At 32.2% G+C, this 65,092-nt stretch overlaps 6 protein-coding genes and 1 pseudogene across 18 annotated transcripts; 3 read left to right on the plus strand and 4 right to left on the minus strand.

Moving 5' to 3' along the window:
- Positions 1–5,130: 5,130 nt before the first annotated feature.
- Positions 5,131–6,542, minus strand: LOC137831505 (Glutaredoxin family protein). The gene has a single exon (XM_068639211.2). It carries the CDS (start codon positions 6,134–6,136, stop codon positions 5,441–5,443), a length of 696 nt encoding a protein of 231 aa, XP_068495312.1. The 5' UTR covers positions 6,137–6,542; the 3' UTR covers positions 5,131–5,440.
- A 3,755-nt stretch (positions 6,543–10,297) lies between these two features.
- Positions 10,298–12,216, minus strand: LOC137833487 (protein MAINTENANCE OF MERISTEMS-like; annotated as a pseudogene).
- Positions 12,217–14,459: 2,243 nt separating this feature from the next.
- LOC137831504 (LRR/ubiquitin-like domain protein) lies at positions 14,460–19,639 on the plus strand. Its single transcript, XM_068639210.2, has 10 exons — positions 14,460–14,753; positions 14,861–14,955; positions 15,544–15,699; positions 17,075–17,185; positions 17,287–17,387; positions 17,831–17,968; positions 18,592–18,640; positions 18,808–18,873; positions 19,010–19,129; positions 19,288–19,639. Exons 1-10 carry the CDS (start codon positions 14,591–14,593, stop codon positions 19,396–19,398), a joined length of 1,110 nt encoding a protein of 369 aa, XP_068495311.1. The 5' UTR covers positions 14,460–14,590; the 3' UTR covers positions 19,399–19,639.
- A 1,063-nt stretch (positions 19,640–20,702) lies between these two features.
- Positions 20,703–28,361, minus strand: UBA1 (ubiquitin-activating enzyme 1). 4 transcript variants are annotated; one of them, XM_068639219.2, is made up of 7 exons: positions 27,844–28,361; positions 27,196–27,560; positions 26,366–26,583; positions 25,086–25,880; positions 22,193–23,061; positions 21,662–22,094; positions 20,703–21,434 (listed from the first exon to the last, which is right to left on the minus strand). In XM_068639219.2, the coding sequence occupies exons 2-7, from the start codon at positions 27,545–27,547 to the stop codon at positions 20,838–20,840; spliced, it is 3,264 nt and encodes a 1,087-aa protein (XP_068495320.2). In that variant the 5' UTR covers positions 27,548–27,560; positions 27,844–28,361; the 3' UTR covers positions 20,703–20,837. The 4 variants fall into 4 exon arrangements, with proteins under 4 accessions (XP_068495320.2, XP_068495321.2, XP_090160107.1 ...); XM_068639220.2 differs by having other exon boundaries at positions 27,196–27,563; positions 27,844–28,352; XM_090303981.1 differs by having other exon boundaries at positions 26,331–26,583; positions 27,844–28,150.
- Positions 28,362–35,013: 6,652 nt separating this feature from the next.
- Positions 35,014–39,105, minus strand: LOC137831513 (uncharacterized). Its single transcript, XM_068639221.1, has 3 exons — positions 38,588–39,105; positions 36,685–37,777; positions 35,014–35,559 (listed from the first exon to the last, which is right to left on the minus strand). The coding sequence occupies exons 1-3, from the start codon at positions 38,929–38,931 to the stop codon at positions 35,269–35,271; spliced, it is 1,728 nt and encodes a 575-aa protein (XP_068495322.1). The 5' UTR covers positions 38,932–39,105; the 3' UTR covers positions 35,014–35,268.
- A 3,501-nt stretch (positions 39,106–42,606) lies between these two features.
- On the plus strand, positions 42,607–56,706 carry LOC137831514 (Rab3 GTPase-activating protein catalytic protein). 10 transcript variants are annotated; one of them, XR_016521413.1, is made up of 22 exons: positions 42,607–43,056; positions 43,167–43,210; positions 43,335–43,398; positions 43,666–43,780; positions 43,876–43,952; positions 44,046–44,143; positions 44,431–44,602; positions 45,337–45,547; positions 46,981–47,092; positions 48,004–48,122; positions 48,247–48,339; positions 49,180–49,308; positions 49,447–49,580; positions 50,320–50,409; positions 50,530–50,616; positions 51,629–51,758; positions 51,848–51,919; positions 52,802–52,841; positions 53,317–53,603; positions 55,460–55,993; positions 56,060–56,271; positions 56,390–56,706. XR_016521413.1 is itself a non-coding variant. In XM_068639222.2 (22 exons), the coding sequence occupies exons 1-22, from the start codon at positions 42,973–42,975 to the stop codon at positions 56,687–56,689; spliced, it is 2,835 nt and encodes a 944-aa protein (XP_068495323.1). In that variant the 5' UTR covers positions 42,607–42,972; the 3' UTR covers positions 56,690–56,706. The 10 variants fall into 10 exon arrangements, 5 of the variants coding, with proteins under 5 accessions (XP_068495323.1, XP_090159357.1, XP_090159358.1 ...); XR_016521412.1 differs by having other exon boundaries at positions 55,816–55,993; XR_016521410.1 differs by having other exon boundaries at positions 50,530–50,603.
- A 1,347-nt stretch (positions 56,707–58,053) lies between these two features.
- LOC137831515 (protein LIGHT-DEPENDENT SHORT HYPOCOTYLS 5) lies at positions 58,054–59,380 on the plus strand. The gene has a single exon (XM_068639225.2). The coding sequence runs from the start codon at positions 58,375–58,377 to the stop codon at positions 59,038–59,040; it is 666 nt and encodes a 221-aa protein (XP_068495326.1). The 5' UTR covers positions 58,054–58,374; the 3' UTR covers positions 59,041–59,380.
- Positions 59,381–65,092: the final 5,712 nt, after the last annotated feature.

A 65,092-nucleotide genomic window follows, 5' to 3' on the forward strand; every position in this document is an offset into this window, starting at 1 on the left:
ATCACCTGATATCTTAGTCTATGTGACTTAGATCATCAGTGAAGCTCAGGGATTTTTGTTATCACATAGGCATCAATACTTAATACACAACAAACATCAATCCATCATTATCTCAAATGTATGAATTCAATTCCATACCATTTTCATCATACGATATCATTCAAAATGTGATCCACAACATTCAAAAGTCTATTTAACATAAAAAAAAAACACTTAAATACTAAACCATTAAAATCTAATATTTCTACAAGTTTAAATAATATATAAACAAACAACACAAATATATATATATATATATATATATATATATATATATATAAACACACAACATCCTTCCAAGAGAAATTGAATATTGGGACCACGTCCGCTCTACATCCATATCTTCTAGCCTAAGGTGTTATTCAAAATTAAATTTAGCTTCCCTTACCTTAATTGTTTGCTTTCTAGAATTTTATCTCCTAAGTCTGGATAAGCTTCAAGATTTAAGGGTCTAATTCAAGTTATCCAAACATAGTAGAAATTCAGTATATAGTAGAATAAGTTGAGAGAACTAAATTTCTCAACTGACCCATCAAGATTCATGACTAAATCCTAAGAAAAAATCGATAACAAAAGATCTTTACAGCAAAAATGAACTTACTCTATTTGAAAATTTGATTAAGTAAAAATGTTCTTTAACTCGCCAACTAGAACGTGATCCGATCAAATTCTAAAATAGATTAAGAATGGTTTATACTTTTAACTTTTAAAAATTTATTTCAGCCCTTTTTCTAGTTTTGAATTAAAAAAAAATACTGAGTTTCCTAGTATATTATTATTAAATTAGTTTAAGATGTACAACTATGGTTGAAAATAATGGTGGTATACAGTGATGTTAACAACATTATATATTAATAAATAATAATAATAATAATAGTAGTAGTAGTAATTCTAATATTAATTACAATAATAACTAATAAATCATAACTAAACATAACAATATAATATTATGTTTTTAAAAGCTAAAAATTAAATTCAGAACCTTTTTCTTTTATAAAAGTAAATGTAATTTTTTTCATTTAGTTAAAAACTATTTTATTTGAAAATTACATCTGAAAAACAAAATCCAAAAACTTGCAAATATCTCTAATAAACCTTTCGTTTCTCAAACAAATGTTTATTTTTTTCAAAATAATAAAAGTTGAAAAGAACATAAATTTTAATTATGATTAGAAGTTATTTCGAGTACTCCTCTTTCTAAAATACTTAATTTTATTATTGTAAACATATATAACTTGGTTTTTTATGAAATTTTGAATAAATAGTTATTAGATAGTTATAACATTAAAACACTTTTTTCTAATCATGAAGAAACGGATTCAATGTCTCACGCATATTTTTTTTATTAATTTTCTTAATAGTGCACATTATCATTTATTTGACACTCTCCCTTATCTTACCATATATGGATTCCTTCATTAGATTAGGATAACCTACAAAATTCCATGTGCTAATACCTTTTCATTTCAATAAAATAAAATACATATTACACAAGGTTCACTACTTTTTTTCTTGTAGGTCCACATTTCTATCAAAGTAAAATAATCCAACGAAAAGCGAAGAATATTCGAGAATATTATAATTATTTAATGAAAATTATTTATTTATTATTGGAAAGAACAGTCATTTTCATCATTTGAATGAAGAAACATGATGAAAATAATACAAATACATAGACACTTTATATGTAAGTTTTGTCCGAAGAGAATGGTATCTTGACCTTATTATAATAATGAATACACTTTATCTAAGTTCTGTCCAAAGAGAATGGGTACTTTTAACTTATTATAATAAGGAAATTTGGAATTATTTTAATAACTCTTATATTCATAATTCATATATGTTGGCCAAAATATGAAATGTTTGGACTTTTTAGTTTTTACAAAAACTTCAAAAATAATTAAGTTAATATATACTATTTAATAGTGATGAAGACTTGTTGGATATCATATTTCAGACTTGTTTGTTTGTTTTATATGTTTGTTGAAATTTCCATAAACATATATTTTGAAAAAGAAATTCCATAATTTATAAACCTCAAATATGAAAATTTACTTCAATTCAAATCCGTTGTACATTTTGAGTTATACCCACGTCTATTTAAAAATTGCATAAAACATTTTGATTATTTCGTGCCAATAATTAGACATGGGTCTAAATTTGTTGGTGGTGCAGGAAGCAATTGTCCATCTTCAAGTTGTGAATGAGAATAAATGGGCCCATTTTTTTTCTAGTTACCGCACCATTCTTCACTATTATTTCATTTCCCCACGTGCATAATTAGAAATAGTACATACTATTATGTAGTTATGGGATCTTAATCCTTTCATAAAAACAAAGGACAATTACTTGGTGTTTCTTCTTGCATTCCTTAAAAAAAAATTCTTGTACCCAAATTATTCTTGATATTTTTGATGATTCTGAAATAGGAGATTTTACTTAAACAAAAGATGTTTCTAGAAGACAAATAAAAAATCCAAAATATTTTCTTCAGAACACATTTTTTTTTATATCTGGAATGATAAATCTAAAATTCATAAAATATGTTTTGGAAACTATGTTGAAAAAATATTTCAGAAAGAATAATTCATAAGTTTTTTTTAAAATGAGTAAAACAATTTTTTCCAATAATGATAGAGTACAGGGAGAAAGATGCAGGAAGAAACACCACAAAGAAAAGAAAGTAGAAAAAAAATCTTGAAGGTTGTTTCTCCTTGCAATATATTAATTCTAACATGCATCCAACAAAAAAATTTAAAACATTTAAAAACTAAAAGTGCTTTTCTCATCTTTATTTTCAAAAAATAACATCAAATGAAAAAAAAACACACACACACACGGATCTCCAAATTTTCATATCCAGAACAGTTACGGAGATTCAAATCCAAAACCAATTAATTCTTCTTCAAGCTTCTGGACAACACCATCCAAAAAAATCTCTAAATTTTCCTATTCAGATTAAAAAAAATACTTTTAGATATACAGATTCAGAATTTACCAATTTCACGAAAAAAATCACATTTTTTTTATAAACACAGTGTAACACAATCCACCAACATCGTCTTGCAGGTTTGCGTGAATAAGAGACTTTTTTATGTATGTGTTTGTGTCCATAACTGAATTGATCTGGTGTACCGGGTGAAATCAGCCAAACATGAATAATATAACTTATTTTGTTGAAGATAAAAAAAAAGTGGTCAAAGACAAAAATTCACTTAAAATGGAGAATATGTTCGATGTCATTCACTATCAAATGAAAAATGTAAGAAACAAAAAGAAAATGCTTAAATGAAACGTGAAAATTAAAATGTTCAATAAATTAAAATTATGTTATGGAATTTAACTTTTAAACAAGGTTAATCAATAGTTTTTTAGTAAATATAAATTAATTTTAATTTATAAATGAAACTTACATTTTTTTCAAATAAATACTAAATAATTTTTTATCCAAAGAAGAACTATGATTTTTTAGAAAAGTTTCTTTGCAAATATTTTTAGAATAAAAAATAAAATAAACTCCGTTTTAAAATTTCAAAAAACCTCTTTTAAACACAAAAAATTGGACATTTACGTTTCTAATATTTACAAATAAAGACATAACTTTAAATGAAATTAAATTAAAAATTTCAAATTTGTGAGTTCCAAAACATGAAAGTTGTCAATAATTAGAAATCATGTAGAAAGAGTCTCTTTGCTCAGACTTTTTCACATTCTGCCTTTAATCTGCATTGTTTGGTTATGATCAATTTGCAGAGATGAATGATATATTAAGCAAGCGTGCACAAGTCTGCTTTAGATGGACCAACAAACACGTCATTAGTTTTTTACATCCACAAAATTCATTTTTTTTTTACAGGCCAGTTCAAAATTATATCATTATTTTTACTTTAAAATTATAAAAAAAAAAACTAAGTTGTTTTATACTTTTATGCAATTAAATTTAAAAGAGTTAGTCCGTTTATATATTAAACTTATTTAATTTCCAAATAGATTCGTACACTAAATATATTGTAATTAACCTTTTTGTTATTAATTGAATATTAAAGTTTAGACACCGGTTCAATTAATTTGTTGAGTTCTTAAAAATTCTAAAAATTAACAATATTAAAAAACAATAAAAGGGAACAATTTATACCTTTAAGTTACAACTCTCATGCATTACCTTCGACATTAAAAAGAAAAAGCCTCATATTTTTAAAACTTTAAATAAAATAAAAAAAAGCTTTTACTTCATGGCTATATTTGTCCAGAACAATGGATAAAGTAAATCAAACCTAAAAGCTAATCTTTAGTTAAAATTTGTTAACTATTAATAGAATATTGTTAGATTGACCTATTAAATTAATTAATAAACATAAAATAACAAACAAATACACGCTTATATAACTTTTCAATGAGCAGAAAACATATTTGAGGAAATTGCGATTATAGATTTTTAATTAATTTTGAACTCTTTTAACTTTTATTTTAAGATCAAACACTCTATTTAAATAAAAATAAATAATGCAATAAATTCACACCATCTCCAACGCAAAGAAAGGTCTTATTTAAAACTCAAATTTTATAAAACAACTTAAAAAAACATACGAAATAGTAAAAATCTTAAAATTAAACATATAAGTACTATATAAGATCCTAATATTATTAATAAAAAATATTTCAATAAATCTTAAAGTTGTGAAAAAATAAAATGTAAATACAAGAATATAAAAACATGATCCCTTGTATGACTTCAACATTAAAATTAAATTTATAAAAATATAATAAGAGCCAAGTAGTGGTGACTAATGATCCATTTGAAGTTTGGAGCATAGTGCTACATTATTCTTAGTTTCTAAACTATACAAATAAGTAAAAATAAAAATATGCATTATAGATCATCATCAATCAAAGATAATCCCTAAAAACCCAAACTTAGGTTAGAACTTATAATTCATTTCTCATTTTTCTAATAATTGTATACTTTTGAGGAGAAAAATAAACCAATAAAGAGGACATCATTTATTAGTTGTTACATACATAAACTTGGTTTTGATTTCTATTCAAAGATTAAAAAAATAACATATTAAGGAAGAAAAAACAGATTAAGAATTGACAAGTTAAACAAGATGGTTTAAGTTAGCAAAAAAAAAGTCCAAATTCAGAGGCAGAAAACTCAAATCCCATTCATCTACACCTATTGGGCCTACACACTTCTTACAAGCCCGTAAGACTATAAAATGGAATAAGATAATCCACAAATCTACATATAAATGTTTAAAAAAATGTTTTATTATTTTTTTGCCCTTTTTTAATTTCAATTATTAATTAGGTCCCACTCTCTCTCACTCACACTGAGATGAGAAAAAGATCATCATGAAAAATGAGAGAGAGAGAGAGAGAGAGGTGCAGGTGCACATGGTCAGCAAGAACAAGAGATGCACCTGATCAGGCCACTCTCATTGCACGCCGTACACGTCTTGAACCCACCTTTCTCCGCGTATACCTTGCGCGCACCGGAACATTCGCCGCACAGCATGAACCTGTGATCGTCGCACACGTGGCAGGCGCGCAGATGAGAATCTGCTGCGGGCAGACCTTCGAGGAGCTTCTTGAGCTCGCCATTCTCGTGCAGCCACCGGACCTCCTCGGCCCCACCCACGTACCTTCCGTTGACGAACACGCGAGGCAGAGTCAGACCCGTTTTGCGACCCGCGACCCGACGGAGCTCCGCGAGAAAACCCGAGTCCATCGAAACGTCGCGCTCGTCCAGCGCAACGCGGAATCCGCGCAGGATGGAACGCACCGTTTTGCAGTCCTCGAACGTGCCGCGGACTACGCGCAGGCTCGTGAAGTACACCACTACGCGCTGCTCCGCTCGGGGGATGGACGGCAGGGGTTGTGGTTGGGCGGCGCGTGGGGATTCCTCGGATGCGCGTGCGGTAAGTTTAGGATGATTTGACCACGCTCGGAGGAGTTTGTTGGCGAGTGTGACCCGGTGGAAGATTGAGGGTTTGGGTTTGGTGGTGGAGGGTTCATCTAATATGAGGGTTTGAATGTCTTTGAAGGAAGAACATGAGAAGGAGGATGAACGTGGTTTGTTCCAAGGTTGCCACATTGAAAGTGGGAACTAGAATAGAACAAAGGTTGGTTTTTTTTATTAGGGTTGTGTTTTTGTGGAGTTTGAAGGGGAAAGGTGGGGTTTTGGGAGGAAGGAAGAAGTGGGGGTGTTGGATTTTGTTTTGTTTGTTTGTTTGGGAAAAAGGGTAGGATTTAGTTGCTCAAAAGTTTGGATTTTGGTGGATGAGGAAGGAGTTGGAGAGGTGGGAGATTTTGCATTTTGTTGCTTAGGAAAGAGAAAGAGAAAGGGAGGTGAGGAGTGTGTGAAAATGGGGGAAGAGTGGAGAGGGAGATTGTGGTGGTGGTTAAGGTAGTTGAGGGGTTGGTTTATTTTGCTTTTAGGAGAGGGTTAAGAGGGAAAAGGAGATGGATTCTCAGAGATTGAGATGGTCTTATTAATGTTTGTATTAATATCAATTAATTATGGTGGATATTTAATCTCCATTTCTGAGTTCAAAAAATAATATAAAAAATAAATAAAAGTATATCCTAATTAGAGTCACTATGAGCACCTGTTGCAGATGCAGTTAAGTCTTTGTCACATTCATTAATATGAGAGTACAGTATATGTACTGTTAGTTTAACACTGTGAGGAGCTTCCATTTATATTATTATTACTTCTACCTTCTTCTCTCATAAAATGGATAACCTTTTTATCCATAATAATCTACAACAATCAACCTGGTATAGTATTGTTGACAGTAACTTTAATCACCTCATTAGGAAATTCATCTCAGATCTATTTGCAGAAAAGTAATAATAAGTGTTCTTGTATAAGTGAAAGATATAAATATTAACAAAGTTAACATAAATTAATAATTTTTTTATTTGTAGGAATGAAATTGAGAATTCTCTCTAGTTTCACAAACATATAATTTCGATTTGGCCTGTGAATGCCAAGAAAATTCTGTCTGTATTCATGGGATTCTGTTTAGATTGACAACAAGATTTAAAAATGTAAAAGATACAGAATAGGAATTGCTGCACAGTGAAGTAAAATAAGAATGACTTTGGTTTGGAGGGTGATGTTTTGTTTTGTTTTGTTTTGAATTGCTGATAAGAGATGAATATACTTGCTTGCACAATCCTCTCTACCAACAGACACTGGCAGTGCAACCAACACCAATTAGGACAGCATTGATGTATCTTTTTCTTTCTAACTTTCAATGAGAAATCATAAATAAATCCAAAAACCAGTGACCATTTAGCAGCATACACAAGTTATACAAATCAAAATTTATCAATAAAATATATATTAAAAAGTACATATTGATTTTCACAGTTGATAATCTTACCATAGCAAAAAAAAAAGGAACAGTGTAAATAAAAGGGTGAGAGAGTTTGTTGTGGATGTGAGGAGTTGGGCCATATGCAATTATAACAAGATGAAGAAAGGAGCATGCTTGATAGTACATGATGAATGGGTTCGAAAAGCTAAAGGGGTTTTACTGAAGAAAGAGGAAGTGGGTGGTGGATTCTGAAAAGTTCCACATGGTGGCAGGGCAAAGAAAAGTGAAAGGAAGGATCCAAGAGAGTTAACACTCTAAGACCTAACCTAGTCCAAACCACATGCCATGTTCTGACTAAACCCTTTCTTTCTTCTTCTTGATTTGTTCACTCATGTGACCCAATTGTTTGGTTCTTTCTTTCTTGATTTGGGTGCAGCATTTCTTTCCATCACACACCCTTGACTTCCATCTCTGACTGCTGAACAACTATTATGTATGTTTTTGACATTTAAAAAATGGTTTCACACTCAGAGCCACATTAAATTAGAAGTGAGACAGAACCATGAGAAAATCTGTCTACCACCACTATTCACTGCACAACCTGGTTTGCTGTTGGAATCACAGCCTGGCTTCAACTGCAATTCACACCATCATTCTTTTCTCAACCATGTTTAATACCATTTTTCCATCAATAAATTATCATTATTTACAAATTTTACCATTCAATTTTTTGCCTTTTATATTCAATTCTTTATTTCCACACATTTTACTGATTCATTCAATACCGTTAAATATTTAATGGATCCATAAAATATATAAAAATTTAAAATTATATATATATGAAAAAGCTTACTGTAATAAATTTTGTGTCGCTATATAACTGAATGATAAAATGTGTAATTAAGCATATTCAAATTACACTATTTTTTTCAAGAGTAATATAAGATTAAAACCGGAAAATATTCGAGATATTTTATTAAATACATAGTTGCAAGTTAGATATATAAAAGTATAATTTCTTTTCTTCCAATTTTTAATTTTTTCTCACATTTATTTTTCTTTGGCAATCACTTCTTGCACCTTATGTTTACATGAAATATGACAAAAAAATTCTTAAATAAAAGAGAGTATATATCAAAATACATTTTGAAATTCTTTTTTAGCGGTAACTACGGTGTCCTTTTATATTAAGGTCAGTTTTGGAATTTAGAAAATTGTGGGGGTGCAGGAAGAAAAATGTAGGGGTGTAGGAAGAAGAAGCCTTTCTTTTTATGTTTGTGTATGGATGTTGGACTATGAGCTGAGCTGTTTTTAGCCCAGGTATTAGAAAAAAACAATAGCAAACATAATTACACTAGGACAACTTCTTCCTGCACCTCCATGATTTCTTCGGGCACCTCCATAAAGTTTAAAAATATCAAAATTATCCTTCAGTAAAAAGATAAAAATGAAAATATTGTTTGTCTGCTAGTGAGAAAAAGGAAGTTACTTCGTTTGGTGGGGTGCATCGCTGGAGCTTGAGTGGTGGTGGTCCTTGAAGTGGTGTTGGAGGTGGTGCTTGAGAAGGTGGTTGAGGTGGTGCACGGTGGTAGGTAGCAGCAGTGGTAGGTGGTGTTGGCATTGGCACCGTTGGTGAGGTACATTCTCATTCTCATTCTTCTGCCTTAAATAAATATTTCCGCATTAGTTAATCCGGTGGATCCACGGATCACATAATCCGGTGCTTAAGTAAAGCGTTTTGGATTAGATAACTTTTGTGCATACCGGATCCGGAACCTGCCAAAGTCATATTTTCAGATTGTGTAATCTGGTACCAAATGAACTATGGATTACGCAATCCGAAAGTGATTTTAGAACTTTCAATATGTCTTACGTATTACGTAGTCCGGTACTCATTTTGTTATATGAATTTCAATTATGCATTACACAATTCGGAAGACATTTGGAACATCAAACATGACTTACGAATTACATAATCCGGTAGTCATTTTGCAGTGAAAATTTTGACTTATGGATTACACAATCCAGAAGTCACCTGAAATGACTTATGGATCACGTAATCCAGAATTCATTATGCTGTTAAAATTTGACTTATGGATTATACAATCCGGAAGTCATGTTTAAGTTGTCAATTACAAAATCTTATTCTATTTTTGTTTTGCATATGTGAATTTATGGAAATTATAATAAAATGAAAATTTATGTTTTATGAATGAAGGTGTAAGTATGGAAGAATTAATGAATTTTGTGCATCAACATGGATTGTTTGAAGGGGACTATGGTATCCATTTTACAACAGATGAGGTGAATAAAATTTCATTTCATTTATGTTTATTGCATTATAATTTGAAGAAGTGATTTTGTAATATTGTTAGAATAACTTTGTGTAGGTGTTTCCTTCGCGAGAAGACTTACTTGAATGGGTTCGTAGGGTTGGTTATGGACATGGTTTTGTTATTGTCATTATTAGGTCTGACATAGCAAATGGTAAGCAAGGGTTTAGTGTAACTGGTACTCGAAAATGTGAATGTCCCCTTAAATTGCGAGGTAAACCTGTTGGAAAGGGTCAAGGTTGGGTCTCATACCTACCGCTGACATTTTATGGTGTACACATTGTTACCCAGAGGCAAGGTTATGGTCATCATATTACATTGCTCGGATGCAATCTTTTACCCAATTAATCAGTATTAGTCCGACATATGTGAACCTTGGAGACAATTGATGTAAACATAATTTATTATGTCGATTTCTGATGCATAATTTATTACTTAAGTTATGATTCATAATTTATTACTTCAATTTCGATTCATAATTTATTCGCATTTATGTCAGATAAAAAATAAAATAACAAACACTATAACATAAATTAATTAAACCATATTGTACACATACAAAGTTACTATCATTACAATCATGTAATAAAAAAAATATCAACGACGTCCACGAACATTACGTGATCGTCTCGTGTAGATTGCCCCGTCATCTGTCACACTCCGGGCTAACTGCAACACTGTCTCCATACTCTCATATGCGTAAGTGCCTTCAGTGACCTGACGACAATCTATCATGCGCTGGAGGATACTGGCAATGCGTCTAAATATACCCTGCACCAATTTCAAAATAAATTAAACTTTTTAAATATATTGTTTAATCACATAACAATAAAAAAAACTTACCGCATGTGCACACTCATCTTGAGACGAATGACCTGCCTGCTCAGCATTTGGACTACGAAGGCGACGACGTGGTACAACACTGGGTCGATCTCCAAATTCACCTTTGTGAATGTATGGGTGTGATACTGTCCTAAACCAAGACATGTACTCAGGAACACATGCAGATGGACTAGAAGCAACTCTCAAACCTGTCACCATGTGGTGATCAAACTGCAACCACCTTTGATCAATGACATGTGCACCAGGAGCCTCAGCCGCCATCGGTGATGATGGAATGCTCTGCTCGTACCCAAATTGGCGCAAAACACGCTCGGGCATATGTCTATGTGATAAGTTGCCCAATCGCAAGTGACCCGAGAATAAATAAATGGTCTCAAATGGTCTGCTCAATCTACGGTCCTCATACGGAGTCCAGATGATGTCATCGTGTGTGACCTCATCCAACTACACTCGCACATCACCAACTGCGCAAATCTGATGGGAAACAATATACCGTGCTGCCCGCGGGTGTACATTGTCATATGAGGGATTAATATCCCTTCTTCCCATGCCCGAGAAGTGCTCATAAATCCATGCCTACGTAATTCAATCATATTAATTATAAAATATTTAATACAAAACATTATGGAATGTAACATGTGATTGCTAATTATTTGTATGGTTTCATACCTGAACCAGTGTCGCATAACTGGCCAACTGCTTCATGTTAAAATAAGATGCATCCCCCAACTGCTCATATAGATATGTAAGTGTTGCTGCTCCCCATGCATATCCATGACACATATGTAGATTGCTGAATAACAATAAGTACAATATAGATACAGAGGTGACACTTTTATCTGCAAAAATAGTGCATCCAAGCAGATGCAACAAGTAAGCCCTGGCAGCACACTCCCAAGCCTATTGAGCGCAACATTCCTCATATATATCTCGAAGCCAACTCAATCGTACGTGGACGCCTCGACACTGTCTCATCTCAGCCTTCCCCCGAGTCTCATCCACCCCTAGTAACTCAGCTAAAATTGTTGCAGTTCCGTTGTACTCTAAGGGCACATATGTTGGGAATTGACCCAAAATGGGGAGGTGTAAAAGAGATGACACATCATCAAGTGTGATGGTCATCTCACCTACGGGAAGGTGGAAGGAGTTTGTCTCCCGATGCCACCTTTCGACAAAGGCTGAAATCAATCCCTTATCACCCACTTCATAACTTATATTGCACAAACTAAACAATCCGGAATTTTGTACAAGTAGCTCAATATTAGCATGAGGCATCCCAAATTTACGTAATTTCCTACCGTGAGATACTAATTTAATTTCTCTTCGATCCTAATATAAATTTTGTATATATTAAATATAATTAAATAAATTTAAACAATAATTAATAAAGATAATTTAATTGAAGGTTTTTTCGTTCTTACCTCACCCTCTCAAAGCTTAACATCAACATGGTCAACAAAATTTACCAGTAAAGACATATCAGAAGGTCCTCCAGGAAACCCTTCTCCCTGGTCTACTTGGTCATCATTCTGTAATCCTTGTTCATTGTCATTATAAATATGAACATCATTATCAATCCTTTCCTCGACACCACCTCGGTCTCTTCTACGGACGGATGTCGTCGGCCTTCTGCGATCATGATCCTGAGATCCACCACCTCTAGTTTTAGCCATATCTATCCACAACACAATTTAAATTTCAATTATTTACAAATAATAAATAATATAATCATGAATTTGTGTACATAATATAAAATTTAAAAAAAGTTTTTAACAAGTGGGTTGGAAACTAAATACATAACAAAAACGTAAAATCACAAAAATGCAAACTTTGTAAGAACACTACCGGATTACATAATCCGAAACACATACAATGTAAACCTAAACCGGATTATGTAATCCAGAATTACTAAAATACCTAAACCGGATTACGTAATTTGGAATTACTTAAATAACCTAAATTGGATTAAGTAATCCGATATTACTTTACATTCTCAACTATACCGGATTACATAATCTGGTGCCTATTATGAAAAAATGCAGAGTACCGGATTACACAACAAACGGATTACAATACCGGATTACACAACAGTAGGTTTCAAAAGCAATGCAAAATCTGGAAAATTCAACTTACTAACCTGTGAAGAGGACACTTTAGATGTGTGAGTGATAGACAATGTGGGGTTTAGAGAGATTTGAGAGATGAAGAGAAAAAACCTTCGAATGGGGGTGTGGAGCGGCACCGCCGGAAGGGACAGAAAAAAAAGGCACGAAAGTTAAAGTGAAAGTGAAGGTTAGGTAGGTTAAAGGTATATTAAACTATTATTTTAATTTTTTAATATTTTTACTGAAGGGTATATTAGTAAATGTACTTTTAGTATGGGGTGGGAGAAGAAGTCATGGAGGTGCAGGAAGAAGTTGTCTTACACTAGTATTATTTGGTTATGGGTCCATCCCGTTTGCAATATGTACTTGGTATTGAAAGCCTATTAGATTCATTGGTTTATATTTGAGGAATTGTGAGGTCATGGACCAATATTGTTAATAGAGCGAAACGATCTGAATGTTGATTTCTAAAATTAATGAAAAAGATCTCATTTACTCATAAAAAGAGAAAGGTGTTAATGAAAATAAGTAGTTGGATATGCCGAATAGAAAATAATAATGAAATAAGAGTTGAAAAGAATACTAAATAAAAAAAACAATATAAGAAAGAATGGAGACGATAAAAAAATAAATTATTCAACTGGAAAACCACTATTTCTTAAGAGATAACTATAACACAGTGTACAAAAATAATAAAAAGAAAAAATTTGAAAGAAATAAGAATCTATTTCTCTAATTTTGTGTTTGTTGTTTTGTTTATTTATATTATTAACATATGTGAACTTTCCATACTGATCTAATGCTTCTTTTCAATTTAAATGGTCAACTTGCATTAAATATTAAATTTTCAAATGAAGTAAAATAACACATGGAACTTAAATATGTTTAAGAAAATTCAAATAATCAAACTAGTACCCCTATATGCAATTAATCCAAAAAATAAATAAAAAACCTTATTCCAAGTAAAAGTTTAATTGGTAACCATTGTTATCCTCCTTTGATAAAATAAAATAAAATTGTTATCCTCTTTGCAAACTCCATTATCACATACTTCTATTGTGCTAACCAACTTGTCATATGGCGAAGTTTTTAGGTAAAATCTACTTGTGTTTATCCTTTATCCATTAGGAAAATTTTTTTACAACCCACTTTTCTAAAACATCTACTTACAACTATTTTAATAATAAAATATTATTTAAATAATGATAACAATAAATGTAATGAAATATTATAACAGAATAATATTTTTTAATAATTAAATATTATATTAAATAATAATAATATAAATGAAGTATTATAATAGAATAATATTTTATGTAGTTGCAAGGTGGATGTTGAAAAAAGATCAGTGTGAAATGATCACGACCCTAGCCATTATTAGCCCACTCTTTTTAGATTTTCTTAAAGTGTTTTAATTATAAAAACAAATAAATTTTAACTAAAATACAAATATAGATAATTTGTGTTTTAAAACACTAGTAATAAAAAAATTGCATATGAAGAATATTTTGTTTTCTAATTCTTTTAGAATCATAGAAATTTGTTTTAAATTTTACTTATAGTTTATTTGTTTACTTTTACACTCATAGAAATTTGTTTTAAGCTTATAGTTTATTTATTTAAGAATATTAAAAGCATGATTTCAACCGATTTTTTTTAATTGAACGGTAAATTTTAAATGTAATTTTTTATTTTAAAAATCATATTTTAAATTAAAATTCCTATTATTTTCTAAAAAAGTATTGAAATCCTAATATTTCTTAAATCTTTTTGCCTCTGAAACCCTTAAAAAAACAGTTACTCAGTGCAGAATCTATTGTCATTTGAATCAGTCCTTCAAAATCCAACAAAAACATATAACCTGTGATATTATGATGTTCTTTTACTTCCTTCCCAGTACATGCTCTTCCTCTTCTAAACACTCATAACAGGAAACGGTGCAATGGAACCCGATTCGAATGCCACCACCATAACCATAAACGTCAAGTTCAATGGCGTCACCATACCCATCTCAATTTCACCCAACTCTACCATCAAAGACCTCAAGTCCCTTCTTCTACCTTCCACCAATGTCCTCCCTCGGGGCCAGAAACTCATCTTCAAAGGTTTCACCTTTTGCCCCTTTCTCTTTTTCATTCAACACCCTTATGAAAGAATCCCCCACCCCTTTTGAATTGGTGTGTGTGAATGAAAGTAATGAATGATTTTACAGGTAAGGTTTTGGAAGACCCCCTGACTTTGACTGCATCTAACTTGACTAATGGATCCAAACTCATGCTTGTGGCTTCTCAAGGTTTATATCAAGGGGTATTGTATATGGCTTTCTTAATCTCTTTCTCTGTTCTGTTTTTTTTGTCTGTGGAGATAGTGTTCAGTAAAATTAGTTTTTATTTTCTATTAATGAGTTTAGAATTCACACATTATACATGAAAAATTCTAGTCACATAGACAAACACAGTGAAGAATGTGTTAGAGAATGTATCCTGATGTATGGTAAGATTATTGGTTTTGTAATAACCATTTTGAATGTTATATGAGGGGTGGTTTCTAATTGGCTAATTGTGTAAAAATCTTAACATGATGCATGAATATTTAAATTGAAATCGTAAACTTTATTGAAGCATGATGGGTCGTTAACTCTGCTGTATTATATTATGATTTCATCATTAAGTTAAAATGTGGCTTTATGGGTATTGGGTAAACAATGAAAAATCTTTTGCACGAATGCCTTGGCAAACTTGGTATAGACAAACTAGATGGACCCTTTCGTATAGGAGGTGTATGGAGCTTCTCATTGAAAATAAAAATTATGTTTATAGATGTGACTGTGTAGAGTTTGTTTGTTCCTATGGAGATCAGAAAAATGTAGCTTGAAGATTTCGATTCTTTGTACAGGATGGTCCCATCTTGAAGAAAGCTAATGTTGTTCCCAAATCGAGGAAAGATAGTCACTTAGGCTCTAGCAATGACGTGAAGAAAATTCCTGTCAAGAACAGGATGGAACGGTGGAAAGCAACAGGAGTTGTAGCATTGTCTGAAAGCAACTTGGAGGTAATAATATTTTGTTCATAGTTTTGTCATTTATTCAACTGGAGGCTTGGTTTTGTGACAAGCGGAAATTTAGAGACCAGGAACATGCTAAATTTTATTCAATGGCACAGTTTTGAAGATTTTTCAGATTGATATCATATTGTGCAATTGCAAACAAAATGGTATGAAAGTATCCTCTTTTATCATATTCTGTAGGTCACATGTTAGGGGTGTGTAGGGTTCACTTCAAATTATAGCATGATTGAGCCAGGCTATAACTTCATTTACAAAACAATCCATCAAATTATTGTAATTCAAAGTAGATTTCTTTTTCCAGTATAAGAAAGTTTTTGGTGGAAGGGAAGTTGGCATTCCAAGGTTAAGGCATGTTACAATACTAAGAGTTTGCAGTGTCGCTTATGACAAAAGAGTGAACCCAAGACCTTTGCATCAATGCTGTTTGATCCTAACAATTTGGTCAACTGCTATTGCTTAATTCATGGTAGTTTTATATGATTGTTTATAAGTAGGTTTTTGGTGTGTTGCAAGATGGACCACTGATTATTATGGTTAAAATTAAGATATTTTGTCTTGTCTTTTTTATCCCCGTAATTGTTCGTTGTCTTTGGCCAGACCAGAAGAACTTCATAGTGTCTTGTTTATCTTTTTTATCTCTTCTATCCATTATTTTACCATAAATATCTTATTGAACAACCACACATGGTGTGATGGGTTATACCACAGACAAATCACACGGGAAAAGGGAATTCCATGCTACCTCTCTGCAGACAATAGGGCAGAATAAATCACTGATTTCATGTTCATATCTGATGTGACACTCAATCTTATGTCAGATATCTGCTGAGGTCAAATGCTTTACAAGCAAATAATTGGAGTTCCAACTCTAGTTTGTCATTTTGGATTAGGCATAGCGCTAGACAGCATCGTAGAACTTGCTGGAAGTTACATTTGCAACTTTGCATGTTATTATACCGAATAAATTGTTATTAGCTGCGTAATAATACACTTATTCTAGTGGAAGGATAGGTTCCAGTATTGCTGTTCACTTCAGTCTTACAAACAGTAAAACCTATTATAATCCTAAGCAACTTAGTGTAGAGAGGTCTAACAGCTCAAGTCTAGGCTTGAACTCATTATACAATTTTTTGCTTAAAATCCAATAATAATGGTGACTGGTCCTTTATAGTTAACCATAGCCTACATTAGTTAGTCCTGATAGCATGCTCTATGCCTTGGTGAATCTAGAAAAGAAGTATTTAAACAGTCAATAAAAGAGAAACAGAAATCCCTGAAAAATAAAATAAATTGTTATAAGATGTAATTTATTTTCAATTGTAAGAAACTCTCATTTTCCTAGAAATTTTTATTCAAATAGGCCATACCTGAAGAAGTGTGGGTTTGTGGATCTTCTGCAAGAGTTCTAGATTGCAACAAGAATTCAATTAAAAGTGTCCCTGATGAAATTGCACGTCTTACAGGTCTAGAGGTAAGCTGAACGTCTCTCTTCTATCTCTATAGGTTTAGTATCTGCTACATCCAGTTGTTTTTCTTGGGAGCAATAAATAACATATTTTTGAAACACTGCAGAAACTACTCATGAATTCAAACGAGATAGAGGATGAATCAATTAGGTGGGAAGGACTAACAACTCTGAAGTACATAACTGTATTATCATTGAAGCATAACAAGTGAGTAGATGTTATCATTTGTAGTTCCAATGTGTGCCTGCTTGGATTTATTTGCATAAGTCAACAAATAAATTTATACAAGTATTGCTTTCATTATGGATTTTTGTTAGTCCCTTCTAAATCATCATAATTTGCAACAGTTGGTCCCTTGCCCAAAGATAATCGGGTGGAGTAAGTATATTTGATGTTTATGTTTCTAGCATATTTTTGTGAAGTTAATGTAAAATGCTAGAGGTTACTTACATTGTGTTCTTAAACTAACACCAATTTCTGACCATTATTTCAGTTATTCTAGTTTATTGTTAAATCTATTAAAAATTCTTTAGCATATTTGAAAGATGACTTCAAAATTTCAACCTTGGCTTCTAGGTCTTTATATTTAAAGTTTATCAAGAATGTTGTTTCTTCATGTAATTTAGCTGTTTAACATGATTTCTCTGCAGTTTAACTACTTTGCCGTCTGCTCTTGGATCTCTTACCTCTTTGAAGGAGCTGTATGTTTCCAACAATAAATTGGGTGGCTTTCCTGATGAAATAGGGCATCTGACAAAATTAGAAGTTTTGCAAGCCAACAACAATAGGTATTATTTAAAATTCAGTACTTGATTAAGTATGGAGATATTTTTGTATCACATTGTAAGTTTGGTCAAATCACTAAAACCCTGTTTAAGGATTGTCCTGCACTTGACTTGTTTATTTGGTCCATCTATTTGTGATTCATGGGTGATTGTTTACTACATCTTGCAATTTTAAGTTATGAATATACATTCTTATTTTCTGGGTCCAATTTTGTATGTATAGATATTTAGTTATATACTACATACTCATAACTTAAGATACTCAACCAACCCTCTCCTCCGTTATCAAGCCTCTTCCTCAAAACCCTAACTAAATAGAAAATATCAATAAATAAATAATTTTAAAAAAAAATCCCTAATCCTTGTTTTTTGTTGTCGAAATTATAAAGTAAATTTGGAAATGTCAGATTAAAATATGTGTCTTTATTGGCCAGTGGAAGAATCTGTCATGAGTAGCCCCTGTCCATCCCTTTCATCAAGTTTTAATCTAAAAGTCTGAGACAATGCATTATACTACTTAGCTGAATGAAACAGTTTATGCAAAATCCATCTACCTCTTGCAGTAATTACTACTAACAAATTACTACCAAAGTTGTTATTTTGATTGATGTGTATCTTGTTCTCAGGATAAGTGTAATCAGTGACTCTATTGGGAACTGCCATTCTCTTGTTGAGGTACAGTTGCTGGTCTTCTATCCTTTCTCTCATCTTTGTATTCCTTTTTCAGAAGGGACTTTCCAATTGAGACAGCTTTGAAAAATTAAAACGTCAATGAAAGTAATATTTTTTTCGATAGTGTATAAACTCTTAAATATACTTATCCAACTTTTCTTGTGACATAGGTTGATTTCTCATCAAATCTTCTGTCAGAATTGCCAGAGACATTTAGTTGTTTGAACAATTTGAAGGTAGCCTTTTGTGACCCATCTTATCTGCATAAAAAAAGAAAATTTAAGTGGTTTGTTTCCCATCACAAGTTATTTATTATCTATTTGGTATGTTATCTTTAAATGTAAAATGCTAGAGGTTACTTGCATTGTGCAGGTATTGTATCTTAGTAACAATGCAATGAAATCTCTTCCATCTAAACTATTCAAGACCTGTTTTCAACTCTCCACACTGGATCTCCACAATACAGAAATAACAATTGATTTCCTGCGCCAGGTGTGCACGTTTTCTTGCGTTATATTTTGAACCAAAACCAAATATTTCACTTCACCAGAAGGCTTGGCTTATCAATAATTATGTCAGTTCAACTGAGCATGTAATCTCTAAGAAACAAACTGTTACATGACAGCAAAATATGCATTGCTTTCTTGCAGTTTGAAGGGTGGGACAATTTTGACGAGCGCCGGCGCTCAAAGCATCAAAAACAAATTGATTTCCGGGTTGGAGTCTCTAGAGATTTTGATGAAGGTGCTGATAAGAACTAAAATTATTTATGTTATTACAGATAGTATTCATGAAGTTCATGTCCAACCATGATGGCACTTGCTATCTTAAGGTTCCTGTGGAGAGAAAAAAAAAATGCTTGAGTACCCTTTAAAAAGTTGTTGTGTTGTTATTTTAAAAATTGAGGTCCAAATAAGGATAATGTGTCATTCTTTGTGTTATTACATGCCCTATGTCTGTGTGTATGATAAGATAAGGAAGTTCCAGGTATTTGGCTTACAATTCATGGATTTGATATCTGGTTTGAAGGTTGACACAAAATGATGACTTGCAGAGTCATGCCTCATGCAATACGTTGGAAAAAAAAAAGTATGCTTCAAGGTAAGAAATACGTTTGATTAAATTTAATACTTTAACAAATATTTTCCAAATTTAAAATAATTGAAGTTAAAATTATAATTAACTAAGAAAATACCTTCTTTATATTATTATCATGAAAGTATAATTTTCTCACCTTCATCTTGTAAATAAAGAAATAAATCATAATGTTAACTAATGAACAATAATCCGAAAATAATTTCTAGAATTCATGGCAAGTAATGGAACGTTAAATTCTCAAATTCATATTTTTTAATCGGTATGACAAACACAGTTTAAGATTTGAAAATTTGAGAAATTTTGAAGTTAGACAAAATCAATAAAATACTACAAAGGCTCAATCACGCCATTGATTTTGTCTTCCATTTAAATCTTATTCGAATGTTTTTGTGTAATTTATTTTAACTTAACAGTTGAGATTTGAAAAAATCTTCACATTATTAATAGTGTTTGGTGAATAATTTTTTTCAAAAGTAATCTAGTGTTTTTTAAAACTTAAAAAACGATTTTAAAAATACTTCTATAATTTCATTCATAAAATTTGACTGATATTTAGATGTATTGTATGACTTAAATTTTATTAATTTTTTACTAAATAAGATATTGACATTGATAGTATTATTGTTTAGGATTTTTTATTATATACTTTATTTCAGTTATATATGTCATTATTTCGAGACGTTGATACTGATAGATAGTATATTTGTTTTAATCATTATATATATATATATATATTATTTTATTTTTAAAATTTATAAAAGTAGTGAAAATACATTTAAAAATTAATATTAAAGACTAATTAAAATTTTATATAAAAAAAGTTAGTATAAAAATAATTTCGCTAAACATTCATATCCCGCCAAGCAATTTTCTTAACAAAACTGTAGTAATTTGATTTGGATGCAGAAGTGAAATATTAAGAGAAGCTAGCATAACAAGACAAAGATAAAAAAGAGGTGAGAAAGAATGACAGGAAGAAGAAAGTGGTTTTCTGAATTCACATGAAAATTGAAATAATGTTTTTCCTTTTTGTATCAATTATGAATATGATGCATGAGAGAGTCAAACATGCCAAAGATGAAAAGGCAACTTGAAGTTGCTACTAACGGAAATAAATGGATATTTGAGGGATGTCAATGTCATTATCATCATCATCCTCACATGCGACAACAACGTCCAAATGACGACGGTATGAGGGAATGTCCAACTTGGCTACATCCCTTCCGAGATCTGCTACCTTTTTGTCCATTCGCTCTTTATGCTTAGGGAACATGCTATTATAGAGCAGGCAACTTCCACAGGAAATACTATAAGCATTCAAACCCTTTGCCTTCAGCCATTCAAGAAGTTCTCTCAGGGTAGGATTATCTCCAACGATCCATCTATCCCAAACTGTCCAATTCATATCTTGATGTTTTATAATCTTCGGTGGAACTGGTTCAGCAATTGAAAACAGAGGCAGCGCTAAGTTAGCAAATGTGTTTCTGTAGTCTTCAACTTTGTGCCCTCCATCCAAAACTTTGTAAAGCTCCAGGCAGACAAGACCAGTGGCCATAGCGGTCGAGGTTGCAATTGCAGGAATGATCCGTCCAGCAATAAACTTGGCTTTGAGCTTGTCGACTTCAGGAATGCTGTAATTCCGAGCCCTCATGTTGGCAAGCCCAGCAATCACGTCCATATGGTAGTTTGTATCATCATCCTGCAGTTAAATGGCAGAATGGTAAATTCTCAATTGACGATAACTACTCAGAAAAATATATAAGAACACAAAATGCAGAATAGTTCACATCAAGTACATATAAACTTAAGATCATAACATAACTACAAAATATACAAATTGACGAGATAACAATTTTATCAGGAGTGTGAAACAACGAGGAGGGTCAGAAAAAAACAACAATCAAAGTAACAAAGGAAATGCGGGACCTTCTCAAACTGAATTGGTTTCATCCTGAACCCTGATGGCAGATTAGCCCGGCACCTCTCTAACTCAACTATCAGATCATTAATAACTGCTGCATCATCTATAGAAGCTGTCGCAAGACTGGTAGCCTTCTCATCTGTCACTATTTTCACACCTTTCTTGGGCTCAAAGTCAGGTACTATCAACCTATCCACAGCTTCGGCCACCTTCCTAGTGTTCTTAACCCAATCAGGGATTGGGATACCAAATGTTTCTGCACGTAAAATTGAAGTTGCCAACACAAAATTTAGATGACCCAAATCAGAGGATGAGAACTGCAGTGGATGAGGGAATCTTTTTGGTGCGGACCAGAAAGGAGCTCCAGTACTAGTTGCAGCATCTTCAGGAAAAGTATAGATCAACTGCTTCAACCGGTTGGCAAAATAATCCTCAAACCTGTAGAGAAATGTGTTATAAATAGACACAACTAATATGCTCACACAACATTAATATATAAGTTAATAGGGACTAGCATATACTGCAAAGGAACATACTTCAGCCGAGCCCAACTGATACAATCTTCAAAAGTTTCACACTTGTCCGTGTCCAGGCACTCAAGAACACGCTCCAAGTTATCCCTTGCTTGAGCATCACCAGCATTTCTCATTGAACTGGTATATTCACCTGGGTTAGACAAATATGCATTTACTTCAGCTGGAGTTTTCTCAAGCAGACCCTCAAATTCAGATCGAGCCCATGTCAAGCAGTGGTCAATGTTGTGTGGAAATGAGTGTACAGTGCACATTGGAGCCTGTTTCTCAGGAGGATCTCTTGATGCACCATAGTTTTCTGTCAGGTGAGGAATAACCATCTGAGTATTGCATTTGGCTCCAAGAGTTCCAGACTCAAGAAGAGGCTTTTGGAAATACAAGCATCTCTGATCAACATATAACCTTGCATTAACATTGTCTAGGGCATTTATAACAACATTCAGATTTTCCCAGAAGGTGTCGTTGAACACATTTTCAGTTTCTGTGCCAACCCGATTTTGTAGAGCTTCAATATTAAAACTAGGATTTATGGATGCAGCAGCTGAAGCAGCAACTGTGGACTTTGCCTGACCAATATTCCAATCACGGAAAAGAAACTGCCTGCTTAGGTTACTCTTCTCTATCACATCATCATCAGTAACGGTGAGCTTACCCTGACTTCCACAAGAAACTCCCATGAGAGCAAGATTTTTTAAAAATTCACATCCCAAAGCACCAGATCCAACTACAAACACTTTAGAATCCTCTAATTTTTTCTGTAATTTCCGTCCAAATACTGAAATCTGTGCATCATAACGACCATTAACTGGTCTGAAATCATCTGGGTCTACTGGTTCTGAAGGGAGTGATTCCACAGAGTCAAAGTAGAAGAACTGCAGAGGAACTAGAAGTTAAAACCATAATAAATAACAAAGACTAGTGTTATTAAGTGCTGATTGTATTCTATTCTTGGAAATCATTTTCAGTAATTTAAAGAAACAATCATAAATTGATAAGCGTAGTTCCTTAATACTGTTTTTAAAAGTAATACCAATTTCTTCAGTCTTCAAAATAAAGAATCCAGATAAATTGTTTTGCCTTACTATTAGTTTTCTATCCCGAAATTAGTTTATGAAAATTATTTCTAAAATCATTTTAAAAACAATAAACTAAAAATCAGACCCTTCTGCCATATTAAACGGTTCTTATTAAAGAGGCAATTGACAAAAGTTCAGAAAACATCAGTTCCACAGAACAAATAAACAACATATTTTTACCAATAGCCTATAATCCTATGTGACTGTTGGGTATCATGACACACCAGACGCTATTTCAAAACAAAGAAAAATATCATGGTTTTTATTAAATGAGTGTCTATCTCGCTATCTTTATTTCTAATCTTAGCTACTATGTATCTAACTTAGTTACTTGGCTTGGATTGATTGGTATATAATATACTCACATGATTGTGTTCCTATAATGACGGATTCAAAACCTAAAATATACTAATACGAGAGAGGGCAAACGATCACAGAAATTTCCCTAAAAAAACAAGTAGACCATGGCTTAAAAGGGTGATCAAAACATCAATTTCATATTCCAGAGTTTTGGATGTGCTATATAGAAGCAATTAATCAATATTGACCACACAGGGGATTAATCAGCACAAGCTTCTTCCTCTCTCATGATGCTTTTAATGTATGCATTAATCTTTCCTTTCTGTTTGACATTACTTAAATAAGTATACCATTAATTTTTCTGGTACATGATGACCAGGATTCAAACCAATGTTGTAGAAAGGGGATCGATTAAAAAGACAGTAACTCAACTCATAAGAGCTATGAATATACAAAAATAAATCATAAATATTAAGATCAAATGCATAATACAACTAAAAATAGATTCATATGCCATAAAATGACTTGAACAACCTTCATCTGACTCCATTTTTTCTTCAAATTCTAAACAGAACAGAACACTCTAGAAGTCTAAATAGAAGCAAGAACAGAAGAATAAAACAATAAAAGTTATAAAACAGAATGAAGTTGAAGATGAAGGCAATGATGACCAACGATGTTGAAGGTTATAAAACAGAACAGAACAGAAGAATAAAACAATAAAAGTTATAAAACAGAATGAAGTTGAAGATGAAGGCAATGATGACCAACGATGTTGAAGGTGGCGCTAGTGAGAAATATGTGAGTGGGAGATGGCAACGCAAACCTTCTCATGCATAGCTGTTTGATTCTTGTTTTAAATTATAATTGGGAACACTAGGGGAAAAGAGGGCCATCTTTTTCAAACTTTTAAACTGGATCATTAGAAACACAAATCGAAAAATCCCTACTAGGATTCAGGTAACTCAACCCGAGGCTCTGCACAAACAGATTAACACAGTGCACGAGCAGGGGCATGATTAACATTGGTCCAAACTTAAAACAATCATTACTTCTAAAATATTTTCGCATGACAAAAGAAGATTAGGATTGAAGTTAAGACTTTTTTTAACTGCAGGGTACTTACCCAAGTTTTGAAGGTTGCGTAATAGAAAACTCTGGTACATTGTGTATCAGGATATTTTTTACGGCAGCTCAACAATCAAATAAATCCTTATATTATGCTAGCCTTTCTGAAGTTGGGTGATATCATAAATCAATTATAAGAGCAGAGTACACAGGTCTTGTTCGACCAGTAGGAAAGGGTTAATTTTCTTCTGAAACTACATTGGGTAAGTAACTAATACTATAAAAGAAACAACGAATTGAGCACACACCCATCAACAAACTATCTACTTGAAAAAAAATTAAATTTATCGATAAAAGATATTTATTTAGGTTTGGTTTCAGCTATCACAGGCTTGGTTTCACCTTGCACAACAAAATTTCAAAACTCGAAAAATGCCTAAAAATATTCTGACCTGAAAAAGTGGATGAAATTTCCCAGAGCACGCTTTGACAACCTCCTGTCCAACAATTCCACCAAACATAGCAGCCATTGGATTCAACACTGCCCTGGCACCAAAGGCAAAGTTTCTCAAAAGTTTTGGATTAATGTCTTCTAATTTCCCATCACTAGTGTTGTCATTAATTTCAGTGACAACAGATATAAGCTTCTGTGCATCTTCCTCCGAACCAGCCACAGGTAAGCGACCTAGCTCAGAAATGAATCTATCCAAACCCTGGAATGCTAAGTGAAGGAGAGGTGGGCGGTCAAACTTAGAAAAATCACTCAGAAGAAAATCACCAGGATCACTGAGTGCTTCCCTCAGTGACTTAAAGTTCAATACCTTTGATTGTTTGACCTGTGTAACAATACCACCTTTCTCATACATACCATAATTTGTAGTGTCTTCTTCAAGAGTAAACGAATATGCTCTAGCATTTTTAATCTTTCTAGGCTTTCCATCATTCAATTCTTTCATACCATGAATTTCAGAGAATACAACAAGATCTCCGTCCTGAAACTCAAGCCTCTCATCGTCAACACATGATACTAGAGAAGGGTTGTCGTTGCTTACGGATGCAATTATGCCACTGTGGGGTTCTTCTCCATCAACATCAACAACAGTAAACTCAGGCCCAAAATCACAGAACACGGAACCAAAAAGGCCTCTAACTTCAGTTTTAATAAAGGCAATAGGAGGCTGATGACTGCGGCAATAATCATTGAACTCACAGGCCTTCTCAAGACTGATATCAGTAAAAACAACAGCCTACAAATTAGTGAATAAAATTAGTAAGTATATGATCAAACTAAACTTCGATAAAAAGGAAGAGTTACAGTTGAAAATATGAAGAATCCAATTTATTAACACCATTACAAACGAACATGAAAAATATCAGCATTCAATTACTTCAGAATTATACAGATCAAACAAAGACGTATTTTATGCAAAGGTACAAGAAACAGGACATACAGAAAGGTGAGTCTATCACTGTGATTCATTTACTAATAAAAAATTGTAATATAAATGCTATACAATAACAATAATCACTACTAGTGACCTCATTTGCAGTACTCAAAATCTATGGACATAAGAATTAATAAGTAAAACGATATTCAGTTATGAAAGAGAAGTGACTAGAACTTACTAGTTCTTAACAAAGAATGGCATGACAACCATAAAAACAAATACATTGTAATAGAAAATAACATTAAGTACATTTTAAAGAAAGATTAGACTGCGGAAGTAGGTACTTGAAAATTAGAAAGTTGCTCTTTTGTCAGATGAGTAGTCAAGCTTTGGACAATCACAGCATTGTTGAGCTCCTGTAGCTTGCTAACAGAAGATGTTGCCCTGTTTTTACCAACATCATTCTCTGAAAATACAAAGTTACTGGATAGATCCCACAGCTCCACATTCCCCTCATCATGCAAGGTCACAGATTTGACACCAGCAAGAACGAGATTCTTCGCTGAAAGCAGTAAACTTCATTAGAAATCCAAGATTTAAAATTTCAGAGCGGAGACTAACTTCAACCTAAATACCAATACCATTAAATAAAAACTCAAATCACACAACAAAATGAATAGTTGAAATTACATAATCAAGTGATCTCTCAAAAAACTAATCCAAATCATAGATTACAAATCTATAAAAGAAACTACAGTACTGATTCCATTAGGTTATAATCAAAGGCAACATCAACGTAATTGCCCATATCACAGGATGCGAAAAATCCTCAACTGCGATTGCAGTTTAAAGGTTGCTGGTGATCATTTTCATGATAAATCTATTATGAGCAACAACAAAACTACGAGATTACAAACAGGGACGGTCACATCACTCTGCCTACAGCTTTTAGATGACAGTACTGTAATTACCAAATCTACTAACACAAATCCCATAATTTATCAACTTAATTTCTGCAAGAAACATCAAGCAAAAAACTGAAATAAAACTAAACAGAGTTTCACCATTAACTGAGGCATCACAAATAGGATCAAATCTAAATACAATCTCAATTCGTGACAAAACCCAAACAGCATAAAATATTAAACAAAAGCAAAGTGTTCAAAGATTTTACCAATCTCGACGCCAAGACCTTGCATCCCGGAGACCAGGACGCTGGAGCCAAACAGCCTCCGCATGGTCTCTCGACCATACACGGCGAGCTGACGGCTGTGGAGATCCTCATCGATGTCCGGAGGATTAGAGTCGCCCAAAGCCATGGCCGACACTCCCTCACTCGTGTTCCCGCTTTCGCTGCTGCTGTTGATGAAGCTCCGGACGGTGGTATCGTCGTTTTTCACCGTGGAATCGGCGGTTCCGGCGGCGATCCGATTCTTCTTGGAGAAACTGCTGCTGCAGATGTCGTTGTTGTCGGTCACCTCTTCTACTGCAACCAGTACTTCGCAAGGTCTCTTAGTTGGAAGCATATAGTACAGTAAGCTGCTGAACACGCGACGCAACGCGATCGTGAGGACGACGACAAGAACAAGAAAAGCAATGAAGAAGGGAGAATTAACAGCGCGATGGTCGCGAAGAGGATCGAAGTTAAAAGCAAGATACACAAACCGCGAAACCAGTAACGGAATCACGGCGAGGAAAAACCCAAACCCTAGCTCACGTAGCATGAGCGCAACTATTATTTTCGTAATTGTATTTGTAACTGTAATTGTTCGAGTAAAAAAGAGTTAATCGAAGAAGATTAACGAAGAGAGAAGCGACGTACCGATTGGAACTTCGGTGCGAAGGAAGAAAGAGAATGGAACCGATTGGATGCAGAGAATCGGAGAAGAAGTGTTCGTTTCGTTTTGTTTGTTTTTGTTCTGATTCGTGACGTTTGGGATTTTATTGAGAGGGTGAAGAGCGAGGGCATTTATGGATTTGCAAAAGAAGGCGAATGCGATGCTACTATTCTAGGGTTTCGCTTCGAGTGAGGACATGACAGGTGCTACTCCATTTTTTCTCTCTTCAAGAAGAGAGAGAGAGATGAGAGAGGAAAGAGAAGAGTGAGCGAGTAGCGTGAAATGAAAGATAAAACGTCAGAGAGCGAAACAGAGGACTCTTGAGTGATTGCCACGTCGTTGTTTAAGCATCTTGTTTGGTATCGACGGCACTCGTGTTGGGTTGTACCACGCGCACTGTGCTCCTGCAGGCAGTGGATTCAATGGAGGAAAGATCTAGAACAAGCTAGAGATAATGGAAAAGCCGAAAAAGAAAGAGAAATTCTGTGCTGTTGCATTCGTTGATTCTGCCTCTTCCTTCCCTTTGTTTTGTTCGGACAAAATATTATTTTATGAACATAATTAATATTTTTGGATAAAACATATACTATTAGTAGTTCTTTACGTGATTTTCTCTTATTGTTAATTATGATGTAATAAATTTTCACATAAGTTAAACAATTAATCATTAATTATAGTAAGAGAAAACCTTAATTATTAATTATCTCTAGCGAACAGTTTCTTCTTTTAACTAAAAAAATATAAGTAATATGACAGGGGAGTGGGCCAGAAAAAACGAGAGGGATTGCAATTTAAAATTGTCTGTATTTTTATAATTTTACTTTTAATATATATTTTAAGTTAATTGTATATCAAATAAAAATAATGCTGAATTAAAAAATTAAGGATTGTATTATATTTTATCTTGATTATATAATTTTAAATTTATGATTAATTATTGGGATAAATATAAATTAATAGCTATAGAAATAACTAATTTCATGCTTTAAAAAATTATGCAAAATAAAAAAAACAGTAAAGTTGCTCGTATTTAACTAAAATGGATATTTTTCAATGATTTGGGATTCTTTTTCAGGTAAACACTGTAAGAGAAAATCATGGAGTGGGAGCATTCATTAGGTGATCCCTTGGTCTCACGTTCCAGTGTTTAGTCGTGGTTTAGGCGAGCTTTCACTTTGGATCCATGAATAGAATAAGACAATTTCTTTCGACAATATATCAATTCAATTTTAATCTGCATGTTATATTTTTTAAATTATCTGAAAATTCAGAATAATAAATATAATTTAAAATTAAAAAAAAATATTCTAGACAAAAAAGTGCAGAACACAAATCTATACCCATTTTTATTTGAGGTTATTTTCATAATTTTGATGGGACATTTTTGTCATTTTGAATAGAAGATTGGGTGCAAGAAGAAATTGTCATAGAATAGTTGGGCTCACCTATACAAAGATTCCAACATACAAAGATTCTAACAGCTAATTCTTCTCCTACCTCATAATTGGAAATTTCTTTCTGCACCCCCATGGGATAGCAAAAGGACCATTGTATTCTTAAATTTTTAAAAAAATCTTATTTTCCTTACTTCCTTCATTTCTTTCACTTTTTCATCAATTGTGACACCCCAAGCACCCCCTTGGCCCACCCTCATTTCCTTTTTCAATCTTTTTTGGTGTGTTGTTAGCATTCATGTACTCTTTTGTGGGGGATCATATCTATATTAGAGTGTTATTTTGGATTGTGCTATTAACAAAGGTTGGTTTTGAAATTTTGTGTTTCTTCATTCTGGATTAGGTTATCTGGAAGGATTTTGGATTACACAATTTGATTTTTATTGTTATACATATTTTGTATTATACATCAAAGGTATTTTTGGATCCATAAAAGCATTATAGATTAATTTGTAAAGTTTTTCTAGATCCAGAAATACCTTTTGGATTGTATCATCTAGCAATATGCATTTTGAATTGTACTATCTTAAAAATATTTCAAAAAACAAAAACATTCTTACTATGGGTAAAATTTATCATATTTTGGTTTTCATTAGTGTAAGAATGGTGATGTAGATAAAGTTATGGTTAGGAGAAGAGGTGGTGGCAAAGCAGTGGTAGGCACATAAACGAGATTGTGAGCAAGCATGTGATCATATAATTGTTGATGTGATGGATATACATACAGACCGGCATGATTAGCATGACAGTTCTTTGGAGGACCTTCGGACCTTTCTTTGCTAGTAAGTTTAATGGATCATGTCGCTTTGGTTGTGGGAGAGTGAGGTAAGAATGAAATTTGTCTAGCTAACTTTTTGTATTATTGATTATAACATTGTTTTGTAGTTACCAACACAAAAGTATTTGCTAGGATCGTGGAGAATTTAAGTTGATCTCTCATGATCGAAAATTAAGTAAATTTGGTGTGTTTCATCCTCAAATTGAGGCATTTGTGCTTAAATCAGGATTGTTTCCGCAATGCAACATAAGTTATAACGTGGCCGACTGTGGAAAGATGGCATTGGGACACCAACACCTTCCACCTTCTAGTTGGTGAAATGAAAATAACGATGGATTATGTGTCGTCTTTGCTACATCTCCCAATTGTGGATAATATCTTATGTCATCCCCTAAAATTCGTTACAACTTTAATTATTTTGGTGAAGTTGCTAGGGGTTGACCAAGGTGATGCAACCTCAAATATGAGGCAATGTTGGGGTCCACACATTAGGCTTAGTTGACTATGAAAGGTCTATGAGGAGTGTTGCATCCAACAAACTTGAGAGTATGTTGCAAGGGAATATTTGTTGCATTTGTTGAGATTCATGATATTTGCTGATAAGAGTGTCACCTTCATCTCTATATCCTACTTGCAGTTGTTTAGAAATTTTTGGATGTGTGATGGGTACTCCTGGGGAGTTGTTGCACTTACCCATATGTATGGCAAGCTAGGGGATGTGTGATTTGCCTAAACAAAGCAATTGGGTGGTTATGCGACTTTTATATGGGTAAATCATATACAAAATTCATATAAGTTACTTTTTTTCATATGCATACATGAATATTGATTTGTTAAAATTGTAACAGACATGGATGTGTGAGCATTTTGAGGGCATGAGAAGGAGGGATATAAATTAATCTATCAGGAGGTTCACCCACTGGCATTCCAATATGTGATTGGATGACATATTTGCACTATTTTGTTGTATGGGTCCAATTAGATGTTATGACCAATGTTAGGGTCATCATTTGGAGTTCATATGATGATCATCGTCCTCGTAGGCCCTTCGAGTCCATCTTATTTCCGGACTATATTCGTATGAGCACGTGTACGCAACAACATTTGCTTAGCATATGTCGCACCAATATGGCTATGAGCATATTGTTCCACTTATTCATAACCACATAATAATATAGCATATTCATCACATCATTGAGATATTTTTCTAAATAAATTCATTATTGACTCTTCAACCATCCCTAACAATGCATCAATAGATTGATAACCATAATGACCATCAACCTTCACATAAATGACATCAACTATGTAAGGGTGACAACTAGGATCAAAATGATCAAACAAGAGAATTACTTTTGTGTTAATGGCAACCTGCATCTTTTCCTTCTCCTTAGTTCCTTCCCACAAAAAAGAGTTATCATGCATAAATGAATGACCTCCACATGCTCAAAATATGATGGTTCACGCTTTGTAGACTTGACAAATCAATTTGATTGACTCTTTTAGAATCATTTTGTTTTGAATTTATTTGACATTTTACACTTTATTTATTGTTATGACGTTCTCCTCATTGTTCTATTTCAAAATAAGTAATATGTTGTTAACTTAACTAGACTTTTAGTCATGTCAACAATCATAGAATGTTCATTTGGTTTTAATCTGTCAGCATAGGGGTGACCAACTAATGTTTTAGTTATTTCATGATTATAACTTCCACATATCACCTTCAAGATCTAACCTTCTCCATTGCCAATAGGTTTACCCTGCAATTTAAAAAGACAATCACATTTCCATGTACCAGTTACATTCATCTCCAATTCATGTTTGTATTTTCTATACTTACCACCCCTTTTACAACCTAACAACGAATGTTCTTTCTCCCTTGTTTTCCATTTGCTTTGACATATCTAATTATTACAATCACAAAAAAGGTCACCCTACGCACCCATTTAAGTAACTTATCTCGCATTGCAAAAACCTACAAATACATTACAATATAATTACATGACTTGTCAAAGTTATAACACGAATGAGTGAAATTTAATTTACCTCATTTGTGGTAAAATCTCTAATACATTTCACCTCCAACCAATTCAACTCCACTGCTCGCAAACTTCATTAAATGAAACTCTTCTATATCAAACATATTATCTACTTCATCGAATATTCTGCTTTAAAGTTGGGATTTAGTCTTTAAAGTTGGGATTTAGTCTCCATTAGTGAACAATTACTCTCTTACAATTAAAACAAAAAAAATGATAGATAATACCTTTATTATAATTTTAACAATGATTATAATGAAGATTTGTAATCATAAGTGAAACATATTTTAAATCTAAGTCAAATTTATGGCCTTTAAGTATTTTTTTATCCAAAAATACCTTTTGGATTGTGTCATCTAGAAGTTACCTTTTTAAAATCTATAAAGTATTCTCAGTTCTGGAGATGCATTACAGATTATGCAGTAAAAAATGCATCTTCTAAATGATACAATTCAAAATATATTTTTGTATCCAAGAATACTTGAAAGAATGTAGAATTTGAAATGTGTTTTATTTTTTAAATTCATTTCAAATTGTACAATTTAAAAGATATTCTCACATTCAAAAATTCAAAATATAAATTTGTATTTTAAATCCATAATACAACAAATTCAAATTATTATCTTTTGGATTTTATAATTTAAAAAGTCTCTGGATCCAAAATTAAAAAAGAAAAACCGAACAAACTCTCAACACCACCTCTCACTAGCACCACCTAGCACTAAAGGAAGAAACTCCAAGAACTTCACCTCAAGCTTCATTGAACTTCAACCAATAAAGACTAAAACCTAAATCCATTTTCAGAAAGATATTTTTGAATTTTATTAAAGCATGCGGGTGTGCAGGGACACCACAGAGTGCAGGAAGAAATTGGCTCATAATTCTTATGCATAGAATAGATTATGAAAAAAAAAAAATTTATTCATGAATCATAAATTGTATATTTTAAAAATATTAAAATTTTTGTAATTAAAAATTTGAAAATATATTTCAAATCATATAATATAAAAATGTATTCTAAAAATTTATAATATACTATAGATTATAAAAATCTGAAATATATTTCTAAATTTTATATTTTAATAATATAAAATATGAATTATTTAGACTTTTCCCAACATATCTTTTGTACGAAGAAACTATAGGATTGCAAGTACTTATGGGTTTCATTTGAGTTATATATTTTGATTTTCTAAAAACACTTTTTTTATTAAACTAATTATTTTTAAAATAAGTATAACCAGGGTCTACGGATTTTTTTACTAGATATTCTTAAATTACAATTTTTTACCCATTTTGAAGTGTTCGTGATGAATTTTGGATATGAAATAATTGTAACAAGTTAGAAGTAAGTTATATTTAATATATAATAATAAATTATTTAGATTTTTATTTAGAATTTTTATATTTGTTTATTTAAATTTTAGTTAATATATTATTTTTTTTAAAAATAAGAACAAGTGACTATGACTTTGTTATAATATACACCCAAACTAAATATCATCTCATTTAAAATATATAAAGACCATTAAAAATTAAAGAAGAGTAATTATTTTTCTGAAATTTTATATTATTTAAGAGTCGAGATAAAAAAATAATTTAATTTTAAAAAATAAAACTGTTATGGAAGTATAAGTTTCAAAGAAAACAAGGTAATTAACCCTAATACTGTCAAGTGAACTAAGTTGAAATTAGAACACTCATTATTTTATTCAAAAACTTAAAAGATGCAAGTCAGTATCTTCAAAAACTACTTATATAATTTCATTACCCTAAAACTTGACAAATAACTTGAGTTCTTTACAAATCTAATCCAAAGTGAATTGAATTCCATGGACATCTCAAGCAAATGCTTTTGTTCTGTTTATAAGATCTCAGAAGAACGTAAGATGCCTTCAGTCACATGACATGTGTCAGAAGCCATATGAATACGATAACAGGGTCTATAATTGGATTTTAATCAAGAATTTCTTTGGTTTTAAACGTGACAGTATAACATTATGAATGGTATCACTTCACACTTTACTCATATATTATACATTGTAAAAGGTTAATATTATAGTATTTTCTTAGCGGCCACCCTAAAGTTAGCAGTAAAAAATAAACAAAATGAAGGGGAAAAGAAGGAATGAAGTGTTGTACACCTGACATGAGTGTCACATTCACATGCAGCATGTGCTTCCTCCAGTGTATAATATTACAATATGTACATAATTATGATCTATTCATAACTTAATTTTTTTTATATGATTTCTTAACGAATTCCATTAAAATTTGAGTGTCAAGAAACATGAATTATAGGTGTCAAGAAACATGAATTATAGGTAGAACATCATCTTCTAACTATTATACTTCAACAAGCAAGTTCAGCATATCTATATGTTCGATTACCTCATCTCTCAAGATTGAGTTGTACCATGATATTATTACCAAACATCCTTGATGTGATCTTCTTTTCATGGAAAAGGTTGTCTCCATTATTATATTAAAATAAAAATAAATGCGATATGAATATAATTCCTCTGACTATATATATAAATAGTTCATGATGAGGTATGTGTGTGGTGGTTGTTGCAGACTTGCATCACTCACTTCGATGTGATCATTGAAGCAGATAAGCGTAAGTTTCTGTGTGCCCAGTACAGAGTGAGAATATGTTACATCGATCTGATGCATAAAAGATGAAAAGGTTGGATATTTCAAGAAAAATGGGGACAAGGTGTTTGATAATTTCACAACTAAAGAAACATAATACCAAATGGGACCCTTCGGATGGCCATGAAAGGAACAAAAGATCTTAGTAGCCTATGAATGATGTAGGCACTAAAATTGATTTTTTTTATTCCTTACCGAATAATCTTAGTTATCACTCATAAGTCATGACCAAACAATATGAAACGAGTTGTAATATTTCCATCATTCAGGTTGCCATCATAAGAGGAAAAAACAGTACATTCATGATGGCAAAGGCAGCATAAAGAGATGGTACAAATTTGTCAAAAAGAAAAAGAAAAGGGAAACTTTACACCTTTCATTACTGATATAAAAGCGTGGAGGACTCATGTTTGTGTATGAACTATGAAGATCCCTTGAGATTGGGATGTTTGGCATCAAATTATTATCAATACAATAAATTTACCTACTGTAGTTGTTTGTCCGTAGCAAAATGGCCAAAATTTCAGAGAAGTTAGGACGTTTCGAAGGGGTGTTGTTCCAGCACTTTATCATGAGAGATTTTAGAGTTTGAGGGCAGTCCTTGGGGATTTCAGGTCTTAGGCCACAAGCAGCAATTCCAACTGCTGCTTGCACGGGTGAATATGCCAAATATGCTGCCTCACCAGTTACCATCTCCCAAATAATCATTCCAAAACTATAAACGTTACTCATCCATGTCTCTGTCACACTCTCTGGATCACCAGCAATTATCTGTTTTCAACAAAAAAGAGGGCACAAAAATCCATATATGTTATCTCACATTTATACAAAATAATATACTAAAATTCATACTGTCACAATCAGACAAAGCAAGGTGCATGAACTTTATTTATTTCTTATTGAAGCCTTCCCTTTAGAATGTTAGGGAAAATAACTAATTTGGTCCTGGTGAGTTGTGAGTAGAAAGGCTCCAAGCAGCCTTATCAATTGAACAAAAATAAGTTCAATAGGGGGACAGATCATGCTTACGGTTTATGGTGTGTGGGCTCCATTTGAAATCAATGAAGGTACAATTGCATTACACAGAGCAATGCTGATTTGTCTAATGATAAACAGTGGTGTTTAAACAATGGCATACACTATAAAGTGGAAGTACACAACAATTATTAAGCCATGTTGGGCATGCTCAAACAATGATGCCAAGACAAGTGACATGAAATCTTGTTTTAGATGTCTAGTTCAGCATTGCATTTTACATACAATGGATCTAAACAACATCCTCCAAGCAATAAAGCCAACAGATTGTTACTTTAAGTTGCTCTGAGTTAAACATAGGGTAACATGTAGATGAGCTCAAATACATTTGATTAGAACTTTAGTTTGAACAAGCTTAAATGATAATAAACAAAACAACCAGAGAGAGTGTTAAAAAGAGAAGAAAAAAAAAATCAATAATAACTTGATCCAACCTCAAACACATAAAAGATGATACTTACATATTTTAAGAAAAGTTGTTATTTTGCAACCATAAAAAAATTTCTTTGCCATGCTGGTTATAATTGAATCTTACAAGTAATTCTGATTTCAATACACGGTGCTAGAGTAATAGTTGCTTAGAAACAAATCATAACTTGTTAAATAAAGCATGATCTGGCAGCAGCTTAAAAGCCTAAAACACAATTCCTAGATGTGATGCAGAATGTAGAGTCTTAAAGCTAGGTTTTTCATTTGAATCTTATTTTAAAGGAATACTTGTGGGGAGATTTAAGAAATATGCATGGGATGGGAGATGCAAATGCAGAATTAGCCAGCATTACGTAGCCTAATGACCTAACATTTTTTCATAATTTCAAGAATTACATTTCTAACTTGAAAGGAGTTTGATTAGAGGCAAACCTCTGGTGCTAGCCATCGATAACCATCAGTTTCATAATCCATTGCCTCTCCAACACTCTTGCAGGCAGTGACAATACCCATATCAGCCAAGCAAGCATTCCCATGCTTATCCAAAAGAATCCTCTGCGTATTAAGGTCTCTGTATGCAACACCGTGATCATTCATAAACTTGATCCCTTCAGCCACATCAACTGCAATTCTTACAACATCCTTGATCGGAAGCTTCTTGTTCTTTAACATTAAGTCATGGACAGATCCACCTTCCACAAGTTTCGTCAATACACATAATCCATAGTTTTCATCTACACAAACACCACAAAACTGCATAATACTTCTATGACCACAAGTCATCAGTGCCAGCCGGTCTTTCCTGAGCTCAAACTCATAAGAGCTCCCTTTCTCACACCCTCTAAGCTTCTCAATGCCAACTTTTTTCCCCATATACATCCCCTTATACGAATTGGGCCCAATCAGTTCTGCAAACTCAAGACTATCAGAGTTCAACAACCATTTTTCAATACCATCCCCACCTGATTGAATAGTTTGCCATTCATCTACCACTACAAGAAAAGATGAACTAGGTAATGGCACCTGAAGCTGAATCTTTTGGCTCAAATTCTCAAACCCATTTCCACAACATACATCACCACCATCTTCCACAATCTCTCCATGTCCTCTCCCTTTGGTGTTCTCTTCTTGACACCCACAAAGCCCAAAGGGAAGCTTCACGCCACCGGTTTTAGGCCTCTTCATGGAAATCTTGAGAGCACTTTCAACCCAGGTCCTGACCAACTTATCTTGCCCACCACTAGACAGTACAAGAAGAAGCACAATCCCAAGGGTGAATCCTTTCTTCTCAAATATCTGAATCTTCTTGCAGCAAATGGAGTAACCATCCAATGCACATGACATTGTGGGCCATGAAATAGGAGAGTTGCAAGCAAATGTCAACTTGAACAAAGACCCCTGAAGTTGAATCTCGCCATCACCTTCCTCTTGAATCAAAATCGCAGCCTGCTCATCTTCCAAAGCTTGCTCCATCAGCTTCATGTGAAGAAACACGTCTTTCACATCAAACCCCGCCTGAGAATAACTGCCAAAAACAAAATAAATAAATAACAAAAACTCTAGAATTTAGAACAAAAAAGAGAGCAAAATCCATCACTGAAGTAAGTGATCGTCAAACACAACTAAAACAGTGCTACTAAATCTTTGCATTCACATTCATGAAAATTATTACATGCTTCGAGACCAACAGTATCAATTTCCATAAAATAGTCGAGTATTATTATTAAAAAAATCATCAATAGAAAAACTTGGTTGGGTGACGTAGAGATCGACCATACAACAATTTCTCCGCATTCACATTCAGATTAGAACACAGCATCTAACACGGCAGCAGCAAAAACCATTTCCTATAGTAAAAAACACAAAAATAAAACCGTTGAGCGTCCAACTGAGGTGACCTTAAACACAACGAAATTAGCATCGACACTCACATTCATACTGGATCACCCCCAAGTTGAAAACTTTAGAGCTTCCAAAATTAAAAGAAGCAAACCCCATTCCCAAAAGCAAAAGAAGAACAAAACTTACAAACACTCCTTATATGCATTTGATGATGTTCTCCCACCAGAATAAAAGTTTCACCCAGGTGATCTAAGTTGACCTTTAATGCAATGAAAACCTTTATTGCGAAATAAAACTCCAATTCGGATTTAAGAATAGCACCAAAAACACTAATTGAATGCATGTCCAAAGAAAAAAAAACACCGAACTAAGTGACCTTAAACACACCCAAAAAACAAGTGCAACTGAATCTTCACTCTTCACATTGACATTCATTCACAAACCCACTAGTCCCAACCGATGCAAACGAGCAAACTAAGGTTGGGATCCGAACCTGAGAGGCAGGGAGTCATAGTGCCTGCGAATGTTGCAGACAAGCTTCTCAGGGAGATGGGTCCCGGGATAGAGGTGGCTGAGATTGCGCACGACGGTGGTCCACACAAGGTTGCGAGGCGCGTCGTGTTTGGAAGAATCATTCATAGCATTGAGGGAGTTTCTGAGGGAAGAGAGAGCCTCGGAGACGTTGCGCGTAATTTTGAGGAGCTTTTTGTGGACGAGAGAGGAAGAGGGAGAAGACGAAGAAGAAGAGTCTCGGGGTTGTGAGGAATGCGAGGCGAGGAATGCATCGTCCTCGTCGCTGGTGGCGCGGCGCGACCAGCACTCCAACGCTGCCGCCATTGAAGTTGAAAGGAAAAAAAGATGAGAGAGAAGATTGAGAAGGTTCAAGGTTTGGAGTCTGTGAGAGTGACCATGTTTTTGTTCTGACAGTGGGAAAGGGAGGAAGAAGAAGATACTTTGCTTTTTGTTTTTCTATTACAGGTTCAGCAGAGAAAGACAGAGAGAGCCAGTTATATTAAAATAATAAAATTTCAAAATATATATAATACCAGAAGAATAACATTGAAATAAAATACAATAGTTATTTTTAGATAAAAAATCTACAAATATTTTAAAGATTAATCAGAACAATCAATATAAAAAGTATAAATATTTTTTTTCATCGGATTTATTAAATAATCCTCTTCTTCCCTTCCACCATGAAAAAAAAACTCAATTGAGTATTTATGACAATAAACTTGTAAGTTGTTTAGCAAAGTATATATTTTTAAATTAAAATTGATTAACTATTTAATAATAATAAAAATTAATTTAGAAATAATTTTTTTTTTAATTTCTAAAATGGTATTCAATCATATTTTTTTACTTTGTGTAACATGAATATATTTTCTTATATAAAATGTTTGAGAAAGAAACATGAATACTAAGATTAAAAAACTAGATAAAGGTTTCAACATGAATATAATTATAAGCGCACTCCTCTCATGAAAGATATTTTAATGAAGGATGTTTTATAAATAAAAATTGTTTTTAAAAATACTATACACAAAAAAAAAACTTGAATACTTGAGGTAACATTATTCTCTTATATATTTTGTTCAACATCATTGCATACTAGGCATAAAAACTAGTTATTGAGATTAAATGTTTCTCTCTATCTTTTCATTCAACTTTAAGCTTCTTCTTCATGACATGTGTATCTCATGTGAATGTAAATGTTGATGCATTTAATGTTTGTCATATACATATAAATGTTGCATTTGATGTTGTTCTTAGTTGGGGACTCTTAATCATGTAGTTCATGTTGAACAATACACTTTTCTTTTATCTATTTATCTTGTTTTACAATAAGAACCCATTCTTTAAGAAACTTTGTTATGAAAAACTTTTAGATGTCATAGATGAAAAAAGATGAGTGTGGCATCTTTTCATAAACATATATAAACATATAGTGCAATCAAAAGAAGTAAGCATTAATAATTACTAGACCCACTTATTAATGATACAAATCATGTGCAATAGAAAGATGTTGAGACTGATGATGTGTTCTTGATTAATAGTTAAATTAATTATTACTTTGCACTTAATTTTGTAATTTGTATTACTCCTTTCATTTATGTTGTTATAACTTAAGACTAAATTTACTAATTTCAAAAAATTTAAATTTTTACAGTAGAACAAGATCATAACAATTATACTTTATAAGTATTTAAATTGCGTTAATAATATTAAAAAATATGAATAATTATAAAAGAAGTAAAGAATTGTGTTTAAAGTAAACAAATGACACTAATATAAATATATTAAGTAAGACTGTTAAAAAAAATTGAAAAGATTTTAAATCAACATTCTTAATCATTATTTCTTCCATGATTTTCTTAATTACGTCTGAACATATTCAAGTGGACGATAATTCTTAAAGCAAAATAATTAATTTGAGCATTTTTAAAATAAGTTATGAACTACTTTAAATCATCATCCTCCATAACAACAATTTCATTAGTGACTTATTTAGTATCATTCCATTATCCATATATTTCGATTTAGGAGATAAGAAAATATTATTGGAATATTCAATGTTATCCACAAACACAAAATAATTTTTGAAGAAAAAAAATATAAGAAGAAAAAGTTGAATTATGTTTTTAAAATTCTCTTAAATTTTTTTTTTGTAAAGTATTATTAGATACTTGGTAGTTAGATGATAGTTTGTATGACACAGGATTAATCAATAAATTTTAAAATATCATTCTTTTTTAACTTGATCTTTAATCAACAAAAACAAAATAACATGCAATGTAATAAAGTAAGAAAAGAAAAATCACTCAATATTTTTATTTTGTTTCGTTTGAAATACATATTACGTCCAGTTTTTGACCAACTAGTCAAGTTCATCAAACAAACTAATATTGGGAAGTACATAACGAGTACTATTTGAACATAACCACTATTGGTTAAAATCCAAGTATTATTTGACACTTAGCGACTCTTGGATGAGAACCTGAGTATTATTTGGAACCTAACCACTATTAGCTACCTGAGTATTCTTTGGGACCTAACCACTCTTGACTAAAATTGAGTATTCTCTATAATGCATTTACTCCTAACTAAAATTGATAATTGTTTGGAACACAGTCACTCATGGATAAGACAACTAATTGTCTAATAATGTGACCAATAGATCACAAGTTTTGCTCACTACAAAGGCACTTCATTTTTCGACAATTACAAGGATAAACATTATTTCTTAGTTTGCTAATAGAACACAAACATTGATATTCTAAAGATTTTGGGAATAGGGGAGATTTGACAACATTTTAACACTTACAAATAATGATGTAGCTTATTGTTTTCCTCTTCAAATCATGCTTTTATATAGGTGCTTGAAGAATGTAGTTGTTGGAATCCTTTTTCTGGTTGTTGAGTAACTTTGAACTTATTTTGAATATCTTTATCTTTCTTATATCATCCGATGAGTTTGATCGTTAAGAAATACTGAATGTGCTTCATGCGACATTAATTTTTCTTATATTCTTCACACAACATCTTTGATAGTTGAGAGTACTTATCTCCCTAGGTTGCACATGTGTATTGGGTAGATCACTGACCCATAATTGACATATGCACGTGTCAAGATAGTTAGTGAACATTACAGGTTTATTCTTATATCTAAAAAATCTTTGATGTAGACTTGACTTTGACACGAATCAACTTAGTGAGAGATGGTGAAAACATTCCCTATAACACAATATTAAGTTTTGAAAACATTTTTTATATTTACCTTAACCTACAATTTGTTTGCACTTATCTTCTGAAATGCTTATCAAATAAGATGGAAAAATTACAAAGTGTGTGTTAGACCAAACACTTCCATTTTGCATTATTTATTTTTTTATACAACGCCATATGAGACACAACTTCTTCATATTTCATACCTTCCCCGTATGCATTTTAAAAAAAAAAACCTATACAAAAGGATTACACTATACACCCAGGATCAAATAAATGAAACTAACTCCGTCAAAAGAAATAAAATAACTAATCTCCACAAAAGGAACTAGCTTCTACATCACCATGTGAAGTCCGTTTGTCATATAAGCCTCTATTTAATATCACATTGTTTTAATGTACTAAAAACTCTTTTTCCTACGGTCTTTTCCACTCAAACATATTTTTTTTTTCCATGCCAACCTCACAAATTTATGTATCTCTAAGTTTTCTTTTATATATAATATAGTGATGAATTGATATTAATATGCTAAATAAAAATGATGATATATTATCATATATATATATTAATATTAAGAAAAAAATCATAAAATTTTATTTTATTTATGTAGTTGTATTTTTCTTAAAATTATAAGTAAATATATAAATTTATGTAGAATTAAAATTATGATTAAAATATTAAAAAAACTTGAACCATATTAAAATACTTTTTACGTTTTATTATCATTATATAACTTATATTTATGGTTAAATGTTATATATATACACTCAATTTATCATCACAAAATTACTCAATTTAAAAAAAAATACTAATTTTTTAAAACTTTGTATTGTTGGCTCCTCTACTCGTAGGGAATAATCTGTGAACCCACAAAAAAGTCACATCTTTATTTAATCCCACCAAAGAAGGAAAACTATTATACTTAAAAGAAGTTGGGTTATAACCTGAGAAGGATAGATAGATTCTGGTTTTATTTAAAATTTCTACAAATCACACAAAAAATTATAATTTTATTATCATTATTATTAAAAATTCAATTCTGTTTTGATTGATTCACGATCAGATCTCAGGGATGGTTGCAATTGTTTGATGTAGTCGAAGAAATGACGACGATTCGCATTCTGTGAACCTTGTGCCACTTTTTGGATTCGATGGCGTCCTCCAGCTCTAGCAAGAAGATCCACTTTGATACCACTGACGATGAACTCACCGAACATGAAGAAGAAGAGCCAGAAGTAAGTGTTTCTTTTCATCGCAAAAAATTACCGAATCTAAATTACTTTTGGTCCTCAATTTGAATCGGATTTAGACGTGCTGATTGGTTTCGGTGTTGATAAATTCCCAGGTCGAGCACTTTGATGACTTCACTGTCGCTTCTTCGTGGGAACGGTGTGTCTCTGCGTATCGCTGATAATTAATTCACATTGTCGTGTGTGTGCTCTTCGAATGCGTAGATAGAAGATGCGATTAGTTTTACTTAAACTTAATTTAAGTTTTGTTTCGTGTTTTGTAGGTTTATTTCTGAAATAGAGGCAGTTTTACGGGTATGGATGTCTAATGCACCGAATAATTTATTGGTAAGCGTTGGAAATAACAGAAACTGGCATAATTGGAATGCTGTTGGTGTCAAATGAATCTTGCTATACAAGTGCACATGTTTGTTTGTGATATGATATGGTTTCTTCAATTATATTTTTGCTATGGTGTTTAAGGAATGACATGGTGTTGATGGAGGGTTTTGTGTTGTTTTTGAAGTTGCATTATTCTTTTGCTGTTGGAAAATGAAAATGTATGTCATTTTTGTTTTGGATCGGAATGGCATCTTTATTTATTTTTTTCCCCAGGAAAAAGGTGCAGTTCTCTTGGAGGATTCCGGTAATTTGTACAAGGTGAAATCTGAAATGAAGTATGCCATGAAAAGTTACTGCATGGAGTTCTATTTCAAGACTGACCCTGATGGTAATTTTTTCTGGCGGTGGGGTTGGGTAGCAATGTCTACTAGGTTGATGTTTAGGCTGAGGAAAGTGTTTTTTTAATCTATTATTTTTATCTAGTTGATGCAGGAAAACTTGCAGACTGGAACTTCGATTTGCATGATCTGCAGTTATGCTTTGGCGTAAAGGAGTTTTTGGTATGTTTAATGCTGCTTCTTTCCTTTCACTGGAATTTTATTGGTTCTACTAAAGATAAGGAAACACTACTTTACATGTATTTATTTCACTAGGTAATTGCTCCTCAGAGTGCAAGTGGTGTGGTTCTTGATGCTCCAGAGGCTAGCAAGCTCTTGAGTGCTGTTGCAATTGCTTTGTCTAATTGTTCAAGGTAATCATTGTTCATTGCTCTTTAACACTTAATGAGTGGTGAAACTTTAGAATAAGTAATGTGTGCCATATTTATATTGCATTTTTATGTATGATATTTGCATGTGATAACTACTCAGCTTGTTTCACATTAATATTTGGGTTTGTGTTGTCTCTCGTTTTGTAGTACAGAAGTTACTTTGTCATGGGATTAAATTTTACAGGGTTTAAATAGAATTTGTTAAATATCCAGTTTAGTTTTGGTAATTTAAAGTGGAGATCTGCTTTCTCATGACGTTGGTTTCATAGTTTATGGCCAGCATTTGTTCCAGTTCATGATCCATCACGGAAAGCTTATATTGGAATTCAAAGCATGGGCACTGTATTTACTAGAAGATTCGAAGCAGATCGAATTGGTAGTCAGGTTTCAATAAAACTCATGCATTTGGAGGGGCTGTACGAGTTATTTGTATCTAAGTTTGTGAGTTTCTCTCCCATGTTCAATTTAATATCTATTTGATTTTGCGAAGTTGGAACACTTCCATTTTTAATTTGGCATTCCCTTCCTGCTTTGTGCTTCTATACTTTGCTCTCTTATTTGTAACTGAGGCAGATGCATTTAGTGCTCTGGTACAAGTGTTTTTTTTTTTGGTACAAGTGGTTTACCATTTAGTCTAACCTCTTCCCTAAGGGGATGGATATTGTGAATTGAAATAAGTGATTGGTTACATGAATGAATAATCATTCAGTAAGAAGGATAAGAAAATGGACTCAACTTAGGAGAAATACCATAGGTGCTTTTGGTATTGTTTAATCAAAATTGGAATTCCAGTTTAGATGTCAGCGTGGATTACCGAGATGAAACTCTGCTTTTGATTGGAGAACAACATAAAAAATACCCATGGTATTGAATATAAGCTTTGTTTCTATTCAACAGTTTTCTAAAGTGATGTTTTTCTTACATTAATATTTGGAAAAAAGAATTGGCAATTCTTTTGAGCTTTCTGAGAAAATTATATGTGTGATTTGTTCTTTTTTTTTCCTTTTATATGTTCTGGCTTACTTCGCAAAATATGTTGATTGAACACTTTGCATACACAATAACCTCCATTGATTTGTCTTATAGCCAGCAGTTCTATGTAAATTTTTGATTTCATGTCTGCACTGTTCTTCTATCTTTCACTTGTAATGATTAATTTCCATTTGCTACTGAAGGCCTACTCCACAATGGATCTGTCTGTTCATAATTTCAAAGTTCGATTTGCGATGAAGCTGACATTCAGAACACTTCCATATGATGACGACAATATGAAAGTTGCCAAAATTAGCAAATCTGGAGAAAGTACTGATGAAATGTCCAATGGGATGCAGTGGGATGATGATTGTTCTTGGAGTGAGTGGTATTCTGCAGAAGATCCTGTTAAAGGTAATTCTAGGATGTAGGGTCTTGTAGGTAAAAATATCTATGGCTTCTTGATTGGATGCTTTCATTAGAGGTAGTGAATTTGATACTTACACATTCACAAAAAGGGTTTTACTGTATAATGATTCTTCCATGTGCAAAGAATTACATATGGGACTTTAGAGCCGAAACACCTGGGTTTTTCAGAGATTCAATATACTATAAATATGCCTTAAACAGAATCTGTATAGGCTAAAAATCCGTCCTAAATAGAGCTTATAAATTTGATAATTCTCATCTTATAAACCGATTTTTGTGGTGTTGAATTAAGTTCTAAAACCCAAACTCTAAGAGTATCTGCAATAATATATATATATATATATATATATATATATATATATATATATATATATATATATATATAGTAATAATATAGGATTTTTTCTTCTACCTACTTTCCCTTACAAAATGATAATATATTATTTGCTTTTATACTATTCTTTTTTTGATCATTATACTATTGCTGCCACCATTACTATGAAGAGAGATTTTAAAGGAATTACTCATCATCCTCACCCTTTATTTTCTTTTAATCTAATGGTTCTGAAGAACAACTCATTTTTTACTGTTAGATTAAAAGAAAATAAAAGGTGAGGATGGAGAGTGACTTGTTTAGATTTACTTTTAAAGTAACTTATTTCTCCTCAATGATGATAATAATAATATATTATTATTATAATCATGATTATAGTAATAATATATATATATATATATACAATAATATATTCATATTATAATATAGACTTTATACAGTTAATATGGTATAATATTTTCATATATTTAATAATTTATTTTTACATTATAATATGTGAAAGTAATATATGACATAAATATAATATAATATGTGTGTGTCTGTGTATATTATAAAAGGGGATTTTTCTTTCATCCACTTTCTTGTTTAACATTTTCACCTATTTTACATGTTCTTTTTTGCACATTTCCCTGCTTATTTAAATTTTTTTACATCCATTTCTATGGTTTTTTCCTTTCACTTTTTACATCTTTTTTTTTTCTGTCCATTTTTTCACCCATTGAATAAATTTCTGTCTAAACTTTTCTCTTTTCTGTTCATTTGAATTTTGTTCTCATTTGTTTTTTTCTCCTATTTTCATGGGTTTTTCCATTTATTTGTTCTTGCCCATACTCATTTACATATTTTCCGGTCCATTTGCATGGTTTTTTTGGCATAACTGAATAGTTTTTCTTACTTTTTTTCTGTGTATTTGCATTTGTCCCTTAGAGAAGTTTGTTTGGTGACTAGATTATTTTTGGGTGCTTTTATTCTAGATTTTGTCTTTTTGAGTAATAAAACCTCTCCAAGTTTCATTATTTTCATGAAGTTCTCTGATCTGATGTCAATGTCAGTTCTATTTAATTTACTCTTAGGATGCATGCAGGTTTTGAACTGATTGCAATATGGTCAGAGAAGATGGTTGAAAGTTCCATGGAAATGGCTGAACTGGAAAATGCTTCACCTCATGAAGCTGAGAAGTGGTTGATCTCTCTAAGGTTTACTCCAAATTTGAAGTTGTTTATACAGAAACCAAATTTATCATGAACAATTGCTGCTTATTTTATTAATTAATATCTGTTGCTCAAAATGTTTAATAAATAATATTCAGGTTCAATGTGGTTCGAATTACTGGTCAATTTACAACTGGCCAGAATTTCGTTTTCATCAGCATGCTTATAACACTTAAGAATCTTTTGGTATACTTCAATGTTTTGGTGACTACGGATTATTTTGAGAAAATAGGGCAGACTCGGGCTTTTACAAAAAAGCTATTTAGGCCTATTTAGTCAACCTTTTTAAGTAAATATGAATAATAATTTTTTGTTTGTATTATTATTATGTTAAATTTGTTATATGTATTAAAATTGTATAATATTTTTTAATTATTAAACATGATGACCTACTCCATAAAAGGTCAAACTCATAAAGACTATAGGAAGATTTTTAAATGAGTAATTTATTTTGTTGTAATGTATATAGATAATTATATATAACAAAGTCAACTATGCATATACTACATAATAATATGTGAAAATTGAAATTATTAATGAGCCTATTTAGGCTAATAATACAATAATTTCACTAGCCTTTCAAAAGCTTTTAAAAAAACAGTTTTAAACAGGTTTATAGGTCAGGTCAGACTTTCATGGAAGTCTAGCTCGACCCTTAAAAAAAAGGCCTATAACAGGTAATATGCTAGATTCATACTTTATTTTTTAAAGAAGGTCAGGCCCAGGGCTACTCAAGCTCGACCTATTTCCACTCCTACTAGCAATATTTAATAGATAGATTTAATTTGTTATTTATTTTAGGTCAATTACTTCCAAAACTCTGTCAAATATTGACTTCTTATGCTTTTAAATAATTAGCAAAAATTTAATATTGTGGTCTTATTTTTTATGCATAGACTTGAAGAAGGTTCCAGTGGGAGTGGGAATCCGGTTGGATTCGCTTCTCAGTTGCGTTTTCTGGTTGATGCATTGCAAATGTCATTTGAGGCACAATTTATGGAAGATTTTGTTTCAGGTTCGAATTTGTTTTGGTGCATTCTATGGTATAGTTCACTTCTTCATGCAGGCTTGTGTTTCAAGGTTAGTAGTGCATTTTGGCATATGGTTTCATTATTTTCCCTTTTTCTGGCCCTTTGTAGTTGAAAATTCAGGTTCTGATAATATAAAATCGGCAATGGTCGTACCTTCACCAACCGTTAGAGATCGTGTGCTGAAAGAATTGTTTATTGATGGTATGTAGCTCTTCCTCCTTTATTTGCCTTCCATTTTGGGTAAATACTCAAGTACTTGCGCTGTTATTATTTCATCAATTGATGACCACCAGCCTACTTCATATAAGACTTGGTCAGTCTTTTCCCGAGTTTGCTTTTGGGATTTCTTTTGGCACAGTCTTTCCTAATATGGTATCAAAACCTATTTTGTCATGCTATTGGGCTTCTAATAGATGTGTCATTCTACAAGCTTCATGGTATAGCTGTTCTAGTCTTGGGCATGGAGGGGTGTATTAAAATGTCCCACAATAGTCAGGTATATTAAGGGTATGTAGTTCTTCCTCCTTTATTTTGTCTTCCATTTTGGGTAAATAATCAAGTACTTACGCTGTTGTTAATTTATCAATTTTTAAAAATATGAGCCGCCTACTAATAAAACTTGGTCAGTCTTCTCTCGAGTTTTCTTTTGGGATTGATATAGGCACAATCTTTTTCTAATATGGTATCAAAACCCATCTTGTGAAGATGTCGGGCTTCTCATACATGTGTCATTCTACAAACTTCATGCTATAGCTGTCTAGTCTTGGGCATCATGGGGTGTATTAAGATGTTTCTCAATAGTTAGGAATATTAGGATAGTACTCCTTACCAGAATTGATTAATCCTCCCCCCTCCTAGTTGTTGGAATTAAGTTAGGCTCGGTCCATTAGGTTTTGTATCTACATCCAATCTATTATCAATGAATCTGCTAAAAGCAAGCTACTTTGGGACACTGAATGAAGAAATAGCCTCCAATGTAGTGTTAAATTTGATGTTGATACTTCACATTATTTACTATAATCAGTGATGTAATGTCTGCAGGTGTACAATTCTCAGATTTTGCTGATAGTGGACATAAGACTTCTCGAGCTATAAAAGGCGCACCTCTTGTTTCACTCTTTGCACAATTTTGCTTACATTCTCTATGGTTCGGCAACTGCAATATACGGGGTATTTGCCAATAGTAATTATGGTTTGTTTGTTGTATTACCTAAACCTAGTTAAGAGAGTAGGACTAAATTGTTCATCTATTAAGAATTTATTTTTTTAGATATCTCATTTGTATTACCCAATTTTGGTCTCTGTCAGCTATTGCTGTGCTATGGATAGAGTTTGTTCGGGAGGTTAGGTGGTGTTGGGAGGAGTCACAACTATTGCCCAGGATGCCAACTAATGGATCAATTGACCTGTCCACTTGTTTGATTAACCAGAAACTTCAGATGGTAATTTGTTTTTATCTATTAAGAATCTTTACTGAAATGTAGTCATTATGTGCTTGTTTGCTTTGTATATTTTATGTGGAAATTTATGTTAAAACATTAATTTTTTTTCTAGAACATTCTTAGTCCACTTTTTTTTATCGAAAATTAAAAATTCTTGACTCTGTTTCTTTGAGTTCTGATGAATTTTCTCTTAAATTTGTTAGTGTGTTGGTTACACAAATATAGTTGTTGATGATCTCATATGTACTTTGTTAGAAAATAGAAACAAAAATGCAGAATAGAAATTAAGATAAACAAGACTGGTATTATCACAAAAATGCCACTGCAGGGTAGTGAAAATACAACTCGAGGATCTCTCAAAGGGAGTCACCTCTCAACGCCTATTCATAGGATATGAAAATAACTACGTCCTCTTCTACATGTCTGCCACTTTTATAAAAACACCCATTCCACAAGGCTCACACGTGACAATGATAACTACCTCCAAATATAGGTCACCCTTTTCCCTGCTCCTCTCATGCATGCTCAACACCTTGGTCATAGTTGGTGTTGTGTGATTCATGTTACTGACCTCGCATAGAGCGATAAAGCTTTTGTTGTTGTGGAGTTGTACTGTTGTACCCCTAGATAAGTTATTATAAGAAAAGCTAGCAATATTTCAGTGAGCTCAGATGTTTTTGTCTTTATGTATTATATAGCACATATTGATAAAATTTATACATTTTCTGCTTTGTATTAGCTTGCAATATGCATTGAGAGGAAGTGCCAGATGAATGAAGACTATCAAGACTGTATTGGAAGTTTGGATCAAATAGATTCCATGAGTGAGGTCACAAACCAGTTTTTTCCCTCTTGGTTTTGGTTGTTAGATCAATTGTTGTATTACTGCACTTATTCTCTTTACAGTATTTTTTTCAATGGGTGTTAATAGGTCTTAATTGAATCACAGGATGAAAGTGTAGTTGGGGATGACTCATTCAATATACAGACACCCAGTGATGATTTTTCTGGGAAAGTTGACAGGTGAACTTAGCAAGTGAGAGCCTGCTCGGTTGTTATTGTCTGTATCTATCTTCTGACTGCTTATATAAACAACTCACTCTCTTATAGCCATTTCCTCCATTTTTTTTTGTCACCACTTTTTACTGGTCTTAGTTAAATTAATTTTTAAATTTCTATGTGCATATCCATATTTTGTTTATTTATATGTAACTAGAGTATATTGGTTAGATAAGGGGATGTGTTCCTTTTGTTTGTTTGATTTTAGAAGTTGATTTCTTCCTCTATATTATAATAGGGGGAATAGAGAGAGGTTTAGTTTTTATTTATTGGGCATGAAACCATTCTCTGGTCTTTCCAAGTGATAAGAAAAAAGTGGCTACTGTAACTAATTTAGATCCTTGTGAATTTATTTTGCTGGCATAGATAGATGAAAAATTCATCAACCTTGATGTTCCCTGAAAAAAGGAGGGAGGATCTCATTTGCTTAAAAAGCCAGTGATTTTAAACTTATGTTCATTTTATAAAGTAGCTCATTCTCTGTAATCTGTGCTGGTTTAGGACTCTAATTGGTTTAGGCTGACTGATGGATGACACATAATATAGCATTTTCGTTTTATACTAGTTTTAGTTAGTTCACATTTAATTGTCTGCCTTTAGTGATATTTGGGTTTTAGAATCTTTCACTCAAAGACCAGTTTGGCTTTGACCTGGGGGGATCAGATGGTCTATCCTTAGTTCTGGTACAGTGTCTTCAATCTTTTCGGGGCTCCTCTTTGGTTGTGTGCCTGCGCACTCTACTACTGGCCAACTGCTGGGTAGTGAAAACACAACTTCACTACTGCTTTTTCTGTGACAAATAATGCTATTAAGAATAATTATGGATTTGTACACTTGTACTTCAAGTCACAGTTGTATACTATAATATCCTTGGAAATGTTTCAAGTATTTTTCTAGCACAAATGGTGTCCAGTTCTATGTTAATGCTGCATTTTTTTCAACTACTAATGATTTATGCTGTTGTGGAAACAAAATTATAATGTTAGCAGAAAGCTCGAAGATGTGCATCTGTCAAATGACAAAGAAACTTCAGACTTGACCAGGAGAGGTTCTGCTGGTATTGTTGATTCTATGATGCTACTCAAGTCGCATCAAAGTATGCATGCCCCATACACACAGGTTGTGTTCTTGTATCCAAATAATATTTGGCATTGTCATTATGTCATATTAGTTCACCAATTTTTAATCATTTTTTTGCTATTTTACAGGAAGCACCACTTATGACAGAAGACATGCATGAGGAGAGGCTTAAGGCTGTTGAAGCCTTTGGTGATTCATTCGTAAGCTCAAACACATGCAATGCATATAATAATAGCAATCATGTGCCATAAAAGCTTAGAGCCTTAGACCACATAGATCTCATTTACATTTCACATAGGGGTAAATGAGAAAACAAGATGCATTGAACAATTAATTGAGGTTATATGTAAGGATTTGAATGGTGTAGCAGTATAAGTTGAGGAGTATAGTCTCTTAGTTGTTAACATTTTTGCTAAAAGTATAGTATCACTTTCCTATAAGAAGGCTGATATCTATCTTGACCCTGATATGTTCGTTTGATATTAAAGTTGTCCCATATTCTATGTGTGAAGTGAGATGTGGAAAAATTCTTTTTGGATAACTAAATCCTGTTACAGGTGGTTGACTAAGTAGAGTGAAAAGACCAAGCTGTAGAATGTTATGCATAGATATTGATGGCTGTATAAAGTATTCAGGGAACTAAGATGTGTAAAATTAAAATATGAATTACAGAAACAATATTGTGACATAGTGCTGTCTAGTTGGGCTTGGGTACGCACTCAAATACTTGAGGAGCTCATCCTCAAAAGCTAACACTATTAAAATGGGAGAACCAAATACTTAAATACTCCACCAAACATCTCATATTATTTGTTGTGGGACTTATACATCCCATAATACTTAAGTACCCAACAGATTATTTTTAAGGCTTTTCTTATTCTTTCCAAAGGCAACTCTGAAAGTTTTTTGGTACCATCTCCTTCCTTGAACTTTTTGAAGCTTCATTATCATCAGATTAATTTATGCATATTTCTGCTTGCAAATCTAGAACTAAAAAAAGGGGATGCAGCTGGAGTGATGTATGTTCTATACTTCTATTTCATATTTTACATCATTACTTAGCAATTCCTTTTTATTTTCAGAATTTCTCTGCTCAGCTGGAAAAGGATATCTTAACTTCAGGTAATAATTACATGTACTTTTGTTGATAATGGATAGTATATGTTTGTAATAACACTGGGTAGGCATTGATCATGTCTTGAGTTCTTCTGTTTTCTAAAAGAATACAGTTAATTCTGATTTCTGAGCATGTGATGTTAAAAAATAATTTAAAAATCACACATTTACTAGACGATCATGTGCACAATGCTTTCTAATTTGATGTACCTGCCTCATCAATATAACGGAATGATGTTTTCATTAATATAATTTTTCACTCATGAGGTTATGTTCACAATACCATACTCTTAGAATCTGGGTTTGGATCTAACTCAATCCCATAGAATTGACTCTTAATATGCTTGGTACCGCTAGTTCAGTTTACTCTGATCCAAATGGAACTGTATGTGTGTATGTGTATATAATGAAGTTTTTTATGCAAAAATTCTTCAATATAAGGATACATGATCTGACAGACCAAAAATCGCTTTGTTACTAGATATGTCAGCATTTAAGGCGGCAAATCCAGATGCTATCTTTGAAGATTTTATTCGGTGGCATTCACCTGGGGATTGGGAAGAGTATGATGACCCTGAGGAAAGTAAATCATCATCATCCAGTGCTCTTGACATTAAAAAGTCAAAAGATAGTTGGCCTCCACAAGGGAGGCTTTCAAAGAGAATGTCTGAACATGGAAATTTATGGAGAAAGCTCTGGAATAGTGCACCTGCTCTTCCTGCTTCTGAACAGAAACCTCTTCTTGATCCGAATAGGGAAGGAGAAAAAGTAAGTATTTTTCTAAAAGTTTGAATTTGTTTTGCTTTTTCTATTGTTATTCAGATTTTTGGCCACCTGGTAATTTATAGTAGAATAACATTATTTTTCTTACTTGGTTTCTCATATCGATGGGAGAGCTGAGCCATTTAAACTTGAAGCCATTGCTTTGTTTTCTCATTCTAGTGGATCTATCAGGAGGATCTTAATGATAATAGGAGCTGTACCCTAATAGTCTTATAGATTTTATCTTGATAAGTAATCGTTTCCCTCTTTTTTGTTTCTGAGGTGAATATGAAATATGTTGTGCTTTTAATGACAGCTAAATATGATGATCCTCTAAGGGATGGTCAAAACTTGAAATTTAAGTCAATTTGATGCAGCATCTAGATCCTAAAATCCAATATAATGAGAGGAGTGCTTCAGTTTTGAATAGGAGTGCCATGTCGGAGTCGCAGTTGATTTGTGACTCATGCTCCTGTGTCATTTGATGTACCTCTACGGACATTGGTAGAAATGACTGGGCATAAAAGTTATATCAGCTGAAAGGGTGCTGGTCTTCTAGTCAGCAAGCAGAATTTTTTTATTAGAAAATAAATCTTTGAAGAAAAGTCCACTTGTTCAAATTACCTTAACCAATTTTGTATCATCTTTTTCTCAACCGGTATCACCCCAATATCTCTTTGTCATGTTGTATCGTATCCTTTCTTGTGGTCATTATTAGTCACACATCCATGTTAACATTCTCATTTGTTACTCCCACATTTTTTTTCTTGTCACTCTAACCGACATTTATTATCAGAGAATATGGCTGATTGCATAAAAATATCATAATCTTTTTTGCTTATTAGGTTCTATGTGATCACAAATAATGCATGCATGCCTTCACCATTGTAACCCTTCAGTTGGTGTCCGACCTCATTAAGTTCATCATTTTATAATATTGATCCGTGGTATATTTAGAAACTTGTGATATGACATATTATCTCATTTTTACTTCCAAGTCATATTCCTCTTATTTTTTGCCATTGGTAATATATATTCCATCTTACTCTTATTCAAGTTAAAACCTTCTGATTCCGAATTCAATATAGTTAACTTCCTTTGATTCCTTATTCAAAACTGTATCTTCCGCAAAAATTATGTCCCTAGTAAACACATTCATAATCAATTTGAACAAGAAAGGACTCAAGATTTAGCTTTTTTTATGTAAGCATATCCTTGCAGAAAAGTACAACATTCTCTTACTCTTGGCACTCGGTCATAAGTTTTTTTCCAAGTTAATAATATCCAAAGGCAGGTCTCTTTCTTTGTTTTGATACATTTCCATGTACCCTCATAAAAGGTAAATGACTTTTGTTGTAGACCTTTCCATCAACGCAAGTTTTGAAAAATGCTCCAAACATTTATGTTTTTGGAAAAGCCTTCATGTCGTATATGTATATAGCTTCTCTCTGGGTTCTTCCAAAGGTCAGAACAAAAAGCAAGAACATGCAATACATTTTCTTGTCTTTGTTTTTTCTTTTTGAATTGAATTATTTTACTATGTTCTTTTGGGTAACGGGCAAAGGTCTACAACAAAGGGTTTCACGAGTCAGTGGCGTCATTTTCAGGTAGCTTTTGTGACAGCAAAATGGGATAAGAATGCTTTATTTGTGTACACGCACATCAATAACTTGTATTTTTGTTTGTGCTTTGCATAGGATAGATGTTTATTTTTTGTATAATTAAAATTGATAACTAAATAGCTTTGAATATATATTATATTTCTAAAGTTATAATAAAGATATACAATACATGCATATTTATCTGATTTCGTGGGTCATTGCAATTAAAGTTTATACAAGAAAATTTACTTTGGAATGCAGGTCCTAGTGGGTTAACTGGATGCCCTTCAACACATATAAGTGATTAAAGTACCAAGGAAAATGTGTGGTTTAATGGAAAAAGTGCTCACATAGCTAAAGCCTTGAACTAGGGTTATTTGGTGAATTGAGGGCCATGCATGCAAGACAGATGAACGTTTAAATTATTATTGTTCTCTTGTAACATTTTCTTGTGATCAAATAATCAAATTAGTTTGTTTTTTTTTCAAATGAAATTGCTGCTGTATATTCATGTAAAGAATAAATAGATTACTACATAGTAAGTATATGGATTGCTTGAGATATGCTGTTCACTGTGTGTATTGTGTGCTATAATTTTTATACTCTCAATTTTCCAGGTCCTTCATTACCTTGAAACTCTACAACCACATGAATTGCTTGAGCAAATGGTGTGTACTGCCTTTAGAGCAGCTGCCGACACACTAAATCAGACCAGTTATGGAGAACTGAAACAGATGGAGACTGAGATGCAGCAACTTTATCTTACAATGACATCTGCTTTGAGGCCTTTGCAAGGTATCTATTTAATTTTCTCTTGATTGGAAAAGAATAATAATTTTTAATACATTTACAATGTTGCAGTAAATCGTTTGTCTGGAGATAGTGAGACTATTGAAGACTTAAGACGACTAACTGGTACTCATGAACGAGTCGAGAAGTTATTCACTCTTGCAGCTTCCCTTCACCGTAAGCTTTTAAAAGCACCACGCCTCTCCAGAGAAATTTTCAGCGATTACTACAATTTTTATGTTCAAACAACGGCAAAGGGTTTCACAGAGGACATTGGTGAAAAGGTGAGAGATGCTTGCAATATATGCCTGAAATACCCTTGTTGATTTGGGTAATATCCCAATCTTTCTTAGCATTGAACTGACATGCATTTCCACTATCTTTCGTGCTATCTTTACGTAGGAGTTTGACAAGAAACACGAAGTAAGGGACCTTGAGAGGGAAGTGTTGTCAAATATGTTTGTTCTTCCTACTGCTAACCAATCTTGGAGAAAAGTTTTGAGCATGGGAAATCTTCTTAATGGCCATGAACCAATCGTCCGGGAGATTATTTTTTCGCTGCGTGATAAAGTGAATAATGGTAATCACTATGCAGCTCCTAGTGGTAGTGTTTCTCAACAAGAAATTCAAACTTACAGAATGTATATATGTGGGACGTCTAATGACCTACGTGTATCACTTTCTGTTGTCTCGTGTGATTAATTTATGGTGTTTACTTACTACAAGTTTTTATTTTTAGGAATTAGTCACATATGGCATCTGTCCTATAATTAAATCGTTGCTAAACCTCCTCCCAAAAATTGAATCCTGCCCTAAATTGGAATGAGGTTGTTGGTTGAATTCTAAGACAGAGGGATCAAAATGTAATTGAAACTTTACCAATAATTCAATTTAAACAAATAAATAAATAATCCATTTCTACTCATCTATTAGTTTTAAACTATTTATTTAATCAGTTTTAGTAGTTCAGTAATCTAGAAACACTTTTAAATAACATTTAGACAAAACTAAAAAATAAACTTAATATCAAAATCAAACATCATTACATGATTTTTCAACTATTTTAAGGCCAAGTTATATGAGACTTCTGATATGCGGATATCATGTGTTGCTTTCAAACTTGCATTAGTAAATTGCAAATATTCCATTTTATCCACACATTACACAAATACAAATTTACAAGTTGTAAAATTTGATCATTTATCATAAAGTAAGTGACTTTGATCTGGTAAATGTATGTGTTAGTTGTGGGAATAAAACCATACAATTGATGAACATCAATAGAATAAAACCTTAGGCAATATGAACTGTGATTGAAATTGAAGAGCAGTTGTCACATTAGACCTCAATCATCAGTAAGTTAAGATGTTATTTACAATTGCTTTACAAAATAAACACTCTTTACAATTACTTAAGATGTTATTTCATTGCTTTAAAAATTTATGTAAGATTTGATTTACAATCATAAATCCTTAACTTATTATTTTTTATTTTCATTAACGTGTCCCATCCTAGATTTATTTTTTCATTGTCTTATATGTTTAAAAATTCTTACAAAAACATTGGTTGATGATTTAACCTTTCAGCTCATTCTAACTTTTAACATTGTTTAGAAAACAGATTGCATTTATTGGACTAAAATGTTAATGAATGGGTCAAGTGTCTATTCTAAATAGATCACAAAATTAGCTCCAAACAAAAACCAATCAAAGAACAAAAATCAATAACATTGCTAAAAAAATTGGCAAAACATATGGAAAAAGTTATTTTTTACATCATTCATAAATTACTTCTAACTTTACAACTGTTTTTTCTAATAAAATGTCATATTATGATAAAATGTTTTTTTTTTCAATTGTGAAGGGAATATAGAATATAAAATAGAGTATCAACATATAATGCCATATTCACAGGGTCAATATCTTTTTTAACGTATAGTTATTTTTTATTCTTTTTAGTGACAAATAAAAAATCAACCTATAGTATTTTTTTTATCATTTTATAAATATTGTTATTTATTGTCCAAATTTAATATATTATTACTATTATTATTGTTTCTATGGTTTTTCTCTCTCACTCCAAAGACCAAAACAATCAATTTAATGCTCCCTTTCCCCCTTTTCTTCTTCTCTCTCTCTCTCTCTCTCTTTTTCTTTCTTACTCATGAAAAAGAAAACAAAAGCCAGAAATTCTATCCCATGAAAACATCAACCTCAAACCTTGATCACACTCTCATTCATTCACACTCACCAAAAACAAAACTCTTTTCTTTCACTTCCCCATACACCAAAACAAAACCAAAAACCACACTCACCTAAAAAAAATACTCAAATCACACCCATCAAAATTCAACCAACCTCATCACACTGTTCCACAAGCTCTTCATCATGGACTCATCATCACAAGGAGCACAACCCCAACCACCCTCCACCACAGAACCTCCTCCATCATCATCATCCACAGCTCCACCACAATCTCAATCATCACCTGTACCACCACCAAGCCGCTATGAATCCCAGAAGCGTCGAGACTGGAACACCTTCTTCCAGTACCTGCACAACCACAAGCCCCCATTGACCTTAGCACGGTGCAGTGGAGCTCACGTCATTGAATTCTTGAAGTACTTGGACCAGTTCGGCAAAACCAAGGTCCACATATCCGAGTGTCCATATTTCGGACACCCGAACCCTCCGGCATCCTGCCCCTGCCCTCTCAAGCAAGCATGGGGCAGCCTTGATGCTCTCATCGGCCGACTCAGGGCGGCGTACGAAGAAAACGGTGGCCGTTCTGAGTGTAATCCGTTTGGCGCCAAGGCTGTGATGATTTACCTGAAGGAGGTGAAAGAGGGTCAGGCCAAAGCTAGAGGGGTCCCCTACGAGAAGAAGAAGCGAAAGAGGACCACCACGAAAGTTTCTAAGGTGAGTCATAGTGGTGGTGGTGATAGTAGTAGTATAGTTCTTCCAGTGAGCGACAACAATGATAGTAGCCTTGGTGTTGATGCTGCTTCTAGTGCTAGTTTACCTTCTTCAACAACAACCACAACCACACCATAGTTTCAATCTTTATTTTTTCTTTTTACCATTTTTTAGGGTTACTTACCACTACACTACCTATATTTAGTTTTCTAAGAAAATCAATTCTGATCACACGGCTTATAGTTAAGTCAAGTTGCATACTATATATATTATCATGGTTTTCCATCAACCAAATTTAGGTGTAAATATTCGCAATCATTCTTCATATCCTTGTTGTATTTCACATGGCCCTTCATCATTAGGTTTCTTCTCATTTGAGTATATTGTTTTTGGAAGAAAAGGGTACTTAATGCTTATGTTAAGATTTAAACTCAAATGAATCCATTGTAGTGGAGCTAAGAGCTTTCATTTTCATGAATTTGGACTCATAATTTCATGGTTCCTTTGTGGGGTTACTGTTGGAGAGTAAAGGAGAGAGCTCAAAGACTGGTGGTACATTTTTTTTCTTCACAGTATATATTCCTATGATGCCATTAAGGAAACTAGCAAGCACATCGACCCTCTTTGTTTGAAATGACCTTTCCTTTTTGTCTTGACCTGGTGAAGCTCCATCAGTGGTGTATACATAACAGATTTGAACATTTTGAACAATGGGAAAGCGAGAAAAAAATCACAACATGTCATGTCTCAGTCCATGACTAGGAATTGACCCTGATAACAATCATAGTCATTTCAGGGTTTGAGAGGGTAGATAATTATAGATTTTTTCCCCTCTAGTCATTGTTTTGTTAAACAACAACACAGAATGAGTGAATTAGAAGGTATAATCCTTCTTTATACTACTCCATGCAACACTTTTTAATGGTCCCCAGGGTCATCACCAGTGATATACACATGCACTTATCATTGATTTTACACCAATATTTGCTCTGCTGTTTCAGGTGCCCCTTTTGCAACTTGATCTGAGATTTGGTGTGTGGTGTGATTTTGTTTTTCAGGTTTATAGTTTTGGATTATTTTTTTGTCTTCGGTTTCATCATGTAATTCCCACCTCCTATGCCTTACCCTTTCTCTCTCTCTCTCGTATATAATTGACATATCTTTCCGTGAAAACAACACCTAATAAAAAGATATATACGATGCATGCATCAATGGAAAACAAAAAAGTAATGCCTTGTGATTGCTGCTAATATTTTATTTTTGGTAACCACCACCTAAGTGTGAAAAGGACCATTAGCCAACCCTTTTGCCTTCTACCTTTATCACTCATTCATTTCTATTATCATAACTCACAATGTTGCATTTGTTATTATTGCAGATCACCCATCAACAAATACTTTCTATCTGTCAGCAAAATCATCTTTAAATAAAACAGATATGATCAATTGAAAACGACACCTCACTAAATACAACTGATAAATTTCACAGACAAAGATAAATGCTTTCTTCAAAGAAAACTAATACACACTTTAACATGTTAATAAAAGATTAACAAACCCATACCTCTAAAGCAAATCCACCCTTTTTTAATGTTAATTGGAAATTTTGGACCCATATATCATGATTCATATACTCATAATAATGTCTTTGTATTACTTTTTGTTTGGTTCTTCTTCTTCTGTCATTGTTTTTTCCCTCTCTCTCCATAAAGAAATATTTCATATGCTTTTGAATCTAACAAGAACTTTCGCTTTCTAGCCTCTTGTGGAACCACATAATTTGGTGTAGGAAACTTTATTTCTCACTCTCTTTCTCTTTATTATTATGTGCTGGTGACCACTTTAACCATTTCAATTTCTACAAAGTCAAAAAGAAAAATTGGATATGTCTCCCTTCTTTTTCTAAAATAAATTTCATAAAAAATATTTTTCCTTTCTTTCTTCCTTGGTTACTCATTGCACTCCTCAGTCTCTTTTCCTTCACCTTTTCTTCCTTCTATCTATTTATGTCTCATTCCAAGTTTACCCTCAAAACAACCATTAGATGATGAAATATGAATTGTTCTATTTTGATGTTTATTTGAGACAGACCAACATCATAAGGTTCACCAAGAGAAAGGAATCTCACTTGGGTTCTGAATTATTATTTTTGCCTCTCTTGTCATCATATTAGAATGGTATTGCATTCTTTGCATTTGAAAAAAAAAAGGAATATGCTTCATTTATGAGAGAGAGGTGGGGAGATGAAGAATTTTGTGTTGGGTGGGATTTCATTAGATTTAGGGCTTGTTTTTTTCCATATTTTTAAGGCACATGTTTCTTGTGATGGTCCCAGACAAAGGTCATTTCAAAAGGACCATTATTGAAGTTATAGATTGAAAAAAAAGGAATATAAGCTAGAAGTTTCTCTATTATAATATAAGCTAAATTAATTTATTTTATCAAACTTGGTTCTTTTATTGATTAAACTATTTATAAGTTAATCAAATAACCTAGTTAGTAGTTAAATTATTGCTCTTACTGAATTATATATATAAGTAATTGATAATTAAAATCCTAAAAACTCTATTTATAAATTAGAAATATAAATCTTGAAATCCTCACCGTGGAGGGCTTTACAAAATTTACCCTTAAAAGGGTTATCAAAGTATAGAAATGAATCCACTTGTGTTTAAATTTATATAACTTTTGACTCATTTAGTGTGAGGAAATAATTTATATGTTAACTTGTAAATCTCTTTTGCACTAGTGTGAAAACAAACCAATATAACTAAGAAAAATATTATAAAAGTCAACCAACTTAGAAGTTGCAGCTTTGTTAATATTGCAAAAGAAGATGATGAGAAAATGTGACCTTTACATTAGGGTTTCTACCTGAAATTTAAAACCATATAAATTGGTCTATTATTGAGTATAAAAATATATAAAAAATTATTGAAAAAAAAAAAGATGAAGAAGGGTTTGGTTATATATATTGAAGGAGGTGACAGACACATGTTACTCTGTTTTGTAGTGACAGAAAATGAACATAAAGTGGGGTATAGTGTCCCCAATATGCAGCAATTAGAGCCATATATTTTACTTGCACATTTTGATCACAGATAGGTGCATTAACTTGTTCACAATTAATAAGTTGTACGAAAATGGATAGAGATTGGTCTTTGTTGGGCAAAACTTGAAGGGGTCTTATGCCACTGGTACGATGCACTTGTCCCTTCTTCTTGTCTTATGCATTCAAATCCTTCATCATTTTCAAACTTGGACCAAGATCATCAATTAATTATCATGCTTTCTTTTCAAACTTCTTCACTCAATTCTGCTGCCATTTTCGTTTTGCTCATTCTGTGTTATCAGCTATATCTTCTGCATATAGATCATATAATAAATAACCCTTATCAAATATACACTTACCAAATATTTAAATTTGTCAATGAAATGTGATGTGAGTGTGTTCACTTATAGATTCTTGATTGAAGTTTTTGTGTAAACAAGTCATTGGAAAATTAATCTACTTGCATAGACTATACCAAATATAAAGACATGTGAAATGTTTGCATATCAAATACTAAATACCAAATGCCCAAAAAAAAATTATATACAAAATAGATGAATTATTCAATGACTAATTTACATAAATAATAACCTATCAATCTACATATTCATTTTTTAAAATTCAATTTAAATATTTAATTATTAAATAGAAATCAATTTTAAAGATAATAAATAATTAATTGTCATATTGATTAAATTAGTTATTATCTTAAATACTAAAAAAGTTATTAGTCTCTAAATTAATTTTTAATATTAATAAATAGTTTTTAAATTGATATATAACTATGTATCAAAGTTTTAGATACTAACTTTAAAATTTAAATATTCTATTGCTAAAATTTATGTAACTAATTAGATATCAATTTAAAAAATATTTATCAATAGTAAAAATTTAGTTAAAAACTAATTAATTTTGTAATTTTTAAAATAATATCTAATTTAGTTAATATAATAACTAATTATCTTATGTCTTTGAAATTGATTTTTATTTAATGATTTTTTAGTAGTGAATATATAATAATATTTTATTTATTTATTTATTATTATTAAATTATTATAATAAAATCATTAAGTTATAAAGTGGTTAAATATTTTCTAAAAATTATTAAAATTAATGTCATTAGTTTCATACTCAAAATCCTATCCCTTTTCTCACCTACTTCATAAATTATTTTCTTCCTGTGGTACAATTTTCTGCATGTGTGCTTTGTTGAAATATTTTAAGATATTCATACACCCACGTTACTTAGATTAGTCTATTTTTTCTTAAATGTATCAGATTTGTGTTAACATTGTCAAAATACATAATAAAAAGATAGAAGGTTTACAAATATCCGCATGAATTTAAGTTTAGTGTGTGATTAGAAGACTTAGATAATATATTCAACAACTATTTACTAAAAAATTTACATTTTCAAGTTCACTTTTAACTTCTCACAAAAAATTAACTCAGGTGTTACAATAATCTTAACTACCTAATAGTAGGTATGATTAAGTGGGTGTTTGAATTTATATATAAAATATTAATTGAATCCAATTTAATTAAAGTTGGACAAGAATTAATGTCAATTTTAGTTTGTGATAAATTTTATTTTGACTGTGATACTATGTTGACTTATACAAGCATTGTAAATCATTTTGAGTGTAAGAAATCCTAAATATATTAATTACCTCGATAATGAAAAATAAAGGTTAAATCGAGTGTTTGAACTTAAATTTAATTAAACACATTATAAGAAAATATGTTTAGACAAATGTTTTTTTGATATTTAGAGAGAATATAATATTACAAAGTTGAAGAAAAGTATTAATCACACACATTAGCAAATCATCAAGGGTACTAATATTTACTTAAGAAACATAGATCTAAAATTAATTCTATCTCTCCTTAAAAAGTATTCAATCTTTAAAAATCAACTTAGCTATGATCATAATAATTAATAACCTATCATATGTTTACTCTGTTATAAAACATCCAAATAATATTATTTCATTGAATTTTGTTTGTTTTTCTTTTCATTAAAAATGCAGTTATACTATTTATTCTCTTGATATCTAAATAACATTATCTCCTTCGTTCATCTTTTCATTAAAAATATATTTATATTGTTTATTTGGTTATATTGAAGAGAATAATATAAGAGATGTGAATTCGATGAATCTGAATTAAAAATAATATATGAATCTTTCTTCTTGCGTATTGTTGATATCACTTATTTTTAATTAATTTTCGGCTAATCTGATATGCTCTTGAATCAATACTTTTAAATTCCTCCATATGAGAATGTGTATTTGTTTTCATATATAATGTTAATGGATTAATGGAATTCTAGCCCCACCATATTTAAGAACATGATAATCTTTTATAATCAATATTAATTATACAACTAATTCTTGTTTAATTATTTATTAAAGTATTATTAGTTGACTCAAATGTTACTGTTATATATTATGTTATTATAAAAGGATTAAGGATCATTAATTCATTTTGTTAAAAATAAATAAATTTTAATAAATCATATGATTAAATAAATATTTATTTATAAATGTTCATCTCTTAGCTAAATGATCTTAGAGAAAATAAATGTACAAATATTACTTGCTCCTTTTGAATTCTATGCATTAAGGAACGATTTTCCAAAGTCTCATTTGGAAATCACTTGGGCCTTAAAAAGATTTCTCATGGACAAATTCTCCCTGCACCTTATTAATTCCAACATCTATCCAATCTGTTATTAAAATGACAAAAGTACCCCTCCAAAACTTTTTTTCCAAAAATATCATGAATTTAGATTTCTGAAACACATTTTTAAATTTCAGAACTTTTTATCCAGAAGAAATTTTCATTTTTGTGTTCTGAATTTTTTTGGGGGATGCATTTTTTTAGTTTTGAAATATATTTATTTTGAATTTAAAAATTTGGAATAAAGATAATTTTGAAAATTTAAAAAATATTGAGTGCAGTTAAAATTGATATAGTGCAGGAAGAAATTGACTTTCTCATATTCAAAGACTTCGAAAAACCCATTAATCTGGCCATTTCGTTTTGCACCCATATTCTTTTCTTCTACATCCACATAAATATTAAATTTTTACTTTCTTCTTTGGTTTAAAATTATTTTGATACTTTGCAATTTATA

This window comes from Phaseolus vulgaris, chromosome 6 (assembly GCF_051622355.1).
Source record: "Phaseolus vulgaris cultivar YP4 chromosome 6, ASM5162235v1, whole genome shotgun sequence".
In the NCBI taxonomy this organism is placed as follows: domain Eukaryota; kingdom Viridiplantae; phylum Streptophyta; class Magnoliopsida; order Fabales; family Fabaceae; genus Phaseolus; species Phaseolus vulgaris.

Excerpts from the sequence above, each read along its gene's own strand:
- LOC137831504 (XM_068639210.2), top strand. The coding sequence starts at position 14,591 with ATGGAACCCGATTCGAATGCCACCACCATAACCATAAACGTCAAGTTC. Across the intron at positions 18,641-18,807 it reads ACTGCCATTCTCTTGTTGAG|GTTGATTTCTCATCAAATCT; the intron begins GTACAGTTGCTG and ends CTTGTGACATAG. Across the intron at positions 19,130-19,287 it reads CAATTGATTTCCTGCGCCAG|TTTGAAGGGTGGGACAATTT; the intron begins GTGTGCACGTTT and ends GCTTTCTTGCAG.
- LOC137831505 (XM_068639211.2), bottom strand. The coding sequence starts at position 6,136 with ATGTGGCAACCTTGGAACAAACCACGTTCATCCTCCTTCTCATGTTCT.
- UBA1 (XM_068639218.2), bottom strand. The coding sequence starts at position 27,745 with ATGCTACGTGAGCTAGGGTTTGGGTTTTTCCTCGCCGTGATTCCGTTA. Across the intron at positions 23,062-25,085 it reads AATTTCATCCACTTTTTCAG|TTCTTCTACTTTGACTCTGT; the intron begins GTCAGAATATTT and ends GTTCCTCTGCAG. Across the intron at positions 21,435-21,661 it reads AACCAATTCAGTTTGAGAAG|GATGATGATACAAACTACCA; the intron begins GTCCCGCATTTC and ends ATTTAACTGCAG.
- LOC137831514 (XM_068639222.2), top strand. The coding sequence starts at position 42,973 with ATGGCGTCCTCCAGCTCTAGCAAGAAGATCCACTTTGATACCACTGAC. Across the intron at positions 49,309-49,446 it reads CGGCAACTGCAATATACGGG|CTATTGCTGTGCTATGGATA; the intron begins GTATTTGCCAAT and ends GGTCTCTGTCAG. Across the intron at positions 51,920-52,801 it reads AAGCCTTTGGTGATTCATTC|AATTTCTCTGCTCAGCTGGA; the intron begins GTAAGCTCAAAC and ends TTTTATTTTCAG.
- LOC137831515 (XM_068639225.2), top strand. The coding sequence starts at position 58,375 with ATGGACTCATCATCACAAGGAGCACAACCCCAACCACCCTCCACCACA.
- LOC137831513 (XM_068639221.1), bottom strand. The coding sequence starts at position 38,931 with ATGGCGGCAGCGTTGGAGTGCTGGTCGCGCCGCGCCACCAGCGACGAG. Across the intron at positions 37,778-38,587 it reads TATGACTCCCTGCCTCTCAG|TTATTCTCAGGCGGGGTTTG; the intron begins GTTCGGATCCCA and ends TGTTTTTGGCAG. Across the intron at positions 35,560-36,684 it reads ATCGATGGCTAGCACCAGAG|ATAATTGCTGGTGATCCAGA; the intron begins GTTTGCCTCTAA and ends TGTTGAAAACAG.